At 40.1% G+C, this 52959-nt stretch overlaps 1 protein-coding gene and 1 long non-coding RNA gene across 4 annotated transcripts; one reads left to right on the top strand and one right to left on the bottom strand.

Moving 5' to 3' along the window:
* Nucleotides 1-392: 392 nt before the first annotated feature.
* Nucleotides 393-38587, bottom strand: NTN4 (netrin 4). Of its 2 annotated transcripts, none has more exons than XM_079991900.1 (10): nt 38120-38587; nt 31989-32518; nt 18614-18892; nt 12590-12716; nt 11782-11970; nt 7903-8116; nt 6837-6952; nt 6104-6172; nt 4731-4901; nt 393-2334 (listed from the first exon to the last, which is right to left on the bottom strand). In XM_079991900.1, the coding sequence occupies exons 1-10, from the start codon at nt 38568-38570 to the stop codon at nt 2201-2203; spliced, it is 2280 nt and encodes a 759-aa protein (XP_079848026.1). In that variant the 5' UTR covers nt 38571-38587; the 3' UTR covers nt 393-2200. The 2 variants fall into 2 exon arrangements, with proteins under 2 accessions (XP_079848026.1, XP_079848027.1); XM_079991901.1 differs by having other exon boundaries at nt 6837-6949; nt 38120-38582.
* On the top strand, nt 30719-51832 carry LOC307224816. Of its 2 annotated transcripts, XR_013842762.1 has the most exons (3): nt 30719-30799; nt 50881-51018; nt 51478-51832. It is a non-coding gene; the product is annotated as an uncharacterized lncRNA (long non-coding RNA). The 2 variants fall into 2 exon arrangements; XR_013842763.1 differs by lacking the exon at nt 30719-30799 and having other exon boundaries at nt 47715-51018.
* Nucleotides 51833-52959: the final 1127 nt, after the last annotated feature.

Raw genomic sequence — 52959 nt, 5'->3', positions numbered from 1 at the left:
TGGTACCTATTTATCTACTTGCACTTTGACGTGCTTTCAAACTGCTAGGTTGGCAGGAACAGGGACTGAGCAACAGGAGCTCACCCCATTGCGGGGATTCGAACCGCCGACCTTCTGCTCGGCAAGTCCTAGGCTCTGTGGTTTAACCCACAGCGCCACCAGCGTCCCATCATAATGTTATAGGCACCATCAAATGGAGGTCCATGACACTTGAGTGATCAGATTCCATAACAGGAATAAATGTGTGAATGGTGCATATGTGTTTGTGTAGAGGGCATGGTGGTGGTGAATATCGTGTGAGAAGAAACCCATTTTTCTTGTGAAAAAATATTGTATATTTCCTTATAATCTTATGGACAGGGTTCTAGAAAATATGAATCCACAAGAAAAAATATTTGGAATCATAGTATATTTATTATATACATAAAATATAAAAACAAAATTTCAAAACAGTAACATTTTTGTGAATCCACAGGACCACAATAGAAAACATACCTATGAACCATGGATCAGTGAAGTGTTGTTATTTCAATGGTATAGAAGCGCTTCCTTTATTTTTAAATGTATATAAATGGGATACATTTTGTGTCCGTTTACCAGAGAAGTATAGAATCTAGTGATGAATATGGCATTGATATTCCATAAATTTACACTATTTTGAAAGTTCTGTGTAGAAACAGAAAGAAACAAACTTGCTGCTCAAGTTTAAATATTATAAAACAAAGGCCAAAGCCAGCATGAGTTATGAACAAGTCCATGACATTTCAAAAAGCATCCCCCCCCCATCCTTGTTTTCTCTTTTGGTGGTATATACAATCTCATCATAGCTGATATTTATAGAATTAACCCATTAGTCTGAAGTTAGGACTTCATCTGAAATATATTAATTACAAAAAATTATCCTTGAACTTTACTGAGTGGCTATTGGCATAAATGAATGAAAACTATTCCTTTTATCCTTTATAGTCGTGGAGTGCTTCTGTTCCAATATTCATTTTCCTGTGTCACCTCTGTTCCCCAACAATATTAGAATTTTCACACTGAAAGGGGGCAGGCAATAAAGTGCTTTATACAATCAAATGCTTACATGTGTATAATACCTCATAAAACAGAAGTGTTCCCATTTATACTTTATGGAACCAGTCTTTTCTTAAAACCAAAATTTTAATGAAAGGATAGATTCTACTTTCATCTGTGCTGGCTCAAAAACAAACCAGAGTCCAACTTGGGTGTTGCAACATATTCCCCTTGGTTTAACTGACTAGAAAATTTTATCCAGAATCTTTTTAAGTGCCCCAATTGAAAATCTTATTAACTCCTTTTTAAGTATGTCCCACAGAGCCCTGTTGGTTAAATGCATGCCCTAATTAGTTATTACAGATTACTGACTTTGTATGTTTTACAGTGGAGTTTTCCCACCAATATTGGTGTTATTTCCATACATGTATACTTCTAGAGATTTGCAGTAGACATTTAATCAAACTTCATCTTAGTTTTAATATACCAGTATAAAAAACCCCCACATTCCATTGCTTCTCTCTAAATTGGTAGTCCTTTTGTCCATTACTAGTGTATATTCATCTTTCCAAAGAACATGAGAGTGGGGTTCCAATTTTCAGATTCCTCAGTTGGTGCCAGTTCCACATACTTTAATGCAGGTAAACAAAACACTTGTACAACTGGACCCTAAAGCAGTATTGTCTATAAAGATTTAATTTAAGGGCTGTGACATAAACCATATTCTGCTGAATAAATGAAATTTATTCCCAGGCAGGTTGGTCCAATACAGACAAGGTCTGTGAATGCAGGTCTGCCCACAGGAGACCCTTTTACTCCACTAAATAGATGATTGGTGGAAAGGTGGATCTGGGTAGGAGAACTGCAGGAGTGCAGCTATGCATGCACAGCCTTTTGTTGGACTCACTTATTACAAGACCTCTACTCCCCCTATACAATCAGCTGAAGCTATTGGGTGGGTGGGGGCTCCGCTTCTCTTGTGAGGGTTTCACCCACAAACACTGTTTATACGTAAGTGTTGCAATTGGGACCAAAGTGTTTAAGAATCAAAGTGAAAGGCTATGACTTTGAATACCTCTACACATACTTGGCACTATTCCTTTCCCTTCCAGTTTTCATTTTGAGAGCCTTCTTTCTATAGTGTTTGCATTTTGTGCATAAACAAATGCCCTGTTTGGCACTTTCAGCTACAGTCTTTTAAAATGTCCAATACATTTTTCCCCAGAGCTGGTTTCCATTGCTGGACAAAACTTTTCATATTGACTATCAGTCTGCCTGCTTGAACATCTTCATATCCAGCCACAAGATATTTCAAACCTTTGAAAACAAAATAGTCAGATATTTATTGGACTAGTACTTCATATTTATCCAAGTATGCAATCATAAAGGGAATTTACTTTTTATACTGTAAACCACTCTGTGATCTTCTGATGAACGGCAGTATATAAATTTAATAAATAAATAAAATAAAATAGTTGTGTGTGCATATATGTTTTGTGCATGTATGCATGTACGTGTGTGTGTGTGCGGACATGTGCATAGAAAAGGTAAAGGTACCACTGACCATTAGGTCCAGTCGCGGATGACTCTGGCGTTTGTCTGCAGACAGGCTTCTGGGTCATGTGGCCAGCATGACGAAGCCGCTTCTGGCAAACCAGAGCAGTGCATGGAAAAGCCATTTACCTTCCCGCCGGAGTGGTACCTATTTATCTACTTGCACTTTGACGTGCTTTCGAACTGCCAGGTTTGGCAGGAGCTGGGACCGAGCAATGTATGTGTATAATGCATATCTTTTTAATCCAGAAGTATCTTTAATGTAAAAGGACAGGAGGCAATTTTGTTCATATTCTACCTTCTCAATGTAGCCCTCTGATAAACTGTTCCAGAGAGTTGGGGGGACCCTTTATATTAGAGTACAGTGGTACCTTGGGTTAAGAACTTAATTCGTTCTGGAGGTCCATTCTTAACCTGAAACTGTTCTTAACCTGAGTTACTAATTTAGCTAATGGGGCCTCCCGCTGCCGCCGTGCCACTACCGAGCAATTTCTGTTCTCATTCTGAAGCAAAGTTCTTAACCCGAGGTACTATTTCTGGGTTAGGGAAGTCTGTAACCTGAAGTGTCTGTAACCCGAGGTACCACTGTAGAAATTGTGGGGCAACTGTAGGGGGAATCACCTCCTTTTCTCACAAGTTAGCGTATGCTTCTATTCCATCAAAAAGTCATGCTGTGCTAAAAGTTGCACAGTGCAGTTTACTCTTATGTAAACTGTGCCGTTTACTCTTACTCAACACTCTTATGCAGTGCACCAGTCTGGCTCTCTTTTGTGCTTAATTGCATTTGGTTTGTGAAACTTTACTACATTTTTTGGGTAGATGACAGAGCTACAGTATCACAAGCTCTGAAATGATCTCATCAGAGAAATTATTGCAAATTGTTGTTTTTTCCCCTAGTAACTTTGAGGGGTTTTTTTTTTTTAATGGTGAGACCATTTTACAAAGATAGTTCACTATCCAAATATTACATGGTAAATCTACCTTCATAGCTCAGTCCTTAGAGCCTGAGGGTCTACTTAATCTCAGGGTCATGGGTTTGACAATAATGGGCAAACAATTCCTGCACTGCAGGGCATTGACTAGATGACCCTCATGGTCCCTTCTAACTCTGCAATTCTATGATTCTATTATTTTAATGCCTCCAAAGGAGAATAGGTACTTTGGAATCCACAGTCTATTGTTTTCAAATAATTGAGCAGAGAAGCAGGTGTCCTTGAACTAATAATTTACTGAAACAGAAACTCTGGATCTAATTTGGATGTGCATGCAAAGGCCCATTCAAATACAGAATGTCTATATGTACTTTTTATTTTAAATGAGATGTGTGTTTAGATATACATTGAGATGTGCCAGAATGTGGATGGGAAAGCACAGCTAGTCATATATAGAAATATTTTTATTCATGACTAGAACTGGCTCAAGAAACATAAATTTCAGTTTGATACAGTGATTGTGTATATTGAGTGTATCTTCATGCATTTGCAAGCACAACCAATGCAGGTGTGATGAGAATATCTTACATTCTTTGGAGACAAGGTAACACTAGCTGCATTATTTTTCAAAATGTTGGTGAAGGAATTCTGCATGTGTGCAGTTATGAGAGAAGATTCAAATTGACAAACACTGTGGCAGGGCTTTGATAATGATTAGTGCATGATATAACAGGTCCAAAGTGAAGCTAAAATTGAAAGGATTGTCTAGCATCACATTAAATTGCTTTAATTAGAACAGTGATTGGCATTTTAGTTTTCTGGAGTATCTATGTAATATTTTCTTCTACCACAAGAATGTGGAATATACCATATTTTTCGCTCTATAAGACGCACCAGACCACAAGACGCACCTAGTTTTTGGAGGAGGAAAACAAGAAAAAAATATTCTGAATCTCAGAAGCCAGAACAGCAAGAGGGATCGCTGCGCAGTGAAAGCAGCAATCCCTCTTGCTGTTCTGGCTTCTGGGATAGCTGCGCAGCTTGAATTCGCTCCATAAGACGCACACACATTTCCCCTTACTTTTTAGGAGGGGAAAAGTGAGTCTTATAGAGCAAAAAATACGGTAATTTATATGTACTGACTATAAGAGTGATTCTGATGGATATATATAGTAAAAGTAAAGAAATGATGATGATAAAAACCTGATTTTCATAATAAATACCTACCAGGATTAAGTACTGGGCAAGTGCAGCCTCTGTTAGTCCATGATTCCGGGTACAGAATCCGCTTCCCTCGTAAAATCTTAAGCTTTGTAGATTTCAGTACTTTTTGGATCTTCACATTGACCTCAGCATGGGAGCCTTTATCATGAGCAGATAAAATCTTTGCCTTCAGCACTGAATAAAGAACATAACTTCTGTTTTCATTCTAGTACACTGGTACATAGATTAATCTTAGGCACCATCCATGTGTGCACTGCAAACTGAGCCTCTTTGTACTTTCAGGGTCAGGGTGGGTGTAATTGTTGCTACGGCTAGTGTGATATAGAGATGTTTCTATATATTTCATCTGATGCAAACAGAAAAGCTCTTGATTTAGTCGAAAATAAACTGTGCCAGATCCTCTACTTGATGAGCCTGTTCAGCCTTTGCCAAAGACAGGGTGCAGGGAGATGCTCAGTGACCTGATTTTTTAGGAAATACTGAGCACATACACAGCTGCTTCTTCCCATTGGAATTACTTGGAACTGCTGCTAAGCTGTCATTTTAAACTTTTTCACAAAACTACAAAATACAGCAATGGTTTCCTGTAGCCCAACTGCCTGTTCCCATTATAGGCTTAAAATACATGTATTTTGGCAAAGAGAAGTAAACAGTTTAAAATAATCTAGCCATTTAGAGTTACATAGTTTGGTTCTTAGAAATTTACAGATTAAAAAGTGCCTGGGAGTTTCTCTCTCTCTCCCCCCCATCCCCCATAAGCCATGCATGGATGAATTTAAACTGATAGAGTCTCCCTTTGAGAACTAGTAGTCTAATTGGCATCACAAAAAGGACTTTATATTGTTGATAATTTATAGAAAAAGAGGTTTGTCTACATATTAAATGCTGGTTTTCTCCCAGGACACATTTTCTAGGCAAATAGACCATTTATTAGAAGATAAAAAACGTTGGAGAAATTATACATAGACAAAATATGCATGCAGCCATGCAGGTCCAATAGAAATAAATTTGCAAGGCAAAACAAGTTGTATTACCAAGCAAGCAAAGTTCCAGTTTTGCTTAAAAAAAAAAAAGTCTATAACTCAGGGGTCAGAAACCGTGGCACTCCAGATATTGTTGGTCTTCTGTATCCATTGTCTCTGACCATTGGCCATGCTAGTTGGAACTGATGGAAGTTGAAATCCAACAAAATCTGGAAGGGGGTGGGTATCCCATCCCTACTATATCTAGTGCACCACTTAAATGAACCTCTAGTTTTCCTAATATAAATACCACCAAATCTCCCCATCATAGTAGCTCTGTTGACAATTACACTGATAAAGGAAACTGTTGACAGCACTAGGCAATTTGAATAATATATTTAATTTTTAACTCACCATATGTATATTTCATGCCACAGAAGATCTTGGAATTTCTTAAAACTTGGTCTTTACATTCACATTTTCCTACAGAAACACAAAAATACCTCTCTCTTTAAGCACCATTTGATGAAATATTTTAGTTACCATTATTTCATATTGTATTCACCAGAATGTCTAGATTCAGCTACTAAACTTGGAGTGAATGGGATTGCTCATGTAATTAGATACAGTATAGTTTTGGAGGACAGCACTTTTCACAGAAGACTGAATGGACAGTGGCAACAGCATGTTACTAAACATTTTAAGTACTGAATGGAAAATAATTTTTGTAGCTGCTCACTGGATCCTGGATATATCTATATCTACAGAGTGTGTGTGTGTTGTGTGTGTGTGTACAGTATGGTTTATTTTTAGCTTGATGGAAAATATCAGCTGAGATTACATATCTGATATTCAAACAGTGAACCTAACAAATTATAATAATAATTCCACGTGATCTATAGTTCATTTCAGATGTTATATGAACACATAGGAAGAATAAGATCACACACATCTGACCTCCACCTGTTCGTTATAAAAACTGAAAGAGCCCCCCACCACAAAAAAAAGCTTTATACACAGAGGGCTCCCTCCTTGTGATCAGGAACCCAGGGGTCCTGATAGCATGGGAAAATAATCCACACATATGTTTAACACCTGAAAGAGACTCCTATCTTTCAGTAAAAAATCCAAAAGTTCCTATTCTTACCTGAATGTCGAAGGGCAGAGTAGCCTTGTTCATCCTCCCACCCCCATGCTGGTTCACTTTTGTTATATGGAGAATAAAAGCCAGGGATTTCATGGTACCAATCTATGTTTGCACTGCTGAAATTAAAGGAACACTGTGATATGTTTCTTACAAACTCAGTTCAATTCAAGTTAATTGTAAACAACCCTCCACACAAAAACACCCTTGACAAACCTTAAGTATTCAGAAGCAAAATTTAAAGAAAATATTATTTTGCTAATTATCCATACTTCAAACATTTTTTCTGTTGTCAGAAAAGGGACTTACTTATCTGCAATTTATTTATAGATCTCACACAAGTTCAGAGTTTGGAAGAGATTTCTAGCAGTGCTGGTAGAGTTTTTAGGATTATGATATAGTCACCCATAGCTAATTTCTTGCAGGAAGGGAAGTTCTGTTTTTTCCCTTCTAAACTAGTCATGTGAGGGGGAATATGGAATAACAGAACAATAGAAACAGAGTTAGAAGAGACCCTGAGGATCATCTGCAACCTTAGCATTATGAGCAACATGCTCTAACCAACTGAGCTATACCTATGCCTTTCCAATATACCGTATTTTTCTTGTTCCAATTCTTTCTTTCTTTTGTGGGAAGTGCTATGTCTCAATATATTCAAGCTAAGAGTTAGAAAAGTGCTTGTTTCCTATTTCTGATGCATAACCCCCCCTCCCCCAGTCAGATTAGTTTAGCACTTAATCCTTTCAATCCAACTATAATGTGTGGTTCATGTGAGGTGTTACAATAAAACAACATTTTGTTCTAGAGCAGAGATGAGGAAGATGTGGCCTTCTAGATGTTGCTGTACTTCAACTCCCATCAGCCCCAACCAGCATGGTCAGTGGGCAGGAATGATGGGAGTTCTTGTCCAAAAACATGTGAAGGGTCACAGGTCCTCCATCTCTGCTCAAGAGGTTTTTCTACATCTCTAACCTTTTTATTCTATTTCAAACACGTATTTCTTGTAGATAAACTCCCTGTCCTTATGTTAGCTAGCCATTTATAGTTAGCAATATGTTTGTCCACTCACTTATTGATGCAGTCTCCATTTAGTGGGTCACAGCTTCCTGCACAATCACATGCTCGGCAGCCATAATCGCCAAAGCCCCAGTATCCTACCATGCACCTATTGCACTGAGGACCAGCCACTCCAGGTTTGCAGGGACAGTCGCCATTGCTGGGATCACAGAAGGTGCTATTGCTAAAGGGAAGCACAGCTGATCCAACAGGGTGGCAGGAGCACACTGCAATATTAAAACATACATATGAGATGAACGTATATGGGGAGAGAGTGTATCCTAAAGGTATCACCCAGCCTTAGTATTATTCTTGTTTTACATTCAAGAGTTCAAGAAATATAAACTGCCACTGCCATTTGTAGTTTGGCCCCGCAAACAATGCAAATGTATGTTTTCTCCCTGCAGTACATTATTATAAAGGTAAAGGGAACGCTGACCATTAGGTCCAGTCATGACCGACTCTGGGGCTGCGGTGCTCATCTCGCTTTATTGGCTGAGGGAGCCGGCATACAGCTTCCAGGTCATGTGGCCAGCAGGACTAAGCTGCTTCTGGCAAACCAGAGCAGTGCACGGAAACACCATTTACCTTCCCGCCAGAGCAGTACCTATTTATCTACTTGCACTTTGATGTGCTTTCGAACTGCTAGGTTGGCAGGAGCAGGGACTGAGCAACGGGAGCTCACTCTGTCGCGGGGATTCGAACCGCCGACCTTCTGATCGGCAAGTCCTAGGCTCTGTGGTTTAATCCACAGCGCCACCCATACATGGCAGACATATTGAAGTCTCACATGTGAAAATGCCCTGTATTGTTTCCCATACCAATCACTATGCCGTTCCTTAAAAGTGTTGAGTGGAAAATTTTACCTTTTAGCTCTCTTTTAGCTGTAAGATGCTTGCAGTAAGGTGTGCTAAAAACACATGATCTCTTGCTTATTGGATAAATTGACTTATAACTGAATCTGAAATTCAATATAAACATGGGCCTGGAGTATTAAAAGCAGTTCTCAACTCTAAACAAATGTTAACTGCTTTTGTACAACAGCCTCAAAATTTAGAATGCAGCAAATAAGCTCTGATTACTAGAACTTTCAGTTGAGTCTTGGATAACAAGATCCAAGTGTTTCAAGCATCTATGTATGAAATACAAGTGTTTTAAATTTAATGACTGTTATCAGTTATGAACCTTTTTATCACCACCCCCCGTGACATTGTAGCAGAGTCTTAAAAATTCATACAAGTTGTTAAAAATAGAAGAGGTGGGAGAATCTATGTAACCTTCAAGCAGATTGCTACAGTTACCATGTTAAATAAGAGTATGCCCTGCTTTATCTAGTACATACACACTCCTGAACAAATATTACACATTGTTCACTTTGCTTAGTGTAGTTTAAGGATTTGTGGTTTAACAGCTCCTTCATTTGCTTTGACCTTGGAGCTTTTCCATTTTCGTCGCTCCTCAGTGAGTGAGCTGGCAATATCTGCAGAATACCATTGTCTACTACTGTATATGAATAAGGTTATCAGACATGTCGTTATCAACACAAAGTATGCAAGACACAAGGCCTTTCTCTGTCGAGATTGTAATCTCTGCTTGATCCCCTCAAAGCACAAGCTTTCTGTTCAGCTGGAGCTATCCAAAACACTCCTCACACTTTACACAGCAAGTGAAAAGCTGTGACTGAACAATTTCACGCAGGAAATATCTGTCTCCTCTGTTAGCTCTATCATATGTCACTCTGACTCCATTGTTGTGGACTTTGCACAAATGATAGCAGCTGAAGATGAAACTGGGATGGCTGCCCAGGAATGAAACTCATTATGGCTTGGAGGCAACAGCTGAGAGGAATTTGCTTTGTATCAATAGATTTTGCAAGAAAAGAAAAGAAAAAAGTAAGCTGACCAGGAAGAGGAAGTCAGAAAAGAAAACTTGAAGGATTGATTGCTGTTATGGGGAAAGCTTTTACCATTTCTATAGATTGTATGCAAAATGCTTTACAATACTTATTCGTCCTCCCCCAAACCCTTTTATTTCTTGTATTTTAAGAGATGCAGCTGAGACTGGAAGGCAGTTGTTGTTATTGTTATTGTTACTGTTATTATATTAGTAGTTTTTATTTATTTATTTTTTATTTAAATTTGTATACCACCCTTCATCTGTAGATCTCAGGGTGGTTCACAGCATTAAAATATGAGATAAAAACACAAAATACATAATAAATACAAGAACAAAAACAAAACAATCCCCCCACCTGCTCCCACAAGCACATTTTAAAAAGAAACACAGAAGTAGTTCCAACATTCTTTGGCAACTTCCATGATCCCATTCACAGCAACATTTTGTGCCAGCTGCTGCAATCAAGGAAAACTGCTGCCATCCAGTGTATCAACATATTCTTCCAGAGTGTACTTGCCTGGGAAGATTTGTGTTGCTTGAAAAACAGTTTTTTCTGGCCTGAAATAGTCCTCCCCCCGCCCCCAGTGATTCTGACAGTCCATAGGTAATCTGGGATTTGAGTGTCATCACTGTCAATCCAAATAAAATATTCTCTGTAGGCAACGTTTTACTCAGTAAAATGAGACTGAGGTGTTAGTGGACCTAATGGGTGAAGAATTCCAATTGTGTATTTTTACATACAGTATTTAGCATAAGGGAAAAGATATTAGACAATGCTATTCCTCTCCTCTGTACTACCGTTCATTGGCAAAAATCTTCTCTCTAGGCCAGGGGACTACCCTTTTAAGCACCTCCAATCTTCAGGAAGTTGTGGAATCTGGGAGGGTAGTCAGGGTCAAAGGAAATAAAAGGAACTCTAGACTTTATAGGAGCAAACTGTCTGCTTCAAGCTGTCCTAAGTCCTGGTATTCACTCAAGTGTCCACTGTCCCTTGCAGCCTCCTGCTTAAGGTCAAGTTAGGATTTCCTGCTGCATCTTCTGCCATGATTTGAACACTGCATCTACAACTACAGTTGCCACAACTGGCATTTCCCTGAATGCCAGAAACAGGGGTGATCAAATTGCAAAGGTACGCTAGGAGTATGGACAATTTATTTAATAAAATAGCTTGTATTCTGCAGAAACTTCTTTACATTTTGACTAAAAAAAGATTGTGTTCAGGATGGCTAACCATTGTTATAGATATTGTTGTTACCAGTCTTGAGCACTTTGTTTTTTAAAGTCAAAATGCAGAATATAAACTAACAACATCTACAACAATTGTTAGCCATCTTGAACATGGTCTTTTTTTAGTCAAAATGTAGAAGGAGGAGTTTCAGCAGGTGTAGATTTTCTCATTTCCACATTAAAAGCTGGGCTTTCCAAAACTCCCTTTATAACAAAAACAAAAGGTGAAGCTTTGTTGTTGCTGTTCATATTATTAGTAATTATAATACATCTACTTTGTAGAAGAGAATACTCTATTTATATGCTTCTTTAATCACTGTCACGGACAAGAATCCAGATGATGATGATAATAATAATAATAATAATAATAATAATAATAATAATAATAATTATACCCCGCCCATCAGATGTACATGAATAAAACCAACCAACCAAGAGAAACCACTGACTTATCACTGGCTTTAAAAAAATCCCCATATATTGGAAGTTTGCTTGAATGTTCCTATCACAGCTACTTTTAGCTCCATCACCATTATTCTAAAGTACATATGGTAATGAATAGTAACTGGTGGAACTCCACAGCAAGCTCCTTGACCGGTAAACTGGCATTAGTTAGATATACTGCATAATGAAATATCTGAGGATTGTAGTTCCTTCATTTACAAATGTGAGGATACCAAACTTTTTTTTTAACCTTGGCATGAGAATGAGCAACAGAAAGATCTAGTATTTAAATATTCATAATATTGATAAATTCATATTAGCTTACATTTACAGGCATCTGGGGCAGAAAAGGGTCTTCTGAGGTCTCGGTAGTAGCCTGGTTTGCAACGCTGGCAGTGCTGCCCTTCTGTATTGTGTTGACAGTTATCACACACCCCACCACTTTGGTTTCTTGATGCCAGCCATGCGTCCAAGTCAAAGTGGCAAGAGTCAGAATGCCCATTGCACTTACAGGCTGAAACGCAGCCAAGATAAGCAAAAAGACAAATTAAGGATGCTCTTTTTAAAAGAATGCAGAAAAAACCCTTACACATAATAAGAACTGATTAATAATAAAATGAAATGTATATGTCAGCCTGAAGATGTTTCCAATATCTGCAAATTATCAGTGTTTAGTTACTCTAATGTACCAATTTAGAGTCAATCTGCTGCAATTTACTGCAGGCCTTCCATAATGATGTTTTTGGTAGAATATGAAAATATCAAATCAAATATTTTGAAGACCAAATCAGATTATCCTATGACAGATACGCAAATCCAGTATAATTATTGCTGCTTCTGTATCTTCTGTATTGTAAATTAAAACTTTAAAATATTTAGTGTTTCAGTGTCTAGTATAATTTATTTAGGTGCTCCAAGAAAAACTGAATAGCTCAAAATTGGAGAATTGAAGGGGGCCAAACAAATGTCACCTTCTTGGTAAAATGAATGAACATCTTAGTAAACTAAGGTGTTACCAATGTTTTAAAATGTTGTGGATAGTGGCATTGGTTTTGGCTTTCTAATTTGTTTACCCAGGGTCATTTCCGCATATCCTGATAGCCCAGAAGCACTGCCATTAACTTGTTACTTACATCTGCATTCATTTGGAGTTCCTGTTCTGCCATTTGCCGCTTGCCATGGCTGGTCATTGTAGAGAGAAGCACAATGTTGACAATGCGTTCCTGCAGTATTGTGTTTGCACATGCACCTTCCATGGACCTAACAAAGGGGAAACAAACTGTGACAACTATGACTGTAGTGGCATTTCTAGAGATAACATGCAGGTGCACCTACAGCATTGTGAAATCACTGTTGGAAATGTGTCTGCCCGCTAACTGCTTACTAACTGAATAGAAAATTGTTCTTTTCAGTTGAACCTGATTGCTTGCTCGCATGGAATTATTCCAGCATTAGAGCAGTATCACAACACCTGCACTGAATAGGGGTCCTGTTCAGAATATTTGAAACGATACACTGAATGCATGAAGTGAGGAGGAAGAACCACTGCAATGTACCTTGTATCAAGCCTACACACAGCATCCTTGTGCAGAGACAGGGTCCTAGTTTTCATGGCTATATACTTGTAGGTTTATGCAACAAATCCCAAGGATTCAAGTGCATAATCAATGCTCATTAAGATTGGCAAGAAGTTGTTTTAGAAGCAAATAAGGAAATATTAAGGAGGGTTTGAGGAATAGCTAAGCAGCTGTAGTCTCCTCCTCAGGAGCCAACTATCTCTCGGTCTTAGCTCCGCATTCACAATACAAGGATACTTGTTTGCCTTCCAGGGCTGTTGTAAGTTTTATGGAGATGATGTATATGAAGCACTCTGAACATTTGAAATGTGCTATAAAAGTGCTAACCATTAATCATGGTAATAGCAGTATGCACCTATTATGCCTTCCCCTAGTTATTGGATAACCTGTACATTTATTTTATAAATTGTACTGAACCCCTTCCCATATCCACTTTGTGTTTTATGACAGCTTTAGAATTCTCCCCCCAAAAACAGTCCTCACATATATATTGCTATTGTGCTGTACTAAAATGCCATTGCTTAATTGCCATAGGCCCCTCTTGATTAAACACTAGTGAGCAGCTTCCTTTTGATGTCAAAAATTAGATTTGAAATTTGGATTAATGTTAGAGAATTTCTTCCACATCTTTTTACTCTGTTTTATTCACAATGAGTTATTTCTTTGTGGTAAATTACCCCATTAGATTTTCCTATCAGAATGTGGGTGATTCAGGGAGAGTAAACAGTGTAGGCAAGATAGCTTATCATTTGCTCATTGGTATGGCATACATGAGGGACACGGGTGGCGCTGTGGGTTAAACCACAGAGCCTAGGACTTGCCGATCAGAAGGTCGGCGGTTCAAATCCCCATGACAGGATGAGCTCCCGTTGCTCAGTCCCTGCTCCTGCCCACCTAGCAGTTCGAAAGCACGTCAAAGTGCAAGTAGATAAATAGATACTGCTCCGGCGGGAAGGTAAACGGCATTTCCGTGCGCAGCTCTGGTTTGCCAGAAGCAGCTTAGTCATGCTGGCCACATGACCCGGAAGCTGTACGCCGGCTCCCTTGGCCATTAAAGCGAGATGAGCGCCGCAACTCCAGAGTTGGTCATGACTGGACCTAATGGTCAGGGGGCCCTTTACCTTTACCTTTATAGCATACATAGCAAAAATCTAAACATCTAAGTAGCTCTGCACTGAACGTCTTGATCTGTACTTGACAACCAGAAAATACAGCTCTTATCAAGAAATTATTAGTAGCTAAATAGCATTAAAAGTTCATAAGAGAGAGAAAGAGAGACTCTTGTCACAGTTACAAATAGGCTGCTGCTCAGAATACCCTTCTGAGTGACTTTGCTCCCATTATATTTACAGGGCGTTTTAAAGACTCTTTGAGCTTGTTTGTCCAGACAAAGTTGCTGGCGAGAGATGATGTGAAGTTCTTTATAATGTGGAATGTTTTGGGTCTCATGGCACACCATATTTAGCCTTCAGAAGGAATTTCCCCAGGTCAAACTGGGCAATAATCCTAGTAATTTCTGACTTCCCCTGCAGCATCGGAATTGGATAAGTTCCTTGAAGCTATTTGTTCTGCCAACACTCTCTTTCTGCTTGAGATTTATTATATAAAAGGGTCCTTGAGGAGTGGTAGATGGATAGTTGTTTGATCCTTCTTAGCTGTATGATTCTATTATCACAGTTGGAGTGTTTTGGCTCCTCTTAAATAAAAATATGGACTGAGTCATAAACGGGCACTGTAGAAAAGCTAGTGATGAGCGAGGAATGTCAAGAGGGAACTGGTGTTGCTTTTCATCCTACTCAGAATATAGCAGTCTCTGATTGAGAAGGTTGCAGAAGGATAGAACGTTATTAGTGTTATAGCTCCAGGTACAGGCCGAAATATTCAAGCTGATGAAGAATGAACCAGAGAAAGGAAACTCTTTACGTTGAATAAAACAATCCATTCCTGGCAATGGAAGAGTGGGGAAAGTAACCATCCAGGAATATTTTTCTGGAAATTGCTATCTAACTTCATAACAGGCAAAAAAAAAAAAAAAAAAAAAAAAAGGACCATGGTATATGCTTAAAGCAGGTGCCATGTTTGCTTAGAGCTCCATGGAAAAAAATATCTACCACAGCCTGCATAAGTTTGCTTATTAGTAGCACGCCAACTAATCAGGACAGCTGTAGGTAATACTACAAGCTATTTGGGAAAGAGACCAGTGTCATATAGCTTCATCAAAGAAATTTAAAAGTCCAGGTTTGTAAAAGGAACGAAATACATTGACAGGTATTTCTCCAGTCAAAAATTGCCACATGGTGCTTCAAACCTAATAGTAGGTTGTAAGAATTGCATGACTGGGCAGCCAGCATGACACAAAGTATGAAATGGAAGTCCTGGGAGGGTGGTGAAACAAATACTCATGGATGGTATATATGTAAATCAGGTATTTGTAATTAAAATGTATTTTTTTTACACACAAGAAAGTCGGTTGTAAAAAGCAGGCCAGCAACTTGTCACACACATGGCACTGGCCATGTAAAAACAAGAACACACCAACACATCCTTTCTGGCTCCCATATGTCCCAATTTGATAATCAGGATATATATTCATATTTCTGTCACTGGGGTTGCCATCCTTTACCCATTTCCCTGAAAGTTAGCCCCACTGAACTCAGTCAGAATGACTTCTGGAGTAGACGTATATAGGATTGCACAGTCATGAACAAATAATGAGAAAGCAGATTTTGAGAATAAAAAAGATCTAAAGAAGTTGGGGAAGTTAAATCAATAAGAAACAGCTGCTGCTGCTGCCACCACCACAAAGAATATAATTCTGCACTAGAATGATCATATGCATGGCTCCAGTTTGATTTGCAGCTAGCCACGATGCATTTGTGACGACTAAACCAGAATGTAAACATTTTCCAGCAATTTCCATTTACCCCCGTACTATTCATTTTGAATCTTTATAAGGCATAGCTAAATGACACATTTCCCAGGATGTTTCACTGTTTTGTGAATTGACACAAGTGAGTTCATTTAACCAGAGTTCTTTTTTTCACGCTATATTTCATTCTGTCATTAGCCCTTTCCATTTTACTCCACTTCCAGACTGCTTTCTTTCTTAGCTTGACAGCTCTCTGGTAATGTCACTCATTATACTGTGCAAGGCAAACAGTGTTACAAAAGTTGACTTGTGTAAGATAAATTAGTGACTGATTTTCACACATGAAGACAGTTGCTAGGGCATGTTTCCTCCCATTGCCTTTTTGTTCCTCAATTAATATATTCAATTACTTCTTTTCAAATTGTCTGGGTTTTTAGAAAATACTTCATGACTTGTGTTCCTGAATGTACTATACTGAGAAAGAAGCAACTAACAGCTCTTGTGCACCAGAAGACCTGTCTCCCCCCAAAACTTCCCTTTTGATTAGTATTGTTTATATTGCATAATGATTTGAGTTCTACACTACTATTGCAGCTTTATTATGGTAGATGTTATAGGGTTTTTTACTGAGACAATGTAAATCTTCACACAAGGGACAATATCGAAAGAATAAAAGGGGAATTAGTCTTTAGAAAATTGTTTTTAAATTGTAGCTGTTATATTAGCTTTTTTCCACCAAAATAAACAGGAAAGTGCTACTGAGGGTAAAAAAATTACCACAAGGAGAGTATATAAAATAAAGGTGGCTTTGGATTTTTAGTAAAATATATGTTGACTAAAACATGTTCATATATTCTCATATTGACCCTACTCTACAAATTTTTAAATATTTTGGAGAATATTTTGAATTATGTTTGTTTAATTTATTTAATTTATTTTTATTTTTAAAAAATTATATAGCACTTGATTGTAGGGGGGAAATCCATTTCTAAGCAGTTTACAATAAAATAAAATGAAACATTAAAATTATTGATGAAAAAAGGCCAAAAAAATGTTTTGAAATACTCAAAGGACATGCAGTTTCTATGTGTGTACGTGTCTGATCAGCTTGCCTAAACAAAGATGATTTAAGCAGGCACCAAAAGGAATACAGCACAGTGATATCACTGCCAGATATCAATAGGCAGAGTTTTAAAGCATAGGTGCTGCCACACTAAAAGTTCAGAACAAGTATTAAGGGACACCTGTAGTAGTGCCAGTTCTACTGATTGAAATGGTTGACTAGGCATATATGGGGTAAGGTGATTTCGCAAGGCACCTGTCAGCAATACCAAAAAGCTAAAATGAGCAATGTGGGTGCCTAAATGGAAATATTTAATAATTATATCTTGTAAATAACACACAACTGCCATTACACTGCTCTCTGTGTCCTACCAGTATTACTTGAGCACCTATGCAGGCTACATTCACTGTACTACCAGTAGTTTTACATTGTAATGCACTGGCTTTGCTTTTGATTTGATTTGCTAGATTGTTCAGTCTTGCCACACTATGTTTTTGTTTATCCTTCTTTGTTATCATTCTGCTACAACTCTTGCAGAACAAGTACATGACAGAAATATAAACCAGGACAATTTATGTTACATACACAGCAGTCTTGGGGATTGCCAGCTGAAATGATCTAGTCTATGTAGCCAGTTTGAAAAATTTTCCACCAGGGAAACATTTTATGAAAACTAAAGGTTTCGCTGTTTGTTAGATTTGCAAGCATTCATATTTGTGAATGCTTGTTGTAATGTGTTTGTTTTTCACATTGGGAAATAAAGCAGATCTCAGATTAGGTGCTTTCCAACATAGATCAGATTGGGTGCCAAATCATATCACCCAATACAGGTATAATTTAGGCCTTGTCCTTGAAAACAGCTCATCTATCAGTTTCTCCCTCACCTCTGCTGAATCCTGCAACTTATTGCTTCTTTTCAAAGGTCTATTTCAGGTTCTACACCCCTGTGAAATCAACACTTGTGAGATGGGTGGTATACAGCATATGCTCTAATCAGGTTATATAAAGACAGTACATAGAAGCAAGCTTGTATCAGAGCTGTGGTGGACTGCCAAAATATACATACTGTTAGCTTCTTTTCACATTGTGAGCCAACATTATAATTTAGATCATGTAAATATTCACAGCTTAATTCAAAATTAAAGTAGCCTAGACTTTTGTCTAATTTAGGTAACTTGAGCTCCCGTCTTTCGGTCCCAGCTCCTCCCCACCTAGCAGTTCGAAAGCACCCCTAAGTGCAAGTAGATAAATAGGTACCGCTTTATAGCGGGAAGGTAAACGGCGTTTCCGTGTGCTGCGCTGGTGCTGGCTTGCCAGAGCAGCTTCATCACGCTGGCCACGTGACCCGGAAGTGTCTCCGGACAGCGCTGGCCCCCGGCCTCTTAAGTGAGATGGGCGCACAACCCTAGAGTCGGACACGACTGGCCCGTACGGGCAGGGGTACCTTTACCTTTACCTAGATATTCCTTAAGTATAGGAAGGTCATAATATATTGTCTGTTCCCATTCTGACTTTCAGGAGACATTCTTGTCTTCAGGATATTAATTCCCCATGCAACTGACACCAAGCTCAGCAATACACCTTATTTTCAGAACATTGATCTCTATACTTGAGACTTTGTGCAAGGTTTATCCCAACATAAACTTACCACATGGAAGACTCCTGCTGCTTTAACAGGCTTAAATCCTTTGATGGGCACACAGTGATCTGCATGACCATTACAAAAGCAGCTTCCTTTTACAATAAAATCATAGATTGCATAGTAGGTTAGTTCTGGAGGTTTTGCATTCATGTCATTGCTATGGCAAAGGCAGGATTGTTGCTTAAGCAGCTGCACGCGGAGGTTAGTGATCTTCAACTGTGCCTGAGCTTCAGGACTGTAAGGATCATCAGCAGAATTGGGTGGTGACAGAGCTCGGTATATAACCTGGAAATAATACACAAGACAGAGTAAGTGAATAATAAAGAGAGGTGTCAATTGGGAGTCTTAAAAATGGTATAATAATAATAATAATAATAATAATAATAATAATAATAATAATAATAATTTATTATGTATACCCCACCCATCTGGCTGGGTTTCCCCAGCCACTCTGGGCGGCTTCCAACTGAATATTAAATAATCTATATAAGGCTACTGGCATCACTTATCAAATGACCATCTGTTATGGATGCTTTAGTTGAGATTTCTGTGTTGCAGGGTGTTAGACTTGATGACCCTCAGGGTCCCTTCCAACTTTACAATTCTATGAAACTACATCAAGCTCTGGGAGGTTTCCTGGAATTTAATTGACTGAAAAAATATGACTTGACCTCTGGAATTGGCAATGTGAAGATTTTAGAACCTGATTACCCCCAAGGAAAGGCTGCTAAGGCTGTGGAAACACCTGTGAATGAAACAAGGAGTAAACTGTGTCATCAGACTCCAGCTGTATGCTATCCTGTCTATGACACTGTGGAGTATAATTTCATCACAGAGCAAACGTTTCATTAGTGATGACTCCGCTGTGCAATATTGACAGGTTTGCCTTTTGTTATTTTCTTGTTCTTTGGGCATATTATAAAACCATTGGGCTGTAGATCAGAAAAAAGATAAATCAGTCACCCATTTTAATGTTCTACTAAGCAGTACAGTGCAGATGAGTCTTGAGGTGGTTTTAGTTACTTAAAATATGCTCCAACTATACTAGTTCATTTGACACCTGGCAGTGAAGCTTCAGTGAGATTTCACATCCAACTGGATATACATATAGTCTGTACTAAACTTTGCAACACATCTTGCTTTTGAAACATGGAAATGTATTAAACTCCAAAGCAGTTCTGAAAGTGACAATCACAGAGGTAATTTAGGAAAGGGGGAAAGTGGCAAAAAAGCATTCAGCAAATATATTTGCTTCTTATTTTCAGTATGCACAGCTAACATATTTGGGGCAGGGAGGAGTCAAAATCATTTATACTCTCTTTTTAAAGTAGGAGATGTGACTTGTACAGAGCTTTGATAATCTTTTGCCAAAAGCCTTTCCTTTCTTTAAGGGTAATGAATTAGTTATTTGAGTATTTGATTCCACCACCTCACTGGACTGTCATTTTTGCATCTTCTGGCTGCCACTGATTCCAGGACCATCATGTCTAAACCCACTGTACTTTTTAGCCAAGCTTCTCTCATGGCCAAGATCTTTCTTCCTTCCAGAACTTCCAGACTTCACTTAGAGATTGGGACAGTCAGGCTGGGGAGGAGTTATAAGGGAACAGAAAAAGTTTTAGAGCATTTACATTTCTGAACTGAATGGAAGCAGTCTGCTTTGTGAACTTTGTCAGCATGCCAAAAGTGGCAGCAGCCAATGTGGCAGAGACAACTGCAACTGGATGTTTTGGTGCCTGTGAGTAAGGCATTAGAAAACATGCAAAATAAAAAATCCTCATTGGATGCATAACTATGTGGTATTCTGTCCATCAAGTATCTATCTGTACGTAAATGAAATTGGATACACATTCTACTGATTGTCAGTGTAATGACCTCCCTTTAAAGGACCATTAAAACTGAAATGGGGAAAGTTAGGCTGGGAAAGGCAGTGAGAGAACAGAGCACATGAGCTGTGTTTGCCTTGAGTGTTGAGTCTTTGACGGAGGATCTAAATAATTAGTAACACATTTCAAAAGGCTTTTGTTTCCCTTTCTATAACATGCCAAACCTTTTAAACATATCCAGGAATAAGGCTGTATCAGGCAGGTATGAACACAAACTCAAAGAATCCCAGCACCACAACTTGTGTACATCTGTAGGTTCTTCTATTTATTCAAATTTAAGTGCCGTACAGCCCTGACCACAATGACTTTTTAGCAGTTTGTGAACATGAGATGCCTTCAGATATGAAAGAAAAATGCTTGGATGCAATCCAAGTTCTAGACATTCATTTCCTTTTCAGTGGATGATGGAAAATGCAGGCTGAGAAAAGTGCAATAAAAAGTAGCACCCTAGCTTCCTTTGATTAAAGATAAACTAAAATGGTATCTTAGATTTCTTTGTTATTTCTGGTTTTAATCAAATTTTCAGGGAAGAGAATGTTGAGAAAAGAAATAATTCATTTTGAACATACCAGTGCATTTTTAAAATGTTGGCCTGTCCGCAGATTATATATATTGTGCTTGACATTTACTGTTAAAGGCCAAACAGCACTTGCTGAATAATAACTAGCACTTTTCAAACCTAAAAATATGCAGAATGAAGTAAACTAGTAAAACAAATTGGCTGGGGTTGTAAGTTTTATATGCTCATAGTCCATAGAACCAAAAATGTGTACAGGTATGTTCATGAAGCCCTTGGCTGTTCCTTATTGGTTTTTGAGGACAATAAAGTACAACTGAATAATGAGTTAGGAATGTTCAGGTCAGATATTGTGGACAAAAGGAGGGACCACAACAATAATAAAGTCCTTTAGTTCAAGGTCTGGGAACCGACTATCTAAAGTAGTAGTCCTACTAGGGCATCCATCTCTTCCAAATTGGTCTGTGGCTCATGTGCATATGTATGTCTATTCATTTTTATTTCATTAAAACAGACCATGGTCTAGTACACTGTTTCATTCTTATTTCCACTCTAGTTTCCTGGGCTTTGTTTCAATTTTGTACATGGATAAGGAATATAGTTTACTTCTGACCTCAGTTGGAGCTTTGAACAATCCAGCAAAAACTGGGCAAAAAGTTCACAGTACACATACCTTAAAGACCACCTACTTGCCACAGCCACACACATTCCTCTTTTCTCTGCACCCAACTCTACCCATTAATTGCACAGTTTTCCTATAGAAAGTACCCACAATGGCGATGAGCTTTTAACCTTTATTATTCTTATATGAAAAGCTCAAGTGGGAGATTTTATTGGGCCAACTAAGCTTTGTTTATAGTGGGATGTAAAAGTTAAAAGCAATCACTCTCCCAATAACTGTTATGGAAATCTGCAGCTGGCAGTTGCATTGATTTGTAGAAATTGTGATTGGGAAGTGGGTAAAACATATGTGCCCAAGGGGAGAATTTCCATAATGTAAAAGCTGCAACAGTGGCTGATGCTTTCAACTTTTTTCCAAGAAACTGAACTGGTAGCGATAAAAATATATTATATGTATTAAGAACCAGACTGGTTAAATGTTTTAAAGTAAAATATACATCTCACATTAAGTGAATAACTGTGGGACCTGTCAAAGCTATGCACTTCTACTTCAAAGGGTGTTCTGCCACCATAACTCTGCACACAAATAACAAGCCTAGAACAATTTCTACTCACACTTTGTTAAGTCTTAGTGTAGGAAATTATTCAAATTTTCTCTTCCAGCACCTACACAACTAGAAACTGTCCTTCATGTCTATAGAAGCAGAAGTCTAGGAAATCCTAAAACATTCTGCTCATCAAGCCAGCAACCTTTAGCCAGAGAACTTGTAGTCAAGACAACTCTACAGTACATGGTGGCCATGAGCATGTGTAGAGTGCTTTTCTCACAATACTGAGTAAAACAGAATCAACTCTTATACTAAGGACACAACAGAAAAGATTCCAGGATAGACAGCTTGACTTCCTGGTTTGTTGAAGCGACAATACTTCTTATTCTAGAAATTCAGCAATGCCAGCATAACTTGGATGCTTCTTCAAGAAGTTGACTATTCAGCTAGACCAAGTTGACTAGATTGTACCATATAAATTTCTTAGACAAGGGAACAATCCTACATTAGATATTCCAGCTAAGTCTGTTACCTGCCTTGTCTGTTACCTGCCAGGCTTTCAATGTGAAATAATAATAAACACTGAGAACATACAGAATATATTTTCCTCACTAATGAGTAGCCACAACGATGTCTCAGCATCTCAGGAGGAAGAGATGGTTTTCCCATTGAAGTTGTGGTTTTCTGTGGCTAAGAAATGATCACAAGTTAATAGTAACTTTACTAGTCATAAGAAATCTTAACTACCATGTTCAGTTTCTTTTTTTAATGAATGCAGTTTCACAGAATATTAATCTGCTAGCTAATATTCTACACTTTCACGCTGAATCCACAAACAGATCAAAGAACACAGTCACAGCTATGATTTATAGCTAGCAAGAGTTTGTTTACACCCATTCCAAGTATCCCGTAGAAACACACACACACCATCCATGCATGACACTACAGATTCCATGCTATATTTACACTTTATGAAAGACAGAGAAGTTCAAAGTATTGACTAAAATCACAAATCACAGTAACTATAAAAGAAGGGAAGCAAGCCCAGGTACCTGACTGTCAATTTGCCAGATGTGCAGAATGTTATATATTTTCCATACTGATATTGAACCCACCATCATAAGAAGTAGCAGTAAAGAACAGGGTGTCTTTGAGCACGTGTAAAGTAGATTTCCCCCACCACTAAGAAATTATTTCACATCTGTGAGTAGGAAGCAGCTTCCCGTGTAAGGTTGATACCAGTACCTCTATTTGGAGAATTTTAGCACTTGGTACATTCAATTTGGGATGCGGGTGGCGCTGTGGGTTAAACCATTGAGCCTTGGACTTGCCGATCAGAAGGTCAGCGGTTCGAATCACCGCGACGGGGTGAGCTCCCATTGCTCAATCCCTGCTCCTGCCAACCTAGCAGTTCAAAAGCACATCAAAGTGCAAGTAGATAAATAGGTACCGCTCCAGTGGGAAGGTAAACGGCATTTCCGTGCACTGTTCTGGTTTGCCAGAAGCAGCTTAGTCATGCTGGCCACATGACCCGGAAGCTGTACACTGGCTCCCTTGGCCAATAAAGCGAGATGAGCGCTGCAACCCCAGAGTCGGCCACGACTGGACCTAATGGTCAGGGGTCCCTTTACCTTTACCTTACATTCAATTTATTATTGCTGTTGTTGTTCATTTGCATAGCAGCATCAATATGCAAGGTGCTTTACAAGGTGCCAGCACAAAATTAACCTAAAATCATTAAATATTTTGTCAGTTGTTAACACGCTATGCCCACAACCTCCCAAATGCCAGACAGAACTATTATTAGAAGCACCTTTTCTAAGTAAGTAAAATGTGTAAAAGGTGCCGGGTGAGTCTCTTCTGGAAAGGAATTTACTAAATTTCGGAAATACTACTTTGTTCAATACAGATCCTCTTGGATTGGCAGAAGGGTCCTCTTGGTGGTTCTGCCACCCTCAGAATTTCCGCGGGTGTCAGCCCAAGAGAGGGCATTCCCTGTGATAGCTCCTAAGCTGTGGAATACTATCCCCACAGCAAATAGTTTGTGCTGATTTTAACATTGTATTTTTATATCATAACCCACCCTGGGACCTCATGGTGAAGAGCAGGCAAGAAATCCCATAAATAAATAATAAGGTACAGTTGCAGAAAGCACCTTCCTCCAAACAAAACTCTCAAACATTTACATAGCCTTCAGCTAAAATTTATATTTTTTTCTTTGGCCTTTTCAATTTGAAATGTATGGTCTTATCACAAATCTACCCTAAGCATTTCTGCTAACATAAGTAAAACGATTAGTAATAAAATACTTGAAATCCATCCACCTTAATCAACCTTTTCTTGTTGCAACTATCAAAGATTTACCTGACTTGCTTGGCACATTTTCTCTTAAATGAAATGAAAATACAAGCCTACATATAGTATGCCTGTAGCACAAATATATTTCTTGGCAGAAGCTGCAAATAATTAACAAGACACAGGAAGTGTATATAGCTTTAAGTCAACCAATATTGCTTACAGTCCTCTTCCATTGTACAGTATCTTTGTCTGGCTATCAGATCAAGTGGTTTCTGAGTGACAAATGTCTTTGTAGTGAAAAGCGTTAATGGTGTTCCATCTGCCTTTATATACCGTATTTTTCGCTCTATAAGATGCACCAGACCATAAGGCGCACCTGGTTTTTGGAGGAGGAAAACAAGGAAAAAAATATTCTGAATCCCAGAAGCCAAAACAGCAAGAGGGATCTGGCTTCTGGGATAGTCTCTGGCTGTCCTGGCTTATGGGATAGCCGTGCGCAGCCTCTCCCGGGCAGCCGGATAAAGGCTCCCTGGGCCTGGAAGAGGCTGCGCACGGCTAAGGCAGAAGCCAGGAGAGGCGCTTCGCTAAAGGGGTGCTGCGCAGTTCTCCCTCTCTCCGCAGCGTCTCTCCTTCCCCAAGGATTTGAACCGCCCACCTTCTGATCGGCAAGCCCTAGGGTCTGTGGTTTAACCCACAACGCCACCCGCATCCATATGCTTACTGTGCTTAATTAATGCATAAACAAATACAGTTAAGTGTTTCCTTGCCAAAAAATCTTTGTAGAAAGAGACAAAGTGCCCACATTTAAACGCAAAATCTTTATTTCAAATAGCACTTTAATCATGTGCCTTTCTTTTCAAAGAAATTGTGCTCCATGGGAATAGCAGTAAACACACACTACCCTGAACTATGGAGAAGCCTTTTGGTCCATCACCAAGAAAGATGATATTTAAATACTCTCCCCTCAGGCAAGTTTCCCCCTTCCCCAAAGATTTATGTCCTTGGATTTGGCATGCCTTCACTACTTGTTGATATATGTCAGACCAACAAAGCTTGAACTTCGTCCCAAAACTAAGCTGAAGAGTGAATGAGCAGGAGAGCGAGTGAGCTGCTTTGCTTTCTTGTTCAGAGGCAAAGTCATTAGAAAAACTGGCTGACTCCCCAGAACATCCCCCACATCTCTGAGCATAGCACACAGCAGCAGAGGCTGGCAAAACGGACATGTAGTAGCAACAGCAGCAGCAAACGTGGCACCTTAAAACCTGAGCTTTTTTTCAGTAACACCTTTCATAACCAAGAAGTTCACTTACACAGTGTTTAAATGTTTTTGTACTGCTTTTATTTCATGTATTCTAGCCAGGCACACTCCCTATTTCCTTGTTCCTGTCGCTTGTAAAATACTGTTGCTTTCTTGTTCTAGTTTTTCATTTTTAGGAAGATGTTGCTGTGGAGGGGGTTGAGTTGCCTTTTTATAACCCCATTTATGTGCACAGTTTTGCATTGGGATTCTTCAGATTTTGTCCTGTCCTTGGATTTTTGATGAATGTTTGAGTTGAGAATGGGTACATAATCTACTCTAGTCGCGTACTTGGATATCAAATAATCACTGCTTCTCTTCCACACACCTACATGGCCCATAACATCTTGGGGTAGAAACTGTTCCAAGAGTTTTTTTATTTGCAGAAATACAACTGTATCTACTGTAACATTAAACATTCTGTGGAGAAACTCTAGGGGCTGGTTTAATAGCACACCCTGGTTTAAAAATCAGTGCCATGCAGGCGATTGGAGAGTAAAGGAATAGAATGTGCAGGGCATTTAAGTGGGAGAATAGATTTCCAACAGTGTGTAAAGGAGAGCCGCATGTTCTTGGGTAGTAATTATTGGTGTGAGAATGTGGATGTTACAAATGCACAAATGTCCCTATTTTCATATGTGAATTGACAGCAATGCATCATACCCAGGGGTCACACCCCTATATTTCAGGACAGTAGGGGCTCTATATAGAACCATATAAGAACCCTTCAGGTTGAGCCCAGGTAAATAGGCTTGAAAAAGGCACACATACCAGACGCATGCAGTACTATAGCTAGCCGAAGTGTCAATAGATTAATTCAGGTAACTGGTCAAATAACCTCTTTTATTCAGCAAGTTGTATCAATATTTCCCATACTAGTTAAGCATTGGTTTTGCAGACCTGGCTGAAAGCTTTCAAAGATTCCACCATGTCCCAGGAACAGCTGTTGGTTCTCGAATATCTCACTATTCCAGTTGGAAGGTCTACATCATATCCAGAAACTTGCAATCGGAACTTCATCAAGAGCAAGGGCAGAGATCCTAACAGCTCAGTGCCCCTGGGCTAAAAGAGCAGTCATTTTGGGCTATTTAGAACTTTACTGGATCTTGAAACCTGTACATCATCAGGTTAAAGACCCTTTCAGAACTAGATGAGGTGTTGCAGGAATTTCAGTTTGCAGGTCAACAAGCATCACATATTTTTCCTGAGCCTTGAACTTGTTCCCAAGCAACATGTTTGTGATGAGATGTTGAGCCAAGAGTCTAACATATTGCAGCCATTAAACATTCCAAGGCACTTTCCACGAGAGTAAACCTATTATTCCCAGTGTCTTGAGCATTGGCTAAAATCCCAGTCAGTCTGGATATTTTAATTCTGCCTACCTGAGTTTCACTTGTTTGGCGCCATTATTCTCTTGCTGTTTTTTTGTGTGTTTTTTTTGGTAAACTATTTGGCAACATTATAGATTTGTATGTTGCTATCAAAGTCTGATAAGAAAAGAACCAGCATGGGTTTGACCAAACTGCGGGAGGCAGTGGAAGACAGAAGTGCCTGGCGTGCTCTGGTCCATGGGGTCACAAAGAGTCGGACACAACTAAACGACTAAACAACAACAACAACAAATCAAAGTCTGAAATTGGCTGCCTTTCAGTAAAGTGGGAGTCTATAAATTGGTCAATAAAATAAAAGACTATGATCTGTTCACTACAGAGGTAAATGCATGCCAGAGAATCTACAGACATGCAACAATAGCATCTTTACCACACACACATGCCAACCCATGCTTTGAGGTTTGCAAAGGAGACCCTGTCAGTAAGACCACTGATGGGTATCACTTGCAGGGCAATGACTCATGGATGGGCCTTCTCCTTGGTGCTTTCCAAGGTGTGGGATTCACTTCCAGTGGAGGTGTGTCTATCCCCTGCACTGAAGGTTCCCCTTGGCTTTTGACACATGGATGTTGTAATGGTTCTAGGGGTTACTTGTGCGTAAATCGGCGTCACGCTTGGCTGAGTTACCAGGGTGAACCCTTTCTGTCCGGACAGCCACTCACCCATGGCTGTCTCAATCGCTGGCAGAATCCGTCAGTGGGCGTTTCTTGAACTTCTTCCAGCAAAGAAGCTCTTTGACGCCTAGTCTCCGCCTACTCTCCCTGCGCGGAAGCCTTCTGCGCAGGGAGGGTGTGGGCAGCAGAGGACCCGTGCTGTCCCCGCTGGTCTCCGGCGAGGAGTCATGGAGCCACCTCGCCGATTCCCCCATCTGCCCCCCTTCTCCACTAGTGTTACGCTGATTTCCTTCCCCAGAAGATGGGCTGCTTCTCTCCCTCCCGGTACGCTCTCCGGAATCCCTCTGGAGCCCTCCCTCTCCCTCTGGCTCTGATGGCAGTTCCCTGACAGATGTCAATGGGAATTCCTGCAGCTGGCATTGTTTTGTGTATGCTTGGTTTTAGATGTTTTAAAGATGTTTTTAAATTAATGTATGGACTGTATTTTTATGTTCACCATCCTGGGTTCCCATGGAAGAAAGGCCACAGTGGAGAACAAAATTATTGGAGAGATCTCATGTGGCATAGTGACTAAGGATGTTTTGACTCATGAAACTTAAGTCTCTTATATCTATGGCATCGCTGAAATTTAGCATAGCTGAAATCTAGCCTACTGTACAAGGCAAGAGTCAGATGTGCCTACTTTTGCATCTGGCCACACCTCTCTCTGGCATCTGGCCTCCATTAGGTTGTCCATGATAGAATGCACCTCTTGGGTAGAGAAAGATTCCACATTTCTGTGTATAGGACTGCAGCATCAGCCTGTAGCTAAGTATATGCATGTGCAACTGACACTACTACTTTCGCTTCCTGTGTTTAATTTTTGGTTGCAAGTTCCTTGGCGTAGGAATTTGTACTCTGGAAGGCATTATGCACACTGGTGATACTATATAAATAAACAATAGGTTGGTTCCATATTTTGTGAAGCTAAGAGTAGGCCCAGTGAAATCAATGGAACTTAACTGATTATGACTGATTATTTCTATTTATGTAAGTGAGTCTTCTCTAAACACAACTAAGGCTTAACTTAACTCAGTTTGTCTTCCCTCCCAAATAAAAGCCTCTTCCTCTATTTCTCAAGAACAAAAGACTTTAAAAGAAAATTGCTGGAGGGAATGAAATTAACAAAGCATAAATTTGTTGAAATGTGGTCTCTGACAAGCTTGCACTCAAACAACCTAATTGCTATTATGAAGCAATGATCTCTATACATATCGTGAAATAGTGGGTACAGACACCTAAGTGCCTAAGGCTACATCCCTACACCTATTTATGAGCACTGGGCCACAATGAACTTAATGGGACTTATTTATGGATAGACATGGATAGGATTGCACTTTTAGTCTGCAGTCCTTTATGTATGGGAGTAGGCCTCATTGACTCAATGTGACTACTTCAGAGTAGACTCATTTAGGATTTTACTGTTAAGGAGAGCATGATATGCATTCATTTATTTTTTTTGCAGTTATCAAAGGAAAAGATGATATGGCTTCCTTCTTGATTTTCCTTCTTGCTCAGTATACCCCAGGGGTCAGCAACCTAAGGCCCATGGGCCACAAGCAGCCCATGGGGGTCGTTTAATTGGCCCATGGACCCCTTCCACCCACTCGGTTGGCTCCTGTGCACTGCGCTAAACTGGCACAGAGCAGAGCAGGGACTGCCTTCTGCAATGCTGGCCGACTTCCCATTGGCTGCAGGAAGTAGTCACATTGACTACTTCCTGCAGCATAAATACATGCCTTGCTGTTACTGCCTAAAACCAACCTTAGTTATTTGTTAAAGGTTTATTATTATTATTATCATTATTATTATTATTGAAACTGTGATTTAATGCTTATATATTGCCAACACTTTGCTAGACATGGAATGAACACAGTATACCAGTGCATGAGACCATTTTTAGCTGGACAGTTCGTGATAACTGTGCATTTTAAACTGGACTGAATGACTGTTTCCAGATGTCTGAAATTAGGTACTACTATGAGTAGGAGTACGTCCTCCATAACTCAAAACAGCTCAATAACCTCTTGTGTTGTTTAATGTGAGGTACATGTTACTATTAGCAGTTACAAATAATTGCTTGAATGTAGCTGGCTGTAATAAATTAAACGTGATGTTTGCAAAATCTGCAGTCCTGCCATCTGGTCACCAGAAAGTTTCTGGTACTACTTTGCAAATAAATACAAGTAGTGTTAAAATGCAGGGTGCTTTAATATGTAATCTGTGTGATCTCCAAGCCCCCTGCACTCAACACTTCCTGAAAACTTGAAATAATGTTGACATCTTAAATCTTTCTGTAACAGTTTGTGGTCTGGCTTATGCACATTAGGCAGGATGAGGTTTGTCTTAAACTTTCTCATGCCGGCAGATCACAACACTATGTCACCATAGCAATACCCTTGCACTGGCACAAGTTTGAAGTGGCGGAACAGACACCTGTGGTCCTGGAGGAGTGGAAATTAGTCAGAATCCTATGATTCCTCAGGGCAGGGGTCAGTCCCAACAATGCAACAATGGCATAATGCTGTGCAGCAAAGGAGAGTGGCATAACTTTAAACACTCCAAACAGAGATTCCCAGATGACTGCCCATGGCTTCCCTCTTTTCCTCCACAGTCACAATGGAGGAAAGGATTTCAACAAAGTCTGGAGCCAATTATTCTAGAGGACCCAGCAAGTGAGCAAGATTTTTGATAACAAGGTGTACAAGTCGGGATTCCATCTCCCATATCCATGAACACATAACTAGGAACACTGAAGTTGGGATTTTTATGATGGGCAACTTACACAAAGGGAGCACTTTGCACAAACAATGAACACCAACAACCAAGGAGAAGCAGTCAATTGACTAAATTTATAAACAAATAATATGTCTAATTCCCAACTTCTCACCATTGTACAAATACTGTATCAGCACCCACCAGATGCCACCACCCAGAGGATCCTGAACTCCACACACGCAACTGGGGCTGCAAGGACAAAGGTAAGCAATGGAGGTAGCTCATCAGGGAGGGGGAGAACATGCTTCAAAGTAGTTCCTTTACACCCACATTCATAGCACCAAGGAAAAAGGTGTGTGTGTGTGTGTGTGTGTGTGTGTGTGTGTGTGTCTGTCTGTCTGTCTGTCTATGTCTATTACTCAGAACACCTATAGCCATAAAGTACTTCCCACTCTCATCCCTTGTGATGATGGGAAACAGTACATTTGTGTAATAACTCTATCCTTACTTAGCAGGTGAGACCTGTATGTATTCCCTTCACAAGGGGCAGGCTGCATTCTCAGAAAGGGTGGCTTCTGTTGGCCACAATCCCAAAAATATACTGGAAAACATAACACTATATTCCATCTGTATCTATATCCACTGCTGTCCAAACACTTATGGCTCATGACACAGACATTTCTTGCACACAGAAGGAACAGTAACTGTAGACAGCATTAGAAACATAAAAATAACCCTCCTTAATGAGGCCAAAGACCCATCTAGACCAGCACTTTTTTCCTACCAACCAGATGCCAATGGGAAGCCATATGCAGGACATGAGCTTAGTGGTACTTCCTTGCTCATATTCCTCAGCAACTGATATCCAGAAACATGCTGCCTCTGATCTTCGAAGTTGTACACAGTGTTCATTAGTTAGTAGCCTTATCCTCAATGAATTTGTCTAATCTTTTCAAGCCATCCATGGCCATCACTACATCTCACGGTAGTTTAACTGTGTGAAGAAACTGTGGTTTCTGAAACTGACCTGGGAAATAAACCATAGTTAATGGTTAACCACAGTTCCCACTTTGGATGGCACAGAATGCTGTGGTTAACTAAAATGCAGGAGTGAAAGCTTCCAAACACCTCCTCTCAGCTGCACAAGAAGGGGGGAGTGTACAAGTCCAAAGATAATTGTGGTTTGTGCACATCATGCTCAAACTAAATCATGATTTAGTGCTGGAAGGAGGAACCTGTGGTTCTCAAGATGTTGTTGGACTACAACTCCCATCAGCCCCAGCCAACATAGCCAATGGGCAGGGATGATACAAATTGTAGTCCAACTGCATCTGGAAGGCCACTGGTTTAGTGTGGCATGCAAATATCATGAAAAAACTAAAGTCTAGAGTCAAACTATACCTAGTGTCAATTTTCAGTTGTTTGTAGATTCTGATATCTTAATTAACTCACCTCTCCTCCAGTGCAGGGGAAGTGACTGGAGTATCTAGAAGTGCAAATTGCTCCTTTCTTGGTTACATCATCATCCAGCCCAAAGGCTGCTGAGCAGTTAGTGGAAAAATATTTGTAAGGTTTCCATGTTTTCCCAAAATCCTGAGATCGCTCCAAGACCATGGCTGCCGGTCTTGGTGACTTGAACACCATGATTAAGTGAGTGAAATAAAACTCAGTTTCCAAGTTCAGTTGGATCTTCTCCCTGTTCACCCCCTGTGCTGATTGCCACCATGTGTATGGCAGCCGAAAGGGTGAGTCAACCATGGCAGAGGGTGAGTGAGCCAGATGGGCATGCTTGGAGTTGCATTTGCTACACTTAGGCTGCTTGCATATGAAGTCTGCATTCTCACTGTAGGAACAGTAAAACTCTGTGGCGTTGTCCCCACACTTTGTATCTGTCCACAACTTACGCCCGTATCCTAAATTTCCCATTCGAGGATTGCACGCTTTCTCACAGTGGGATCCAGCTTCAACAACACTGCTCAGTCCTATGTAGGAAAAAGTGTGATAATTAAAAACTAAGTTAGCATAAATTATTATCAACCAACTGTACCTAACACATAATTAAAATTCTGACTTTGCAATAAAACAAGAAGGCACAGTTAAATTTTTACTGGACCCACAAAGGATATAAGACCTTAGGCAAGCTTTTATATTCAGAGCCTCAGGACAACGCAAAGGCACACCTTGTATCTGTATTATAGGGATAATGATACTGGCCTATTTGACAGCACTGCTTTAAGGATTACTGAGCTATTTTATGTGAAACACTTTGAACACTTGAAAGGTGCTATATAATGTGCTATTGAGTGTCTACAAAGGCCTTGGACCAAACTATTCAGTGCAACTATTTAGTGGCTCTTTGTAAACAGAAATATTGAAGAATTGTCCACCTTCCCCCTGCTCCTCAATAACTTATGGTATTTAGTTCTAGGACCTTAATACTCCATGCCTTAAGTAGTTTGTCTTCAAAAGAGGCTCATAGATGCATGGTGTTATTTTGTAACTGAACAAGCATGGATCATTTAAGAGAAAACACACAAGTGAATAAATATACTGGGAGCAAGGCACTACCCTACACCAAACACTCAGATTCTGAATAGTTTAAAAATCATGGAGGTGTAAGAGCCAAATACATACTTCCCTCAGGAATATATTCACAGGTGGATCTTACCCAGAAGTAGAACAGTTTATTATAAAGGGGCAGGTAGCAGCAGAATAAAATCCTGAGACACAGCCCAAGGGAATATTTTCTGGTGGAACATGTAAGACCTGGTGCAAAAGAAGATGGGATAGACCTAAGGAGAGCTATTATTTTGTATTCACTGAATGCTAAATCTCACGGTATTTCTTTTATGCCCCTTCTTTTAGATTTTTTTTTTTTTGATGCTATGTATTAGACTTGTTTTATTTGTTCTTTATATCATTTAAGATTTCATGCTAATGTTCTGTCTTGGTTTCATTCCCGTTTCTCAAGGCACTCTTTTTCAGGTTCTCTTTCTGGTTCTTTTATTTCCTCCTTTGATCTTGGTTCAGCTCTGAATACTTGTCACTTTTTAGCCATTCTCCATTAGTTTAATACTGACTATAATTTTAATGCATATCTTCCTACTCCATATATTTTCACTCAATTTTTCAAACTGTTTTCCCCATTGAAGTTCCCTTTCTTGAATCAAGCTTCTTCCATGCCTCCTGCTGTTCATCTTTTTCTCTGTTGCTAGGCTGTGAAGTAATCAATCCTTCTTCTGGGGTACACAGATTATAGATAGAGGTGGCCAACCTCCTGGGGCCCACATGCCAGTGGTGGATGTGCCCAAAAGTGAGTCTGGCCACTCCACACTTGCACACAAGGGTGCCAACTTGAATAAAATATTGGGGGGGTATGCCCCGCCCCACATCAATGCTCATCAACTTGTGAGGGTTCCACAAGTTTTGTTGGGAGGTCAGCCCCTAGGAGTTGGCTCCTATGCTTGCACACTCACTTGTACACACACACAGCACATAAAGGCACATAGCTGCCGCCCCCATCTAAGCCCCCATCTGAGGTTATCATTCCCTCTCCACTCATCAAGTTATCAATCTGATGACCAGATGTGCAATCTGATTTGCATCCTCATTACAGTTCTGAACTCTGCCCACTGCCATGTTGTGCCTACTTTTTACAAAAACCTTTTTGCTGTTGTTGCAAAATCCAGTGGTGTCTTTGAGAGCCATATAAAACATTGCTTGGAGACCAGCAGCCACACTTGCTCTGTGGTTTTATTCCATTATTCACATCACTACTACTTCTTGTAATATCATCTGCTTATTCTCTAGGCTATACTATGGTTATTTCCTTACTTTTCCTTCTCTTGTAATGTCCTTCTTTCTTGTTTCTATCTTCAGCCTCTATTCTTTAGTCTGCTGCTCTGCTTGTTTATTCTGCTTTTCATTTTGATCATATCACTCTCATTCTTTTGCCTCTCCATTGCCTTCATTTTCTTCAGCATATTCATTTACAGCTTATTTTGGTTTACAAATGTTTACATTCTACTGCTCTGGTATATCTTTCAGCTTTTCTTTTTTTTTAATACATACCGTCACCGATATTTGCTTCATCCCACTGGTTCCCTCTTCTTCAGATGTTCCTTTTCAATTTATTCTTTTGATCTACAAACCTAAGCTTTTGGGGGGTCTTATTTCCTTTCCTCTTTCAGTTCTTTTTCTTTGGATTCCCTTCCTTGTGACATTACGATGGACCAACTATTTCCTCTATTTGTACATTTGCAAGAGGTTTCCCCCCTCTAACTTAGTGTGTTGCTTTCACCTTGTGACTCTTGTCCTTTGCAGTATGCAGTGAGCTCATTTGAAATATATGAGACTTCTAAGTAAACATGTTTAGGATCAGGATAATAAAAAAGAGTATTTTTAGGCTACAGAGTAAGCTCAAATGAATAATGCACACTTCTGCCAACAAAAGTAAATAAATACAACTGTAAAAGTCACATAGTAACACTGAGTCCTTTTCAAAGTGCTGTACAAACATTAACTAATCTGCACAGCTCCCCTGAGAAGTAAGGAAGCAAGTATTATTATAATGTGTCTTATCAGCTAGGCCAAGATGGATTGGCTTGATTTACATGCTGGCTGCTAAGATTTTTCAGTCTCATTATGCAATGTAGTCAAGTTACCTGGTGAATGTTTACTGCAGCAATTTTCTCCATTATGCTTCTACTGCTGACATGAGAAAAGTGCTTTGAGTTTATTTTTTAAAACAACAACAACAATACTCATGCATATTCATGAGTCTGAACAGGTACTATACACTGTGGATCTGGGATACGTATAACTTAACTTTCTGAGAAACTTGCTGAGCCAAATGTCTAGCTCCTGAAGTGGGAAATTACAGTTTGAAAATGTGCTGGATTAGCCTGACAGCTCTGCTTTAATTATACTGAAATCTTCCAAAAAATTCTGAATCATCTTCTCATACTATCATGATAATATAGTATTTTCCAAGTCTAAATATATTCCCATTTATCTCTTTTTTTAGTTTCCTAATTGGTGGTGGGTTTCACTGCAGAGGAGTCAATGAGAAAACTGCATGTGGAGGCAATTTAAGACTAACTTAACACTATTTTCTATGAAATTTTACAATGCAGTTTTGTAAAAAGTAGTCCAAGTAAGAAAATAATAATTAAAGAGATAGATAACTTCAGTCCATGTTGTGTGTCATTTTTCTGTATAGTACTATCTGTCACTAGAACTTTGCAAAATGAAAATAAGCTTAGATATTAGAAAATAAGTATTTTTACACTGTCAGCCATGAGATCATTAAAGGCATTTTCTGTCCTGTGCTCTTTGCCTCTCTTTCTCTTAATATTAATATTTATAGTTAACTGCACACTACCTCCCAGCCTATGTTAGTACACATGCCACTGAACAAAAATCTGTAGTAATGGACAAGAGCTTACAAGGTACAGCATGACTCACCTGTAAAACATTCAGAGCTAAATCATATGTTTCCTGCTGCAGCATTATTCAGCCAAAATATACTTGCCTCCTATATTTCTCATTGTCCAGTTTACAAATTGATGATATGACACTCAAATAAAAATATAACAAATCCAAAAATAAAATACTTGACTGTAAATGTTACTTTAATAATATGCATAATCAGGCATTTCAGGCTAAAGAAACAGGTGTGTTTCTTTAGGTATGAAATAGGCATATCTCCTCATCACTGGCTTCTATGAATGTTTTACTAGAAAACAAAAATATCATGTAATGCACACTATCCCTATCCCTACATTGACAATAGCTGAAACTAGATTATTTGGTGGTTAATAGATCTAAGTAAAAAAAAATATCAAATAGTGAAAAAAGCAGTCCCACCTATATAATACCAGGCTAGGTTATCCTAAGGCCAATCAACACCCATTCCTGCCATAGAAGTGTGAATGAATGTTACCTTTCTGCTTTTTATCTCATCTTCTCCTTGCTCTAGGCCCATTCACATTAGGGAATGTGCCGATTTTTGTCAGAAGGACAGTGATGCAGACACCATAGGATGACATTTGCTTGCAAGGATCAGTCCAGTCCAGGTGTTTATCTCTTTGTAAGATCTGTAAGCTTCCCCGCCCCCCCATTACATAAACAATAGTAGCAATCAGTTCAGAAAGAATTTATGTGTTCAGCTTTACCCTCAGAGTAAGATGCCAATAAATGATAGTGAAATAAACTGCAGGTGGAAATGTTGGTGCATAGTTTTCCTCTGCAGCATGTTATCTGGTCCTTGTCCTGTCTAGTTCTGATAGGGGGGAAATAGATCAAAGCAATATGGCTGCACAAAAGTTGCTTTCTTAACTTTGTCTCATTCTTGAAACTGTTAAGAAACAATTCACATGATTTCTAGGGGCAAACCAGTGGCATTTAACTTTTGTGACTAGATATGGGTGCAAAAGCACAAGTTGTTCATAGATGCTTTCATGGGTGCAGCCAGGATTTAATGGGGGGGGGGAGGGAGGCTTTATTTTAGAAGGTAGCAGAACTGAGTTATCTGCAACAGAATTCGTCACTTAGGGTTTTTAAAAAAATTTACTTGATGGGGGGGCAGCTTACCCCCCCCCCATGCACGCACACACACACCCCAGCAATGCCCATGGATGCTTTGAATTCAAGACCATTTTTTTCACAAGACCATCAGGGAACAGGTTCACATCCGCATCCACAAACCATGCTACCTACTGGTACATTCGCCTTGAATTCTTGAGCAGCTGATTTACCAAACAAATTGGGAAATCGTTTATAATAGATACCAATTATTATTTATTATAGCTTGTACTGACTTGTGTTAGATGTATAAGACAAATGCCCATTGCACCAGACTTTACAATTCCCCCCCCCCTAATCTGGAAGGAAAAATACAAAGCCTATAATTGCTTTTTAGGATAGCTCTATGTTTTGTGTATTTAAATTTCCATTCCTCAAGATGACGTTTTCTGAGCCAAGCGCTGAAAATGTTCGGGATTTGGTGTGTGTGTGTGTGTGTGCGTGTGCGTGTGCAATATGTGTTAATTAGCTCGTGGGATGAACCAGTCTGGCTTTCAGCCTCTCTTGCACCGCTCTTGACTTTTTAACACTTTCTTCTGAAGTTAAGGAAGAGCCATCAACTGTTTGAAAAGCGAATGTTATCTTATTTACCTTGGAGGCATTTGAAAGGGGAGGCGAGGAGACAAGCGCTCCTGATCCGAGTTAAGACTAGGAGCCCTATTTCTCTCTCGCAGGCAACAAGAGGCGCTTCTTGGGTTACTGACAGGCGTTCCAACCCTGCAGCTTTGTTCGAGGCGAGCGAAGTGTGTGTGTGTGTGTGTGTGTGTGTGTGTGTGTGAGAGAGAGAGAGAGAGAGAGAGAGAGAGAGAGAGAGAGAGAGAGAGAAGCAAGCAACTTCAGGCTTTAACTTGCACGTTAACTTTTGTCTTCGGGATCAGCTCTTCAGAGCAAATCCTATTCTACCACCTGCAGGCCTGCTAATCATAATAACTGGAGAAGAGGAAAAGGATGCGAGCGAGCGAAAAGGATTCCCATGCACGCCCGAGAGAGAGACCAACCTGCAGCCAGGGCAGAGGCGCCTAGCAGCACCAGGTGCCAGAGCGGGCTCCCCATGGCGGACGCGCCTAGAGTCCCGGCTCGAAGGCTGCCCGGCGCTGCGCCTTGCATCTCCCGGCCCCTAAGGGCAGCGGCCAGGCTCCATCGCCGCCAGCTCCCGCGGGGCTGCTGCTGCTGCTGCTGCTCCAGCCGGAGGACCTTTGGAGCCGAGCCGAGCTGCGCGTCCTGCCGCGGGCATCTCTCGCGCGCCTTGCCGTCGCCCAGGAGCCGCGCTGCCGAGTCCCTTTCAACGCCGCTCGCCGCCGCCGCCTCCTCCTCCTCCTCCGCCGAGCCCGGGAGCTGCGGCCAGGTGCATTGGGAAGAGGCGCCGGCTCCGCTCTCCCGCCGCTCCCGGCTTGTCTCCTTGTCCCCGATGACAGCCCTGCGAGGGGAGTGGCGGCGGCGGCGGGTCATAGTACTGCAGCGGCAGGAGGAAGGGCCGGGCTGCTCCCCTCCCCACCCCCCTGAGGGAGAGGCGGCGGCGGCGGCGGCGGCCCGCCCCTTCGTGCCCCCCACCTCGCCGCCCTTCAGCCTCTCTCTAGCTGGCAAGAACCACAGCCACCCTCGTCTCCCTCAGGGAGGGAAAAGGAGCAACAACCTGGCGGCGGCGCCCCCCCCCGCCCCCCGCCAGCCATCCCATCTCGCAGCATTCCTCAAAACCATTGACTTTTTACCGCTGCTCCATCGCGCCCCGCGAAGGTGCCTCAGCCTGACAGACGGAGACAGCTCGGGAGAAGAAGGATCAGGCAGTCTCTCCCGCCTCGCTGCTTCCCAGCCCCCCCCCCCCCCCCGCTCAGCATTCTCTTCCCGCTTCAGCTGCCTGGGTGACTGACCTTCCTTGTCCCCAAATCAAGTGGGTGGCACTGCCGCCCTCTTCCCTGAAAGCATTCTTGTCCCGGCCCCGCCCCCCCCCACATTTCCACCTGGGTTGCCCCCCTATCTCCCTGTCTCTGATAGCACACCACTTGCCATAGATACTGGTAATACCAACTACACACCAGAGAACCACACTCCTCACCCATCTTTCAGGTGGTCCACCTGATAAACTCCTCTGATCTGTTGTCCTTTCTCCTTCCACTATACCTCTATCTCCCCACACCGACACCAAATCCTGCTACAAGAGTATTTCAAAATCATCCAATTAACTGTTACAACTTTTATCTTTGGCCATTTCACCCCATCAGCCCCAGCATCTCTCCTCTTATCTCCAGTGCTTTCCCCCCAGGGGGTACTCAGGGGTATGCAGTACCAGTGCACCTCTTTTTGTTGGTCTTAGAAAGTGTGGCACTTGCTCTAACAACTTCATGGTGAGTACCCGGACCTAATTTTCTAGAAAAAAGCACTGTGCTCATCTCTCAGATCTCTGAAATCACAGAATTTGAAGATACACAACATGTACCAAGGTATCTACCCTGTAACAACTGGTAGAATACATTTCTTTCACCTGCTGAGAAACCTGTTGGTGGAAAGGGAAAAAATAGGTGTATAAAAAGAATTCCTGGGTGCCAAGACTCAGGGTAGGGGCAAGTACCCTAAAATATGCCATTGTGAGTTCCAAAGTTACCCTCTTCTCCCAGCATAAAAAAAAAAATCACATGTTTGTGACGTTAAAAATGGTTACTGTACTTACAAACTCTCCAAAGGTCAGATTCATGTGCTTTTCCATACAGCAGCCAGAAAACACAGGCAGTAAAACTTGGCTTAGTTATAGTGGTGAAAGTTCCTAAATAATTGGTATGGAAACACAAGAATGGCTTATAAGAGCCATGTGGTCTTAGCTGCAGCAACCAATTTAAAACCTCTTCACTGTCAGAGCTTCTCTGGTAGACTGAGGATAGGTTTGATTACCTTCCTTCTAAAGTGAGGGTGAGTGACCAAGCTAAGCCTATTAGGACAGTTTACTACTATATGGTCTTGACCCCTTCGTGTGTTAATTAGACTTAAGTATGTTGGTTATATGAGGCTGGTTATCCCACAAAACCCACATCCCTGCTGCAAGTGCATAAAGTGAAATGAATACAGGAGTCTACTGCCTTCATTTGTTGTTTTGGACAGTCATCCTATCACTAAACACTTACTACTAAGTAATAGTTTTGCTAGGCCATAGTTCACCTCTTCCCAGTCACCTGGCTCATATTTTTCTTCCTTAATACATAATTTGTAGAAATCTGTAAACTGCTTTAATGTAGAAAAGCAGTGTGTGTGTGTGTGTGTGTGTGTGAGAGAGAGAGAGAGAGAGAGAGAGAGAGAAGCTGTAAAATAATAATAATAATAATAATAATAATAATAATAATAATAATTTATTTATACCTCACCCATCTGGCTGAGTTTCTCCAGCCACTCTGGGCAGCTCCCCATTGAGTGTTAATAACAATACAGGATTAAATATTAAAAACTTCCCTAAACAGATGTCTTTTAAAATTAGGATAGCTGTTTATTTCCTTGACATCTGATGGGAGGGCGTTCCACAGGGCGGGCGCCACTACCAAGAAGGCCCTCTGCCTGGTTCCCTGTAACATGAAGCTAAGGGCTTGCAAAATCCCCTATAGTAGCCACTGGTGTCCAGCAATTTACTACATGGATCAGAAGAAGATCTTCAGATCTATAAAAGCCTACCAGCAAAGTTTGCAGCAGGATGGGAAACATCAATTCACAGTGAGCTGTTGCATAAATACACACAGAGACAGCTACTATGGGAAGCAATTTACAGCATTTTCTTCTACATGTTGGAAATCTTTATCAAGTGAAATAATTATAACATCTCATTTTTTGGCTTCTTCTGGTGCTGTGTCAGAAAAATATATGACCTTTCAGTAACTTTCTTTTGAAAAATACGACATTGAAAGCCAAATGATACTGTCACTAGTAGTCACTTCTCACACCTTGTGATGCATACTGTATGGTGCTAAAATAAAAGCTCTCAGATATGAAGCTGGATACAAACTAATATGTATCTATGAGTGACTGCCATTCACCTTGACATTAGGCTGAAATTGAGGTTATTAGGAGCATTTGCTCCGTTTATGTGATAGATAGAACTAGGCTTCTTAAGGATGTGACAGTCAACCATTCATGGCTGAGACTGTCAGAAACAGTAGCTAGCAAAGAGGAGGAGATTAGATATGTGGTTCTGTGGCAGAAAGTTCCTGTCTAGACATAGACACATATTTACATGCCTGGATGTTTAGAGAAAATGATAGAAGAAAAAACACTTTCTCTTATTATGAAAGTGTGCAATGAAAATAAGATATGCAGAAATGATATTCTTAGCTGTTTTTCTAGTTAATTTAATATAATCAAATGAGATAGAACTAATGCTAAATTATTATTAAAAAAATATGGATGATACTATTATGAGAGGGCATAGCTCTCATAGGAGATAGAGGCATAGGATTGTGGTTGTTTTTTATCGTAGTGATTAGGTTTTGGAAGGTATTTTAATAGTGACGAAGTATAAAAAGTGGCCCATGCTAATGAAGTCAGCTCTTAGTAGACACAATGGGCAGGGGCATGTGTCTAAAATAATACAACAATTGTTAATTTTGCTAAAATTTGGAGTGCTTGAAAAAATGGTCATAAAATACCATTCTTCTTTCGGTGGTTTATATGACGAGCACAGGCATGGCAAGATTTAAATTGTTACATGAATAAATGATATATTTAACAAATTTTCATTCCACAGTTAAGAGATTTTCCTCTAGTCCCTGCATCTAGGCTTATTCAGAGCGTGGGGAAAGAAATGCATTTGGCTTTTGTGGTTCATCACTGAGAGGGCAAAATTACATGTAATCTTAAATTCATGTGATAATATGAAGGAGGGAAGAACTGATAAGATAGAGGGGCACTTCCCCTGCCAGGCAAATTCCCTCTAGACCATTTTTCTCATAGCCAGGATTATTTTCCTCATAGCCAGTTTCATTTTCCCCATAGCCAGTTTCACAGCTCAATTTGGGGGAATTGTCCACCCAGAGCAGCAGATCTTGATGTCAATTTTTCTTTTCACCCCCCTGCCCATGCCTTATTCCTAAGCTGGCCAAGATGTTTGGAATATGATAACTCCATTGAACATTAGAATGAAGTTTAGGGCACAACTTCAGAACATATTCTAAGTTCAAATACCACATCAACCCACAAACATTTTCACAGGAGGCAGCAAAAAATGTGAAACATACCAACAATGTGGTATCTGACTTGAAGACAGCAGAATGAAAATCAGGATGAATGTTCACAGCACTATCATACATTTTTAGTTTGAATCTCACACTGACCTCTAAGCCTATTTTCAAGTGGCTTGTGGAATATGCAAAATGCACCCAAATGTGATATCTAGCTTGAACATCAAGACCTAGAAATGAAAGTTAGTGTGCATACACAGGTCACCTTTCTGTGTTTCAGTTTTGAGCTCTAGCACTTGTTTCAAGGTGTTAAATAAGGTGCAAAGTAGCTTTAGTGCATTGTTGTTGTTGTTGTTGTTGTTGTTGTTGTTGTTGTTGTTGTTTTATTACCCTACTTGTCTTTCACCAACAGACCCCAGGGCAGCTTACAACAATTGAAAATTGAAAGCAGTTACAATCACAGGTGTAGGGTAGCCCCAAAAGTACACAGTGAGATAGGCACACATTTCAGGTGTCAAAGGCCAGGTTAAAGAGGTGCATCTCCAGCATTTGGCAAAAGCTGTATTGTGAAGAAGACAGATGCACCTTTGTGGAGGGTTAATTCCACAACTTAGGTGCTGCCACAGAGAATTCCCTCTCCCAGACCACCTCTGAGGGAGGTGCCAAGAGAGCCCCTCTGCTGATGTTAACACCTGGGAGGGTCTGTAGGGAATGAGGCAGTCTTTCAGATATTTGGAGCCTACATTGTTCAGGGTTTTAAATGAGCACCTTGAATTGGGCCCAGAAACAAACTGGCAACCAATACAGCTGTTTGAGTTCTGGCCACTGCATTGTGGACCAGTTGAAATTTCTGAGTTGTCTTCAAGGGTAGCCCCATGTAGAGTGCTTTGCAATAATCTAATTGTCGAGTTACCAGAGTATAGGGTCCTGTGGCTAAAAAGATTGTAACTAGCAAACTAGTCATAGCTGGAAATAGGCACTCCTAGCCAGTATCAATGGGGTCACCTCTATATGTTTGCTGAGACCCTCAAAAAACTTGAAGAGGTTAGTGAGACAGGACTTACCCTTACAGAAGCCAAGGCTTGTTCTTCTCTATGCTTGGTTATTTTATCTTTAGCCATATTTTCCACCAGTTTTCCCAAAACAGACATCAATTTAACCACACTGTAATTTCCTGGATCCCTGTCTTAAAATTGGTTTTACATTGGCCACTTTCCAGGCCTCAGGTGTGGAAGCTGCTCTTAGGGACAAGTTATATATTTTTGTGAGAGGATCAGCAATTTCTGTTGGATGGATGCCATCTGGAGTGGGAGATTTGTCGGTTTTTGTTTTGTCTGTTAGACCTAGAACTTCATCTTTCATCACCACTATTTGCTGCAGTTCCCCAGACTCCCTGATTACAAAAGTTAGTTCAGACATAGCAATCTGCCGTACATTTTCCACTGTAAAGACAGATGCAAAGAATTAATTCATCTTCTCTGCAATCTCCCCATCTTCCTCTAGCGCACCTTTGACTCGCTTGCTTTCCAAGGGTCAATTTTCCACTTTCCCACACAAGTTTCCATGCAAATAACTAATAACATGCTCTGCTTGTGTATTTGCCTTCTCAGAAACATGCTTCATTCTTCAGGCTGACTAATTCAGGAAAGAATGAGAAGTATTTTAAACTGACCTTGAATCAGTGTACAATTTGACAGATTAGCCATAATCACTGGTCCCTTCTCCATTGCCGAAATTAGAACTATCTTTTACTGCGTGTATTAATAAAGCTTTCATTTAAGAGAATAAAACTAGGATCAGAAAGTGCATCATCTCTATAAATCAAGCTATATTTTCTCCACTATTTATTTACTGCTTATAGAGAAATGCACTTTGTGACTGAAGTTGCTTGAAGTTTTTCTGTTGTCTTCGGTAAGATCTAAGGATCTAACCCTTATATTTTATCAGTCCAAAAGATAATTCGTGGAAACCTATATGATAAGAGGGCTTGGGTGAATACTGGCATATTTCCAACATTTATTAATAATATGAATCCTTATTTACCTTAATGAAAGTATTCTACATACCCAGAGTAGTGTCATTCAGAAACAAAACTTTAGCAAGCAACATTCTTTTTGCTTTATGCTAGCATATGCTAAATACGCTAGATCTTGTTGGTCCTCTGGTTAATAATTATTTTACAGCATTTGCTGAATGTCATTTTAAAGTCTTCAAATTAGGTGGTTTGATGTTTCTTACATAACCATACAATAGAAAAAATTAATAAATCTAGGGCAATGTAATGCTGACACGTGATGTGCTTTCCCATGAGTTCTGCAGACTTTTATTTATTTTGTTAAGAATAATTACTTGGGAATGCTCACTGTGATGGTTATATATATTGCTTCCCCAAAGTGTACGATTCAACTTGCTTGCTTGAATCATTTGGAACAATTTTCTCAGTATGCCCCTTACTGCACCCTTTTGCAAATGGTGCCACACTGCGATTAGGATTCATTAGGATAAGAATCCTGAATGAGGATTGGTCCCACATCACAGTAGAAAATTGTCCTCCATATTTATGATTCTGTAACACTTGATTCATTATTGCTATCATGTCACGGTATGCTTCTGAAGGCTCTTAGCTGAAGCAGGCCCTGAACCACACAGAAAGGTTCTGCTGAGGATGTGGTGATGGCAAGACGTACTGCTAATTCACCACAATTTTGTGTCACAGAACAGGCATGACAGTGTGTTCTTATGGCAGTGCATGCTTAATGGTTGCTTTTTTGTTATTGGTATCTCAGTGCCTCCTGCTTGGTAGAATGTGTCTGTGTGCATGTGGTTGGGATGGGGTCAGGTAGGTTGATATTATGAAGGCTTTTTCCTTTCATCATGTGTAGATTGACTCCTTCTGTGCCAGGCTGATGTGCAGATGTCACTGGCATGCCATTCTGTGATTGGCGATGTTGCCATGCTGGGGATCTGGCTGGCAGGGTTGCTTTGTTCTGTTTTTTTGTTCTGTGTTTGTTTTCTCATCAGCTTTTGTGTGGATGAGTGTAGGATCCTGACTAACACTGTAATCCTAATCCTGTCTACTCACAACTAAGTCCTATTTAACTCAGTGGTGCTTATTCCCAGGTAAGTGGAGCCTAAATTGCACCATATTCCACCTGTATTGTGTTGATGGAGGAACAATCGGATTGCCTGGCTGCTCTGCCATTGAAATTGGTGGTGCTTAGAAGTGCATCCTTCCCTAATTTTAGAAGCAACTGTTTGGCTATGATACTTTATTTGCTTTCCCATTTAAGTTGATTTGAATTGTAAGCATATTTTTGAGAAGAATTTGAAAAATGGGAACAATAAGGTTTATTTTTTAACTACAAGTCTGATCAAAGATCACTTTTTATATATTGGTATTTGTATAGGTATGCAGCATTCTTGTTATTGTTTAACAAGACATCTTTACACAGGGTTCAGTTATTCAGATTCTTTTGGCTACTTGAAGTAGAGTCATGTGTTTTTAGTTTGTTTCTGCCAATGTCTTGATTATTTTACTCTTTGAACTTGAAACTCAATCTGATACTAAGTGTCCTGCTATACAATGGACGCCTTGCTTTCTAGTGCAAAAATAATACAAAATTACTCTAACAGAAGTAATAATGGGGGGAATAGAAAAACACCCTGACATTACACTTACTTGACATTTGATTGCAGTTGGACAGATTTTCAGCTTCAGTAAAGATGATTAGTATAATAGGTGATAGGTGTCTATTATCATATCAGTTTGAATTGCAGTCAGACTGGAAGGTAATATTACACAGCTTGAGACATCTAGACTTGTACTGTTTGAGGACAGGAGTAAGAGGCTGAACCCAAATTATCCCGGAATGAACTCACCACAAGGTCTCTCTTGGCTTTCCATACTAGCAACCTCAGAGTCGATTTAGTTTTCAGTTCCACATTGCAAGCAGCAAACTGCTGCATGGTTTGTTCCCTCCGTAAACTATTTTACATTTTGAAAACTGTTGTTATATGTCCTCTGTACAGCCTCTTCATAATATTTTTCACTGGCAACAAGGATGGGATACTTTTGAGCCACATGGTGGGGGTGGAATGAGGCAGTCACCTTGGGCCATGGTTAAAAGGAGGGGGCCCATTCTTGTCATATGTACTGCTCACCTCTCATTTAAGTGTCTATGAATGGTGTTATATTCAGTGAATTCATTCCTCTGAAATTTACCAAGCCCTTTGCATCAATGCTTTTGTTGTTGCTTTTACAAACTGCAAAGGGTCCTGTTAAAAAAAATTAAACTAGGTGATGCACAACTTTAGTCAAACTCAGAGTAGTGCCATTGTCCATATTGTCCAGCAATATGATATTGTTGCGCCTAAATATTTCCTTCTTTAGATATCTTTGGAAACATACGAATGAATGAACAAAATCAAAGTGTTCGTGCTTTCAGATTTATCTCCACAACAAACTTGTATAGTCAAAGATGTTTCGAACTGTACTTAAAATAATTGGAATAACTGCTAATCATGATCAAAAAGGTTTATGATGATGATAACACAAACTATGTATCCCTGAGAAATGAACAAGATTCACTAGTGGAGTAAGATGTGGCTCCAGGGACCACGCATTCGCTCCATAAGACGCAGACACTTCCCCTTTTTAGGAGGAAAAAAGTGTGTCTTATGGAGCGAAAAATACGGTATATCATTTCCCAGAATGCTTTTAGAACCTTACAGGTCCACCACATATGATAGAAGGTGCCTTCCTTTTGCTTACATTTCCAGCAGATATTTGCACTTGTCTTACACCTTTTTGCAAGCTTATTAGGAGTCAAATACCACAAGTACATCATTTTCATCTAATTTTCTTTCAGCGTACAGCATGCTGAGAATTTCACCACCGCCCAAGCCTCCATTACCTGGATTGTGCAGCAGTGCCTGGCAGCAACAATGGCAGATTCTGGTGAGATCTTGTGAGATCTCACTGAGCTCTTGCAAGATCTTACAGAGTTCATGAGATCTTGTGAGATTTCAGGAAGAAGTGGTGCTTCAGGATAAGAACAGTTTCAGGTTAAGTACGGACCTCCAAAACAAATTAAGTACTTAACCCAAGGTACCACTGTATAACAATTGACTTCAACTCCCACAAGAAAGAATAAGGCCCTATTACACTGCAAGCATATGCTGGCTTCATTTTACTTCATCTGCCATGGCTTCCCTCAGAAAATCCTGAGTGTTTGGATGGAACTGGGAAGATCAGAATTCAAATTTCCATCCAGCCATGAAGCTCTTTGCTGGGGCAAATGATTACCCCTAAATCTAACCTACCTCACACAGACTACTTTTACTGAACAATTGTTGATCTTTGTGATAACTGGAATAGGTACATAATAGGTACATGTATTAGAAGTTTTTGCTTGAAAACACGTATCATTTTGGGGGGGGGGTATGTCAAGTTGGTACTGCCATTTTAGGTTTAAATGTGCAAACAATATGTTACTACTGTTGCTCCTAACAGACACCTTCTGTTATTCATTACCCAATGCATATAGTTTGCTAACCAAAATAGTCATTTGGTAATTTTAAGCTGCTCCTCAAAACAAAGAATTTATATTGGCATGTACACTTTAAGTGAAGAATGCTAAGAATTCCTTTGCTGTCGCTTATGGCTACGGCTTACTTGGTTCCTTGCCAATTTTGCTAGTGGGGTAAGGATACGATATAACCTAGGGGGCTGCTGGAACAGTTACCCTGGAGTGATTTGGTTTTGATTCTTCAGTACTGGGGAGGGGTGCAACAACAGTGATTTATGGAGCTTTCAGGATTTGTCTGACAATTACTCTCTTTTATGTGTTAATTTATTTCCACATTTCTTGAACTTAGTTATTAGAAAAAGGTTGTCAAAAGTATAATCTTCCTACTCAGCACATTTGCATCCCCTGAGCTTCATTTACAGTGACAGTAAAATACTTCAATGGGAAGGTAAGCTCAGTTGCAGAGCCCCCACCCTGCAGGCATTTGTGCTATATAGCCAGGGGGGAACAGCTAGTCAGTACCTATGGCATCAGAGAAGGTGCTATTTGGTGCAGCTTTTTTATTTCTTTAGTTCACAGTAAATACTTAGTTCTAATTAACTTCATTTTCTGTGACTCTAATTCATCCATTCTCTCATAATTAGCACTGTCCTTTTTTATATCTTCCTCCCCAACTCTGTTTATTTCCAGTGCATTTTTGGTTGCATTTGCCCCATTTTTCACTGAACCCTGTTTCTTTTTCCATTAGCTGCATAGTGTACGCTTTTATCCGACTCACCCTCTTTACCCCTTCTTGCCCTTTGGGTTTTTTCCTCTTTCATCAAACTGTTAAAAAGGCTGTACGAGAGAAATTATCTCAAATGAATACAAAACAATTAAATAACAAGGCAGACACTAAAGCATGTCAAACCGTTCTTTTTTAGAGCAATTATTACATGTTTTACTTCGTGCTCTAAGGCATGAATCCAAGAGTCAAATAAATTTAGCTACTTAGGAATGTGTAACAATTATACTGTGTTTTCATGTATTCCAAAGTCAGCTCTTGTGAATAGTGCCACAGTGATAGTTAGAAGGTCAATCAGAGGGCAGAAGGGGCAGTACTTAGAGATACATATGATTGTGTTCTGTATTTTGCCCTCACTCATAAACCCAGTTCTGTAAAGCATGTCTGAGGACAAAAGTTCTCATTGCCATGCCTGGTTTATCTTATTAGCGCTGGTCTATACAGACATTCTCTTCTGCAGTTCCAAGTGCTTCTTCATCTTTCATAGAATCAAAGAGTTGGAAGGGACCCTGAGGATTATCTAGTCCAGCCCCCTGCAATGCAGAAATATGCATCTGTCCTATACAGGGATAGAACCTGCAAGCTTGGTTTTATCTGCACCACACACTAATCAACTGAGCTGGTTTAATCTTTGTCCCTCAAGAATGCACAGAAGTGAATTTATGTTAGGGAATAGTTATTCATCACAACGTCATTTGGAGTTTATGTGTTTCAGCATCTTTTCCCACCTGCTGCGACAGTATCATGAAAGATGGAATATATAGCTCTTACATACTTCTGCAACAGTCTGATCTACAGGTTCCTTTTGAACTCTTTTCCCCCCCTAACGACTCCATTAACTAATCCTATATATGTCTAAACCCCAGTGAACTCCATGGGAATTTGAGCATTTCCAAAATAAGCCTATTCTGAAACTGGTGCTGCTCATGCATGCTCAGTTTTTGCAATGTCCACATGTCCTAGTCACACGAACCACAGCACTTAAGGTGCAAAAAGCCCTGGGATTTGATTGCTGAGTCCTTGGACCCATGCCACACGACTTGTTCCAAAACAGGAACCAGAGAAGGACAGCGCAATAGTGGGCAGCTAAACAAGCCATCACTGAGTTGCAGCTCTTTTTTACCATGCAAGATTCTTTTTAGGCTGCACAACGATCGAGCTAAACGTGAATGTCATTTGAACTTAATTTGAGAAACTGGGAGGTGGCTCCCACTGCATGTAAAAATGCAAAACACGTGTGTTTGTCCTATGTGCACATGTTTTTCTAGCTAGACATGATATACAAATGAAGAGCTAATCTGCCTAAAGCAGACCTAAATCCCACCCCCCCAATGTCAAGCTCCATCTCTTCACCCTGCCTTCACCCTAACTATTCCACTAGTTTTCTCAGGCTAAATTTATCCCATTTGAAATCCTTTTGACAATTCTGTATTGAGTTCATATAACTCCAGATGTTTGATGATCTCATCTCTTAATAATGTTTTTAAGGATTTTGCCTACAATCGAGATTACAATCCTTTAAAAGTATAAGCCTATTTAAATTTCAGACGATTCATTTAAAAACAACAACACACAGACACACACAGTCTTAAGTTTTCTTCCTTTCTAGGGCCTTATTTCTTCGAATCAAATAATAATTTTTAAAGACATATACTACTGTTCATTTAACTTAATATCCTATACCTGCATATAGAATGAAACCAAATGGCGGGGGTGGGGTGGGGGGATGGATAAGGATTCCCACAGTAGACAGTTTTGGATCAAGCAGCTCAGAGGATCATTCCAGTTAATCTCATAATTTAGAGGCTGTTTTACGTCTTTTAAGTTAAGAGACAACATCCATTCTTAAATGGGTATTTAAGTTTGATGTTCTTAGCGCTTCTACAAATGAAAATATTTCATCCTTTGCTTATGCTGCTAGAAAACTCTGTCATTGTTCAATCCCATCTTGAATATAGCAAATATAGATGGAAATAACACCTTGTTGCTCCTTCTATTCATTGCATGTTCTTTAATCAAGAATGAAGTTCATATATTCTCTTGGTCAATTATGCCAGAGTGTTCACAACGGGAAAGTGTACTATATTAATTAAACTGATTCCTTCCCCACAACTGCACATACTTTTTCTATGCTTTCGTAAATATAAATAAATCCCAACTTACATTCTGTATATCTGATATACACAAGTTGATAGGCAGCGTAAATGCATGCTACAGCCTTAAATTGAACTAATTTTTATGTTACAAAGACCTTTCCACTTTTTGTGTGCAAACTACTAATTTTTATTTTCATTCAGCATGCTATTGCAGAGAGGGAGCGGAAAAATGATGGGTTTGCAGTGACATGCTGAATCAGGAGCTGATCTCGCAGCGTTTGTGTGAATGAGCCATCAGTCAGGACCACTGTCTTCACCCTGGGATTGCCCTAGTAGAATGTAAGCTTCAAAAGACAATGGAAGCGGGTTGTGGAGTCATTTGTTTACTATCATTCTTTCTGTATCACCCAAGTGACAAACAAAAGTGTGGGTGTTTCTGGATACTTAATCATAGCAATAGTTTGCTTATCATCAATAAATCCACACATATCTTTTGCCCCTGAAAAGTGCTTCTTGAGAAAACTGGTTTTATTCCCAAAATAAAAGCTCACTGCAGATCAATTCTGCATTACCGCACAGTGTGTCTATTTGAAAGCAAGTAGGCAGTCCCAGCAATGAGGTGTGTTTGTGTGTGTGTGTCCACACCTGCCCAATGACATTGCAGATGGGTACACCAAGATTGCTGCTTAGGGGTGCTTTTCTCCCATCCCCCACTCCAGAGATGATTAAAGCCAGATGTTGTGGCCAATGAATAAGTTGCTTCAGCAGATTAGTATGTGTGTTTTCTTTTTTCCTCAGTACCTTCTGGATTTCCCCCCTGACCCCTGGGACTATAAACCACATATGCAGGAGGGATCCACAAGACTAGCACAAGTTCATCCCTGGCTATTGCCGTTGTTCTGCTGCAGCTAATAGACTCCTTGAAAGCAGTGATGCCAAGTGTCAGCTTTAAATGGAAATCTAAACAGCTGCTCTTCAAAGAGACCATTGGAAAGACCATTTACATTTTTAATTGGCAGCTTACTGAAATCAGCAGAAGCCTTTATACTGTTTTCAGAGGGAGTCTGATGCAAATGTCTAGCCATGTGATGCTGTTTTTAAACAGTGGCATATGGAACAATAAATCTCTGAAGCTACGGAGGGTTGTTTTGAATTGTGAGAGTTGTTTTTTTGGCCGAGTGGCTCCTCTGATACTTTAGTATAACAGGCCAATCACAATTTGCAGCCCTTTCCAATAAAACCCATCAGAGTTTCACTCAGACTGCCTGCTGGCAACTCTGTTGTTAGGCTTCTTGACAGATCTTAAGCTTTAGAAGGAAAAGGAATGTCCTATTGATATAATAATATCAGGCCAGGCAGAGTGCCCTGCTTGTGTAATCCAGTTTCAGCACAAATAACACATTATGGCTGTGGCATTATTTCCATGTGAAAGTGTCTACATTTGGCTGAGCCAAGAAAGTTATCCTGATTGACACGTTTATAAATGGGTCACTTGGAATGTGCATTATAGATTCAAAGAGCAAGGCAATCCACCTGGTGTTTAGGAAGGGAGGTCCTGGGAATCTGCCCACCGAAGGGGCCCTCTCCACCTCCATCAGCCCTGGCTCCATAGAAACACAGACAGATGGGTTCAGGGATCCACACTGTACCTTCCGCTTTCCAAAGAGTCAGTGCAGGCAGCTGCCTTCCTCCATCCTCTCTTCTGGACTCTGCCACATTCCACTTTTGGCAGGACAAACTCAAGTTCTCTGTCTGTAGGCCTCTGATGGAGGGGATTCTATGTAGGCCTCTTACTATTCTATTGTATTGCAACCAGATCTGCAAAAAAATTGAACCCCAAAGTCATGTTGTGTGGCCTGTAAGATGCTGGATAGACCATGTTTTTGCAGTCCCAGAGCAATAATAATAGGCTACTGTATGTGGCTGGTAATCTGCTTTTGGGCCACAAATTATGCAGATTTGCTTTTGATTATGACAAATGGGATCCCTCACTAAGCTGTAAGGCTGCAGAACACGTGTTTGAATATGATCTCATTCTTTTCCCACCCCAATCTCAAAGCAAAACAGAGTTATTCCTTTTGCCTTCGAATTCCCAACTCTTTGCGATAACATATCCTTTTGCCTTCCCCTTGGCATAAATGGCCATGCATTTGAAACAAATTATTAGTAAGATTGCTGGTGCTTTTAATAAAAAAGTTATCTTGCTTTATGTAAACTGCTTAGAAGTTTTGATGATTAAGCAATTTTTTTGTGGCACAGTATCCCCATCTCCAAGCGGTG

The sequence above is a fragment of the Podarcis cretensis genome (genome assembly GCF_951804945.1).
Source record: "Podarcis cretensis genome assembly, chromosome: 10".
NCBI classification, from domain to species: domain Eukaryota; kingdom Metazoa; phylum Chordata; class Lepidosauria; order Squamata; family Lacertidae; genus Podarcis; species Podarcis cretensis.
This window is presented reverse-complemented; position numbering and strand designations above follow the sequence as displayed.

Bases quoted from the DNA above. Each gene is read 5' to 3' on its own strand.
- NTN4 (XM_079991900.1), bottom strand. From the start codon at position 38,570: ATGACCCGCCGCCGCCGCCACTCCCCTCGCAGGGCTGTCATCGGGGAC. The intron at 32,519-38,119 runs GTTGGTCTCTCT...TTTCCTACATAG, and splicing joins CGCCTCTGCCCTGGCTGCAG to GACTGAGCAGTGTTGTTGAA. The intron at 2,335-4,730 runs GTAGGTATTTAT...TTGTTTTCAAAG, and splicing joins TTGCCCAGTACTTAATCCTG to GTTTGAAATATCTTGTGGCT.